At 36.0% G+C, this 58,899-nt stretch overlaps 1 protein-coding gene across 1 annotated transcript; it reads left to right on the forward strand.

Annotated features, from left to right (window-relative positions):
* The first annotated feature begins 3,568 nt into the window (after positions 1 to 3,568).
* Positions 3,569 to 55,707, forward strand: LOC145678858 (phospholipase B1, membrane-associated-like). The gene is given in 8 exon segments (XM_081749427.1): positions 3,569 to 3,634; positions 9,489 to 9,636; positions 9,639 to 9,695; positions 30,059 to 30,285; positions 38,536 to 38,695; positions 40,942 to 41,096; positions 48,168 to 48,315; positions 55,568 to 55,707. Coding segments are annotated over 8 exon segments (1,101 nt in total).
* The last annotated feature ends 3,192 nt before the right edge of the window (positions 55,708 to 58,899 follow it).

Genomic DNA, 58,899 nt, shown 5'->3' on the forward strand with positions numbered 1-58,899 from the left:
AGATTGACCAGGCTATTAAAGCACTGAAATCTAAAACATTTTGTAGTATAGATGACACTCCACTGTATGTGGTGAAGGGCTGTTTAGATATATTTAAGCATCCAGTCCATATTATCTTTAATATGTCCATTAAAACCAATATATTTCCGAATAAATGGAAAGAAGGTCTCATTTGCCCTATTCCTAAATCTGGAAACAGGAATGAAATAGAGAACTCCAGACCCGTACCCTTAGCCATCCTATCTCCCTTTGCAAAAGTTCTTGAAACCATATTATACAACAGAATTTTAAACCATGTAAAGCCTGTCATATCTAAACATCAACACGGATTTTTAAGAAATAAATCCACAACAACCAATCCAGCAATAGTAACGGATTACATAGCAAGAGAGTTAGACAAAAGCGGTCAAGTGGACGTCATTTATACGGATTTCAGTAAGACTTTCGACAGAGTTGACCATGACGTGCTACTACAGAAATTGGTATCTTTCAATTTTTCCAAACGAGCAATAGAGTACTTCGCTTCCTACTTGTGCAATCGAGAGCAAGCTGTCTCTTACAAGGGATATATTCATGGGTGGCGATTCGGGGGGGCAAAGGGGGGAAGTTTCCCCCCCACTTTTCTGAAATGACCTATTAATGTATATAGTTCCATTTTGAAATGTAATTTTTTTTATGTATTTAGAAAAAATGTTCCATAGTCTCTATATTTGCCGTTGCGTGAGTACGTATTGGTTGTCTTCCCGTGGAGTTAAGAAAGCTAGAGGAATTGCGTTTTAGTTGTCACGAATGTGGTCCAAGAATTAATCTATTGGAGTGCAACATTTCGAGCATACTTTCATTTCTTCTTACAAGGGCTCAATGTAAGTCCAATATGAGTTAATCAGCCGCTTTGAAACTAATTGAGATAACATTATGAAAAAAAGAAAAAAGCTTTCAGAAGTTATTCTTTAATTGCAGAAAATTGACAGTTCGTAAAATGCCTTTTCTTCTCTCTAATAGTAAGGAATATTTTGATTTGATTTAGAACATTTTGAGTTTAACATCCCGTTCAACAGCGAGGCTATAAGACACGTAGATCTACTGATTAACGTGGAATCCGATGGGCTCCCCCCGCGAATCGAACCCGTGTCTCCCACGCCAAAGGCGTGTATGCTAACAGCTTAGCCACAAACGAGCTGAGTAAGAAATATTAATTAAAAGGAGAGTAACAAAAACAGCTTCAACCTTTTTCATTGTTTTGCAGTGGTGTGTTTAGGGGTGTACGAGAACGAACATGTTTCGAAATTTCTTTAAATGTCGTAGCATACGCTTGTAGTATTTACTTTCATTTTCTAAGAGTAATACATTTAATAGCATGTGTGGAACTAAAAATTAAGTTGTTCATTAATCCCCAGTTTCAATATAACTTCTTCAAAACAAGCCTCATTATTTATTACTATGATTAATATTATCCTTTGTATTTATTTGTTTTGCAATTTGTTATTAAATAATGTGATCACACAATCTTCCAGACAATTTTAAGATGTTCATGAGCAAATAATCAAATCTTAAATCTTCGTTTAAGAATATAAAGAGCTAGTACCTACTTGCGTTGCTCTTATCAATTTACTTAATAAAATTTGAAATAAGATATACGGTATTTTAACTGAAAAAGATAGTACCCTATTAGTTATACAACCTTTCGTAAAACTAAACGTTAGAAGCAACCAGGGAAACTAACATTGATATACAAATATTCAGATCATGTCTTGCCCCCCCACTTTTAACCTCCAATCGCCGCCACTGGATATATTACCACGAAATTTACCACATTGTCAGGTGTTCCTCAAGGATCCCATTTATGTCCGCTATTATTTCTTCTTGTCATTAATTATATTTCAACCTATGTTAAAAACTATCACTTTCTGTTGTTTGCCGATGATCTCAAATTATATTCTAAAATAAGCACAATAGATGACTGCACACAACTCGAGCAGGATTTACAGGGTGTTGGGCAATGATGTGACAAAAACAAACTTTCATTGAACATCTCTAAATGTAAGTCTTTATCGTTCTCAAGGAAAGAAAATCCCATCAATCATCCGTATATAATTAATGGCATATCTCTGTGTAAACCAAATTCAGTTAAAGATTTAGGAGTAATTTTTGATTCAAAATTGACCTTCTCTCATCACACCAATGCAATCTCTAACGCTGCATTCAGAAACCTCGGTTTTATCTATAGAATGGGTAAAGAGTTTAGATACGAGTCAACATTCATTAAACTTTATAATTTGTACGTAAGGTCCCGATTAGAATATGCGTGCGTTATTTGGACACCGAATGTAAATAAATACTTACAAGCAATAGAAAACATACAATTTAAGTTTCTAAAAATGCTTGCGTACAAGAAAACAGCTTTCTATCCCAAACAGATTCCCTAAATGGACTTAGTAAGGAGTTTGAATTTCCTAACGTTGACGAATCGACGAAAGATGTTTGATTTACTATTTTTATACAAAGTATTAAATAATAAAATTGTCTGTCCAGTGCTACTCACGAAAATATATCTGAGCGTTCCAACAGGCAGAACAAGACCAGGGAATAATGGTATATTTTTCTGTGAAAGGGCACAAACAAATATTCTCAGTAAATCTCCGCTGTGGAGAATGTGTGACTCCTACAATGAATTAAGTCATAAAACTGATTTATTAGATATATTTAGTATGTCAGAATATGTATTTAGAAACAGGATTATTACCGAGTACCTGACACTCGAAGTGAATTGATTAATTGTACGGGTAAATGTATATATGTCTATGTATGCATTATACGACACTATAATTAGGCATTAAGCCTGTTGTGTTGTGTTCTAATTAAATAAATAAATAAATAATCCCTTTCTATAAATATCTACCTCTCCAGTAACTCGAACATATTTTTATAGATTTGTCTAAGGAATAGGTTGAACGGAACAAAAACTATATAAAGTATTAATTTGTTTCTGAAATTTTTCTCCTAAATATGTATATAGAACTGCAAAGAAAAAAAAGTTACTTTGTTTTCTCGTTTTAATTTTTGTTTATTTTTACAATAATATACAACGTACATTACACCATTTTCAAAGAAAATATCGAACATATGATCATTATTTTTGAGAATGGCACTGATTTCATTATATGCTAAATAAACATGAAAATATTATTATTATTAGCAAAGTTGTCACCTGAAATTATTAAGATCGTTTATTTAATCTTGATCTTTACACAATGTTATGCACATAGTTCACTACTAAAGATTGAAATTATTAATAACGCCTAAACTATTAAAAATAGAATAAACTGCTTTATTAGAAATATGTAATTTAGCAAATTTCACAATTTGCAGAGTTTTGTTACGTATAACAACATAAATAAATGCTAAACGATGTACTGTATATTGTTTTACAGCTTAACACAGAAGAAATATGCTATGTATTACATTACTATTGAATACCATACTTTCTGGAACTTTGTCGCAGAAACTGATTCCTGATACTCAACCAAAAATCTCCTTGGTTGGCATAAGGTTGTTAGGAGGATCATATATGACCTTTACACATATTTTAAATATCATAGGAGTTGGAAAAATAGCACAATTAAAATACAAGAGGGTAAGTTTGGATAACGTTAATAAATCTTAAACATACGGGTGCATGTTCTAAATTTTAAATTTTCTGCAGTTTGGGAGTTAAATGCATTTTAAGGATTCTGCATTTTAGTACTTGTGCTGTTTAGAACTTCCACAGTTTATGACTTTTATAGTTAAATTAATTTTAATGACTTCTGCCTCTTAGAACTAGCGCACCTACTTGATTATTAAGACTTTTGCACTTTATGACTTACACAGCCAATAACAAAAGTACCTCCCACTCCCTGCTATAACTGCGCTCCCTGCTATAACATTCGGGTCCACTTCTTTGTTACTATTTCAAATGCCTGTACAAATGGAATCCAACTTACATCTAAAATTTCAAACAGCAGACAACAATTGGTAAGCTTGTGGGACATTGAAACATACTCTTGTTGTGGAGATGAAGCAAGAAAAAATTTACTCATTGTCAGAATAATCTCTATTGTTTGGAGTGTGTTGCCCAATAAGTTATATCTATATCAATATTTATATATCTATATCTATCTATCAATCAATCTATCTATATACAGGAGTCACATTCTCGTCTCCCCTCAATGTGACTCTATTTAAACCTCAATAACTAAGCCCCTAATTAAGCTAGGGAGCTAATTTTGGTATCAATGTATTTCAGACGGGTGAAGCTTTCCGTTGATATGCATTTCACATATGTGGGGGTACCACGGCGGACGGAGAGAGTAACTACTTGTTTCTTTTTTCGTTTTTTGCATTAGGATTTTGGGGATTGTATTCCTTCTCACTTGGGGGTACATAAATAAAAATTGGTGTGTGAATCATTGAAGTAGGTAATATGTTGTATGTGTAATTGTTGCTTATATGGGGGAGGAGGAGGAGGGCAAAATTGACCAATTTTTTCAATCATAGTTTTTCACGTAAATTACATTTATTTTCAGAGCGGTTCCATATAAGACTTCTTCTACGAATATGGTGGGAATTTCACAAATGTTATTTCGTTGGAATTTTTGTTCCATAAGCTTTCCAACAATGTGTCAATCATGACTCTGTGGTAACACTAGCCAGCAAAATTTTACTTTTTTTCTGTAACTGGTATGAGAACAGCTAATCTTTATGTTTTCCGGTGTTCTGATAACGAAAATTTTAATGAAAATGCAAGATTAGCTCTCGTTTTGATGTTATGATAATTTTACGTTATTGCCTATATAAGCGTGTATTTAAGCTGTGTATTTACTTTGTTGTTATCCCTCGGAGGAAGGTCACTGAAGGCGCAACCGCTTTGCCTGGCGTTTGTAGTTTTCTGCTAGTGATTCCCTAATTAGTGTCCAACAATAATTATAATCGACCAACACTGATGCATTCCACTTTCCCTGGTACCTCATTTCCATGTCCGAAATTTGCTGGTGGAAGCGTTCCCCGTGCTCGTCGCTTAGAGCACCACAGTTGTCAGGAAAGAAGTCCAAGTGGGAATCTAAGAAATGTAACTTTAAGGACGTTACACCCCAGTCTATCGTAGCAGTGCAGAAGATTTGCCACAAGATCCTTATAGTTTTCTGTCCTCTTATTTCCTAAAAAGTTTGTTGATACTTGAACAAAGGCATCCCAAGCTAACGTTTCATCACCTGTCAGGATGGTGTTGAAATGCTCATTTTTGTACAGTTTACGTATTTGGGTACCCACAAAAATCCCATCTTTTATTTTTGCCTCACTAAGACGTAGAAGTTTCTCGCGCAAAAAGAGAAATGCTTCCCCAGTTTTGTCCATGGCCTTAACAAAGTTTTTCATTAGGCCCAGTTTTACATGAAGAGCAGGGAGAATTATGTTGTTGGATTCGATAAGTGCTTATTGCATAACGTTGTAAGGTCCTGGTTCAAATGATTGACGCTTAGGAAAATCTTTCTTTTTATAATGAAATGCTTTGGCGCGGCCTATCCCAGAGGCACAGGAAACAACAGTATTTGGCGTAGCCCTGTTGTAGCCCAAGTAATATGCTTATGATTTTCTGATTCCCGGAAATCTGCCATTTAAACTTGCCATAGTTCAATCGCAATAACAATTGTTTCATGTTATCATATGTTTCTTTCACGTAAGGTGCATACCCAATCGGAATCGATGGTAGCACGTTGCCATTATGCAGGAGGACAAATTTGGGACTTATTTTGGAGGAGTCGATGAACAACCTCCACTCATCACTTTTATAGTCAATGCCCATAGCTGCCATCGCAGGAATTACAATGATCACACGCACTAACTACACTTCAGTAACACGTTCTTCCAGCACAAGAACACAACACAGCTTGTAACAGACAGAAACTACGCTTAAATGAAACATACTTCACTCCCCCTTCCCTTCTCCTTTCCCTCCCCGTTGTTGCTGCGAGCCCGGGCTAAAAATAGCGACAAAATACACACAGCTATTGTTGCCTGCAGGAAGCTTAATCAAAATTATTGAGCATTCGAAGGTCAAAATTGGGAAGACATTTATTGTAATTTAAAAATATTTTTATAAAATTACATACGCATCATTTTTTTCGAAGACTTTTTGACATTGTTCCTGCAATACTATAATCCAGTCGCTATAGAAGTTCTATTGTGTCTCGTAAAAATTGTGACCTGTGGTATTTAACAGCTCCGTTTCAAAATTCAGAGAATTCCGCAGAGACTGAAACAAATACTGTAATAGTCTGAAGATGTCAGGTCCGAGGTATACGGTTGATGCATTAGGAATTAAAGAGTCAACTTCTCCCAACTTCGGACGGGTCGTTAAAGGTGTCTGCAGTCTGACGCTCTCACGGTAGTATACGACACCCTTTCTGTTGACCAGTTCCGCGCGTTTCTATTTAATTGCACCTAGCTAGTTGTCCACAGTACACGTTCAAGTGTACCGTTCTCCAGTGACAAGCTAGTAATGCACAATAACCTTCCAATCTCATTAAACACACAGCATAACGTTAAGTATGAGCTTTGCCACAGACTGCGGATATTCTCCTTACTTCATCTCGGATCTTCCTCTCACATTGTAGATTATCCGCTTCAGAAATGACTCGAGTTCGTTACATTAAAGTAGAGCAGTGGTTCTCAACCCAATTCCTATCATGACCCCTATTTTATCACATCCTCTTGCCAACGATCCCCTTATAATTTCTGGTTTGTAATAAGCTTATGTGGGATTTTTAATATACCTATATCGGAGATCTCACGATATACATCTATTTCTATAATACTAGAATCAATTTCTTGTATATAGTGAATACAGTAATTCCCTAAAAAGCGAATGGATTAAAACTAAATTTGGTCAGTTTATTCATATTACAAATATCGAATCAAATCCTCCATACTGTTTCAAAATGCAGGCAGTTTGAAAACTTTAAAACTTCAAAACTCCCGTAACTTTGGTTCATATGATAAGAAATAAAGTGATTTCTAATTTTGGTTAAAAAAATCTTGGACAGTTATTAAATAAGTTATTGAGTATTTTAAATGACTTGATAATGTGCGTCACTAAGATTGAACCGGACATTGCCGCACTAGTATAATCACACCATGCTCAGATATCTCATTAGCTTTCAAGTTTAATTGTATTTGAATACGCAGGTTTTGTTGCATTTGTATCTTTCCGGTATTTCAATATGCAGTTCTCATTAGTTTCATATCGTACGTCTTTCATTTAAATTTATTTTTGAACAATTCTGGACCTGTTGAAAATGTTTAGTAGACCTATTTTTGTTGCTCATAACAGTATTTAAAAAAAATAAAAGTATGCCTATCAGAACATAATTCAAAATAATATTTAAAGATATTTTCCTGTATTAGATTCTAATTATATTTTTCTTCTCTGCTTATCCTCGCGACCCAGGTTGATAAACCCTGTAGTAGAGAATCGTAGATAGATATTCGAACGAGTAAATTATTTTGATTCAAACCCAGGGTACTCAAATGTCCAGCTTCATTTCCGTAGCCAGCTTTCCCCAGATGATTTTTCATGTTTTGCTTCAGGTTCAAAAGTTCTACCATTCCAAACTTCGGGTTGCATTATATATTGGACACCCTGTATTAGATTCACTGAAACCGATTTACATGTATGAGATAAACTGTCAGTAAATATTGGAGATGCAGCAATGCATTATTGTAAACTTTTGTCTTTATTATTGCTAATAATTGCTGCATACACTCTACATGCATTTAAAACACCTAGTAAATAGTCCAGAACGTATCAAATATTTGAAAGCCCAATAGAGTACTTATCTTGTGTGAGTATTCGAATTAGAATCTCACACGGGAAGGTCTCACAAATTGTCACTTAAATTGATTGCCACATAGGACATCTGATAGAGCATCATGAGAAATGAAAATGAGCAAAATTTAAAGTGCTATGGACCAGAAGGATACGACCCTACGGGGCTTCAAAATTTGATTATCCAAAAAATATTATCATGGAATTATGTACGTTTAAAGTAAATATCTTGGAAACCGTTAAAGCAATCAAAACGAACGTTGTACAATATAATGAAACCAAAATGTCCTATCGAAAACCACAAACAGTGTTGCCATAGGTGAAGCAGTCTCGCCAACTCAGCATAAAAATATTTTGTTTGAAATAGCGTGATATACAAGTTTGCACAGATTTAAAATGCACTATTATCACTAAACATAACGGTGAAGTGTAGTGGTACAGTGCTGCACACAGTTGGAGCTACGTGTGCTGAAAATGTTCAATGGAGAAGTCTGATGTGTGGCGACAGTTGCATTAGAAAGGAATGCATTAGAAAAAAGGAGGGTTTTGCATTATACTTTTGTAGCCCCGGTGAATAAAGAGACAACTCGCGAAAACAAAATGATACATGCGAGGAAAGAAACACGTGTTTTCTAATTCTGTAAACTGGTTTTCCAGATTATCTTATCAATGTTTGGAAGAGTACTTTCTTGGTTTATGTCTTTCGTGTTAAGTGGCATATTCTTTTACTTCCTCTCCTACATACCATATGATAATGTTTGTACACTGTAATATTACCATATTCAAATTGGAAATTTTATTTTTAACTCATTTCGTTTTTAGTCCCGGATAGAATTCTAGATAACCGACATATTAGAGATCGCGGGTTCCAATTCCGCCTCAGACATGTTTTTGTTGTACTTTTCACCTTACATTTCATTGTTATCTTTCGTCTTTCATGGTGGTTTGGATCCCACTTTACACTATAGGTCCCGTCCTATATCTATAGCTTCGGAGCTGACACAGGACGTAAAAATTGCATCACTCAATTTCGTTTTTCAAGTGCATCAATATTATGTTACGCTGCTGATATTTTGCTATGTTATATTATCGGTGTTATGCATTTGAACTAAATTCATAATGTGAGACCCAGATTCCTTTATTACCATCTGTTGCCAGATATCAGACTCCTCCGTTATATATTTTCAGCACACATAGCTCCAACTGTGTGCAACACTCTACAACTACACTTCACAGATATGTTTAGTGATAATAGTGCATTTTAAATCAGTACACACTTGTATACTGAGTTGGCAAGACTGCTTCACGTATGGCAACACTGTTTGTGGTTTTCGATAGAGCGTTTTGTTTTCATTATATTGTGCAACGTTCGTTCCGATCGTTTTAACGGTTGGATATTCAAGTTTTGAAGCCCCATAGCTTCTATCCTTCTGGTCCATAGCACCTTAAATTTTGCTCATTTTCATTTCTCATGATGCTCTATCAGATATCCTATGTGGCAACCAGATTTCAGAGAAAATTTGTGGGACGTTTCCGTGTGAGAATTTAACTGAAAGCCTGCGATTTTATTAAAAAATCTCATAGAATATCTCTAGTACTTACTACGTTGCAAACGTCTGATTTGCAGCCATTTCAAGAAAATGTGCCTAATAAGTTCCCTTGTGAGACAAAAGGATTTCGATCTCCTACTCGGCCCACCAGTGTCCATCAACTAATGCCAGGAGATATCGATGTGATCGCTGCTCTCGGAGAAAGTGTTAGTGCTGGTACTGGACTCACTCTACGTATTTACTAGAGGTAATAAACAGCTACAGAGGGGTGGCATGGATCGGAGGTAAGTCAAACCTCATAGCTAATTTCTAGTAACGGTTTTATCCTATAGATTGTAACAGTGTTTCCTGACCTGTGATCCGCGGATCTTCGGGAGTTGGGAGGAGCGAAAAATTGAAACAGAGTCCATGAAACATTTCACTTTCATTAAACTTTATCTTATCATGTTGGTTACATCAAATAAATTTGTAATTTGCATCATTTACTTCTCAACCAATTCAGAAGAATAGAATAACAAAAGATAAAAGAAAAGGTAACAAAAATGACTAACTTAGGCTGAAAGATGCGTCACTCATCCTATGAGAAGAATGTTGAATTAACCATATTAGCCATTATTCGTATGATAATATATATTTTCGAATATCTCCATTTATGGCAGTATTACATTGTCGTGAATGATATATTTTACTGTTATAAAATTTTAATTTATCATTCCATTTTCATGATACGTAAGATATACTTTTAAAAATCATTTTTTGATTTCATGACGGAATATTAACAGACGCTACGAAGGGTTCACGGCATCAGAAAGTAAACAAAATCTGGCCTTGAATATTAGCAGCTAGAAGTAGTCGTTTAACTTTATCTTTCTAATGAAGTTGTTATTCTGTCCAATGGCAAAGATAATATGTAAAACCTTCTTAAACGTTTCATATGTATAATTTCTGTTATTAAACATATAAAATGGTAAGAAAATCTCTCACTTATTTCGCGGTCCCCGCTTTCCCTGCATGCAACGATTTCCATCTCTTGTATTGAATTCATGAAATGAATGATACGTTACTATTCTTCTGATGTGAGACAAAAAGCGTTCGTAATTATATCAAATTTCGAGTCTTCATGTTCAACGATTCTAAACAAATAAATGCTTTAGTAGTAATGTCTATTTCTTTTCCTTCTTCCGGGCTTCAATTTTCGTGAATGAGATATTCAAATTCTAGTAAAGTGTGTTGTATCCTAATTCCATGCCTGCAAGTCAAGCGATTGGAATGATATATACAGGCTGATTTACGAAATCCGCTAATTGGGCCTTAACTAGTGATGGGATTTTTACCGGTAAATATTTTTTGGGTATTTACCTTGGGTAAATACCCAGGTATTTACCCAAATTGGGTAAATATAAGGGTTTTTTCTTTTTCAATCATGTATGTGATACAGATCTTCTTGAGCAGTACATAAAAATAATGAAAAGGTAACATTAGATCCAGTAGAAGCTAACACAATTGTCAAAAGACATTAAATTTATTATTTTTATTAATAGAAATGAGTTATGTGGTCATTCCTGTTTTGATATTTCTCCAGGGAGCACAGTTTTAAGAACTGATCACTCTAATAAAGACTACATTTATTTTTCTACAAATAAAGAAACTAAGCAAGTACATGGAACGCAGATAAATGCTTTTCTTTTAATTTACATTCTGTAAGTGACTATGGGCGACAAGCCATTACAACTGACATGACTTGAAACATATTTTCTGTTATAACATACATGCTTTAATAACTACAAATTGAACAAGAGTAGGAGTATATACGAAGACTTTCACACTTCCCTACGCTTGCTCGCTAGGCATCACAATATAATAAAAAATAAGCTGTCTGAAGCCAGAACGAAATAACTGCATTTTCTTGTTTTGAGGAAAACTAGCATTCTTGTGAACAAAATAGATAAAATGCCATTGCCATTGGTTAATGGGTTTCACATGACGGTTACATCAGTTTCTTTAATTAGTTTATGATTGGGTGGCATCAGATCCATACGCGTAATTCAAATGATTCCATGCTTTAATTTAGAATTGGACAAAATTAAGTTAGTTTTCGTTGGTTTCAAACACCTCAATTGGCAGTATCAAGCTAATAAAAGTTCTGAATTACAGAACCTTCAGGACTTAGTAACGTTCTCGAAATATTCTATACACATAAGGGCAAAACATTATCTCGTTATGAGATGGCATTTCTACCAAGATTACTCATACATGAAATGAAGATTACCAAGATACATGAAATGAATATATGGAATCATCGCTGGTAATGTCTCCATTTATCTCACACATCTAAGAAGTGTCACTGTCTTCTTCATTGGTTCTTCTTTTTCTTGGTACCATGGTGCATTCCAAATGTGATGAAGTTGTATCTTCCGATAACTTATTTTCTAAGTCTTCCTGCTGCTTTGACTCAACAGTCTTCTCAGTCTCTTTACGCTGTGTTGATACTTTTGGCTTCTGTTCCCGGTGATGCAACTTCCAGTTATAAGCTATATACGTAATTTTTCTGGCTCTGAAAGCAGTCAGTCTATTCCTTGACTTAGTGTGAATTTTTGAGAAATTACTGAAGGATCTTTTTGTGGCGGCTGATAATATCGATGCTGTTAATATCTGCTGTGCGACTTCAGATAATGGGTACTTCCACACAAACCTTACCACCAAACTACTGGGTTCATTTCACCAGAACTTGTCTAAATGAACTTCTTGCCCCACAAACTTTTCTTTGCCTTGTAATGTGCGAAATCCTTCATAACATCTACTTTCATGTTCTCTGCAACCTTGTATATGAACTCCAATCCATCGAGATCTTGTTCTGGAGTCAAGTCAAACCCCTGTGATGATGGATGGCTCTGGTATAGTGAATCGGCTGAAATGCTGTAACTTTTCTGCTTTCGAAATTATTAAAAATATTTGTTTCTCCTGATTTGGACAATGGGAATTCGGGTACAGCCTTTCTTAGTTGTTCTTCGATTTCTTTGACAGCAGGAACAACTCGGTGTATGTTACATTCATCAGATTCTAATATATTTATCCAGGAGACTTTTGGCTTAAGAACATATATTAGCTTTTCAACTGTCACCCAGAAAAAACTAATCTTCAAGCAACCTTGCTTTGTAGTCTTCGAAAAATGCTGTATATCTTGCAGTGGTTTCATGAACAGCTAGATTATGTAAAGTGATTTTCTAGCTTTCAGACTTTCAAGAGATCGTAAATAGCTTCCTCAGCGGGTTTCACATGGAAGAGTAAGAATAGTGTGAATGTTCTTCTCATTGTTAATTGCATGAAAAGGCATTCAATACCTGAGTATTTTAACCATTTTAATAACGTCTACATTTGCCATAAGTGAGGAAATTGAAGAAAACTTCAAAATATCACTGCAGACAAGGTTCAACGTGTGTGTTTTACGTGACATTGGTTGCAAATGGAGATACTTTTCTTGGACAAGAGAAAAACCTTTCTGCATATTTGCTGCATCATCACAAATGAGAACAAAGACTTGCTGGGGTCGTATTTTTCAATGACATCAAATACTTATCTCTAATGCATTTAGCAGTGTGACGGTTACCTTCCGTGTTGATAAAATGAACAAATATTGGATGGGGGTTTGTAATATTAAAGTTGATTATTCCCTCATTACGAACATTACTCCAACCGTCAGATTGAAGATTTAGATACTTCCAATCTTGTTGTGTTTGCATTTCATTAAACTTGGCATCAAGTTGTCCTTAACATTTTAACTTATTTGACCATGTTTTCATTATTTTGCAAAATATAAGCTATTTGAAAATACTTGTAAATTGTTTTACCAACCCCTTTTCAACCTCGTTTTTTGACTCTTTTACAAGGTCATACGGCAAGTCCTTGAATTATAAGAAATAAAATTACGTGTGCATTAATAGAAAACACTTGCGCTGGGCTAGGGTAAATGCAATGTCATATATAAGAAATTAATTGTTGAATTTATTACATAAGTAGTTAACTATCCTTTGCCATTTGCAATTTTTACTTGAACTTTGAGACAACTTATAGACACTGCAAGCCAGCAAACTACTCCATTATCGCTTACCTCAAAACGTAACTTGATATGCGATGTGTGTGTGAACTCATTAACTCATTAACTTTCATGTGTTACGGTATGCATATATAGGTTACTTAGGTTTTCATAAACTGTCATTGTATCCATAAAAGTGATAATGCTACTAGATGAACTTTTTACATTGATAGAGGAATCTTCATATATGAACCTGCATCAAAGTTTTATAAAACACCCTCGTCACTAAAGAGTCATCAATGCTTTTATTGTTACTACAACTTCACGTAGGTTATACACTTTCATTCACTTGTTCTGTTCCAGTATTTTGCCAACAATAAGACAAACTTCTCCCTTGTAAACCTTTTAAAATTGTTTTCTCTAGACTTTCAGGATACTTAAAATATTTATACACATTATCAGACATTTCATTTACATATGCATTCTTATAGTTTCTATCACATTACTTGCAGTTTACTGATTTAACACTTCGTACATTATATACGCTCCAAACATTACTTTTCTTTCTACCCATTTTAAGTTTTTTTCTCTCCCTGAATAAAAGAAAACTTAGGAAATTCAACTAAGGTAATAGGCTCGTCTACTCTCAAGTCTCAACTCAGTACCAGTACTGAACTTAATTAGGAAAGGAATGGTTCGAAGCAATTTTAACAGATATTTATTTATTTATTTATTTTGACTCATTTTACATGTCGAGGTTAAGGCTATATGTAGCCTTATCTACCACCTAAACATGACACAAAATTGAAAAATCAAAGGATATAGCTAACAATAGCAAAAGAAAGAAAAAAAGTTAGAAAGTAAAAAAAAACACAAGAAACAGACTGTCACTTGAACGCACACACACACACACACAAACACACACACAAATATAATATACTGCTACACGAAAGTACATACATGTTATAATATGTAATAAGTATTGGGTTTCATATCTTTATGACAAGCTTCTCTATTGGCTCTTCTGTCTCTGTGTCCATTCAACCCTGCTTCGATAACAATAAATTATAAACTGCTCTTTTAAAAGATGGTAAAGATTTTGACTCACGTACCGAGGTTGGCAAAGTATTCTAATCACGACACGTCGAAATTATAAATGATTTGGAGGAATAAGTTGATCTATGAATAGGAATTGCAAGTTGGCTATTAAAACGTGATCTTGTGTCCCTCTCATGGAAATCGCTTAAAAAATTAAGATGTTTTAGAAGATAGGAAGGTTCTGTAAAAGTAAGTGTTTTATACAGCAGTACCAACGAGTGCAATTTTCGCCGTTGCTGCATCTTCAGCCATTGCAGCTTTTCAAAGAATGGCGTAACATGATTTGAGAATTTTAAGTTAAAAATAAAACGTATACAAGCATTTTGTACTCGCTGCAAACGCTTTTGTAAATGTATATCAGCGTCAGTTAAGGCGGTGTCACAGTACTCCAAATGTGGTACCACTAAGGTTTGAACAAGAGTTTTTTTCAACTGTGTTGGTAAAAAGTTTTTTAATTTGCTGAGAGAATGAAGAATTCCAAAAGCCTTCTTGCATGATGCGTTAATTTGATCGGACCAAGTTAAATATTTGTTAAGTATGACGCCAAGATTTTTCACAGAGGAAGAGAAGGGAATATTTACGCCTTCCAAAGTTATATTGGGAACAAGTGAAGCATCTATTAACGTCATTGCACGTTTGGAAGTAATTAAAATTGACTTTGATTTCACTGGATTTATAATCAAACAATTATTTGCTGACCATTTAGCCAAATTACTCAAGTCTTCGTTCATCTTTGTTATACAAGTATCTATTTGCTTTGGTGAAGAAGATAGATACAATTGAACATCGTCCGCATACATGTGATACTTACAGTGTTTTAGAGATTGTGCTAAGTCATTAATATAAAGGCAGAAAAGAAGAGGCCCTAAAACACTACCTTGAGGAACCCCACAAGGAAGGTCACGCTGACCAGAAACTAAGTTGGCAACCACCACATACTGTTTTCGGTCGCATAAGTAATTTTGGACCCACTTAGCAGCTGAAGTAGAGAAACGAAATTTTTGTACAAGTTTCTGTAGCAAAATGTCATGGTTTACTGACTGGAATGCTTTGCTATAATCCAGTAAGGTAAGTACGGTTATCTCTCTCTTGTCCAAAGCAGAACGTATATCATCAGTAATACTAGTAAGGGCTGTAGAAGTGCTGCAATGTTTACGAAACCCGGATTGAAAAGTGTCTAAAAGGTTATAAGTTCGAAGGTGCTCACATATTTGATCACTTACAATATATTCAAGAGCTTTAGATAGGGCAGGTAATATTGAAATAGGCCTTAAGTCTTCTGCAGATCGGACATCCTTAGTCTTAGGGAGAGGCAGGACTCGTGCTGTCTTCCACAAGACTGGGAATGTTCCGGTAGTAAGGGAAAGATTAAATAAATTGGTAATTGGGGAGAGGACGAAGGGTAATATTTTCTTGATCAATGTTATGCTTATTTCATCAGCACCTATAGCAGTGGATTTTATAATCTTAATCGCTTTCATTACATTATGTGGGGTGACACAGGTGAAAGAGAAAACATTTTCTTCAAAATTAGGGATTTGTCCTGTATTATCAGATCTTGCATTTATCTGTGAGCTAGAACTATCAATTCTACAGAAATAATTGTTAAGATAATCAGCAGAGAAAGGAGCAGCTACATCCGGCTGGACTCTTTTGCTGCTACGAATGCCAAGTAGCTTCAAATTTCTCCAAAGATGGGAGGGATTCTTGTTCTCAAACAGGGTGTAGGAAAATTTTAATTTCGCATTACGCACGACTTGATTACATCTATTTCTAAGGATCCTATATTCCTCAAATTTGTCATTTAAGTTGGGTAGATTCAATTTACGTGCTTTCTTAAATTTACTATACGCTCTGTCGCGACAAGCCATTAAACTTCGAATTTCATCTGTAATCCAGGGCGAAGGAGAACGAGAAACGCGTTTTTCTCTCAAGGGGGCATGAATGTTCAGAAGATAAAATATTAACTCATTGAAATAAGATAGTTGGTCATCCACAGAAGGAAAAGAACTTATTAGATGCCAAGGTAATAACGCAGCATCACGCAAGAGTGCTTCATTGTTAATGTTGGCTAAATCTCTGTATAAAACAATTTTAGGCTTGAATTTGGGAGTCTTAATAGAATAGCAAACAAAGATAAGATCATGACGCGAAATGCCAGGTACTGAAAATTGACCGAAATGAAGAACTCTATCAATGTCGGAAGTTAAGATTAAGTCAAGAAGTGAATCTGAGGTGGTAGTATGAAACGTAGCTTCGAGCGGACAGATGGAAAAATTTAAGGATGTAGTAATCTCGCGGAATGTTTCTACTTCACGTTTAGTGGACAATAAATCAAAGTTCATGTCCCCAAGTATGAGACTATGCATATAAAGTGGTGAGATACGAGAAATATCTTCTTCGAAATTCTTAAATGATGCCCCTGGTGGGCGGTACACACAAGCCAAAAGCAATTTTTGGTTCTCAATAGATATCTCAACTATGATGTACTCAGATTCGAAGCTATAATGACCACCTGATTGACAAAGAATTTTTGCGTCAATGTCATTTCGCAGAAAGATTGCAACCCCACCACCACCTTTGTTAATGCGATCGTTTCGGATAATTTTGAAGTTATTTAACAATACCAGATCATTAGAAAGAGTTGGCTTTAACCAAGTCTCGGAAACTAATATTGCATGCAAGTTCTCAACGGAATGAAAAATAACTTCGAACTCAGTATAATGTCTGACAAGGCTCTGCGCATTAATGTGCACAGCATTGAACGTTGGTAGCTTCGGTTTATTAAGTTCTGTTTGCAATAAATACTGAGGGCCTTCGTGAGACACCTGGAGATCGGGTAGCTGTGAAGGTTCATTGTCTTCGAAAACAGAGGGACATATTTTATTTAGGTTGGTTAAAACGAATGAAGAGGGGCTATGTTTGTTGCTTATATTGTCAGTCATTGTACTCATGTAATATTGAATATTTCAATGGCAGGTATTGCGAAAAAACAGAAAGACTAGAGAAAACGAAAAGACTATAGAATGGAGATTTACTGTTTCCTTTTTGGTTGTTAAAAAAAATAAAAATAAATAAAAAAAAATTCATTGCCTTATAACATGCGGATTGTGCCTCAAACGAGGTTCTTGCTTGCTCTTCCCGAAACGGAGTGGCTATTGGTAACTTGGGGGCTGAGAGAGAGAAGAAAATAAAAAACATAGCACTGATCTTGAGGAGGAGGCGAGCCGAAACTGGAAACAACAGGGGTGAAAGAACGCAGAGACAGGGAGGTCTTCCTGTGCTGATGATGGGAGGGGACACTTTTGTATCCATTCCCACATTAGAATCACTAGAAGCTACACTCGTATTGAGCTTGACAAATGCATGTAAACGCATCATTGATAAACACATCCAACACAAAATATTGCCGACAAATAAAAACAGCAACACAACCACACACTTTTCAGAAAAAAGCGAGCACACCATACTTGTTGAAAATATTGTCAGATAAATATAAAGCTCATAAATCACATAGCTACTGCAGTTATCGCTTCTGTGTATTGTAGAATTTAAACATTGACAAGTATGCACACATAAATAGATATAGGACGTTGAAACACACGCACACGCACACAAACAATTCAGATGCACACAATATTCATACTTGGATATACATTTAACAAAAGGGGATATATGTATTAATAAAATAGTAAAAGAAAAACAAATCTCTAACATATCACACACAGTACAATATGTACACGTTCCGTGCTGCGATATTATGCCACTAACTGTTGGAGATATTCGCTATTTCTGTGTCCTCACAAGCTGTTAAGTTCGGCCTTGGTAGAGACGAAATGTCTAGTTCCGTTTTTAAGGACAACTATCTTTCCGTCTTGAGTATACACCTGCTTGTAACGGGAACCGGTCAAAACCCCCACAGCCAAAACACCCACACTCAAGAAATGTCAAAACGTCCACACAAACGGTCATAACCCCCACACAAATGGACAAATCTCCCAAACACACGAACGGTCATAACCCCCACAGCCAAAACCCCCACACCCAAGAAATGTCAAAACGCCCACACAATCGGTCATAACCCCCACACAAATGGACAAATCTCCCAAATACACGAACGGTCATAACCCCCACAGCCAAAACCCCCACACTGGTAATCGGTCATAACCTCCAACGGTCATAACTCCCACACAAATGGACAAAACAGCCACACATAGCAACGGTCACAATCCCCATATAAATGGACAAAACCCCCACACAAATGGACAAAACTCCCACACAATCGGTCAAATCTCCCACACTCTGAAATGATCCTGGTTGTATGTCTTGCCCTTGTACTTTTTAATAACATTTTTTATTCCACTTAAACCGATGTTGCAACTATTTTTCTTGCACTGTTTTGTAATGACAGAAACACTAAAGTGGGCGTCGTAAAGAGCCGCAACAAAGACGTGCAATCACGATATTTTCAGAGTGTGGGGGATTTGTCCGATTGTGTGGGGGTTTTGTCCATTTGTGTGGGGGTTTTGTCCATTTATGTGGAGATTGTGACCGTTGCTATGTGTGGGAGTTTTGTCCATTTGTGTGGGAGTTATGACCGATCGTGTGGGCGTTTTGACATTTCTTGAGTGTGGGGGTTTTGGCTGTGGGGGTTTTGACCGTTCGTGCGTTTGGGGGATTTGTCCATTTGTTTGGGAGTTATGACCGATTGTGTGGGTGTTTTGACATTTCTTGAGTGTGGGGGTTTTGGCTGTGGGGGTTTTGACCGTTCGTGCGTTTGGGGGATTTGTCCATTTGTGTGGGGGTTATGACCGATTGTGTGGGCGTTTTGACATTTCTTGAGTGTGGGGGTTTTGGCTGTGGGGGTTTTGACCTAGACCCCTTGTAACCATATTTCTGAACTGCAGAACGCAACAATTCCAGTCGATGATGGCACAAGTCTTCTTTGATGGTGATGTTGGAGCCCTTCAGTTTTCTTTTATTGCTGAACACCTTAGCCCTGGTTCGGTAGCTTGCAAACTTGACAATTATTGGACGTGGTTTTCCCTCTAATTTGGGTCCAATCCTGTGACTTCGACTAATGTCGTTTATGTCCATGGGAACACCTAGCCGCTCTTCAAACAATTTTATGGCTATAGTGTCAGTATCTTCATTACTTCCTTCCGGTATTCCGAAGATCCGAAGGTTTTCCCTCCGCTGGTATTGCTCCAGTTCCACAATCTTCTCTTGCAGACCACTAATTTCTGCGTCCTTGTTCTTTAGCTCTTTCCGAAGGTCATGCACTTCTTCAGAATTGAACTTAAGAGTTTCTTCCAGTCTTTCCACCACTACTTTCGTAACTGATTCAATTATTGAATCTACGATTAGTTTTAAAATTTCAGGGGTTTGCACCACTGACTTAACTTCTTCGCAGATTTGCCGCACGAAGTCCTTTTTCTCTGCTTCGAGCGCACTGTTTCCTTGGGACCCTTTGATAGCCTTAGAGGGAGCCATTGTATTGTGAAGACTTCGTACAAACAAAATAACTGTAAATTAGGAAAGTAATATTTATACAAGATTTTCACTAGATAAGAAAACGTTATATTGTTCTTCTATCTATAACTGAACTATGGAAACACAGATTGTTGCGAAACACTTCTTCCACTGAACTTTATGGCATGAAAAACACGGAGCGCGATACGTGCACGTCTAACCACTAGCCATCTCCACCACTAGCCAGATATATATTATGAGTTTCCAGTGTTGCAGGTTTGCATCTTTGTTTAACCACATTTGTATCTGGAAGATTTTATTCTGCTATTTTAGAGCCGACTATGTCTTCTAATTATGTAATCTTGAAGTTTGTAATAAATACCCACTTTTTGGGTAGGTAAATAAAATTTCGGTATTTACCGGGTATTTACCAAATTTTTATTTACCTACCCAGTGGGTAAATACCCAAGTCCCATCCCTAGCCTTAACGCAGCTCCTAGTAACACAGTTTTTTTTTATGTTAATACTAAAATACATGTGCCAAATCACGTGGTGATGCTTCTGAAATTAGGGGCATCTCGGGAACTCCTCTACGATTGGGGTAACGCCGAAATTTTAAATGAAAACAGGGGTTGCTTTTGCCTTTATTGCAACAATCGCTAAATTTTGAACAACTTCGAGAGGAAACCCTTTGTCATATCTTTTACTGTTTGGCAGCTACATGAGCTCATTAATAGGGCAATGCGAGGGTTTCCGCATGCTGTAACGCAAAGGGAATAGTAATTATTAATAATTGTTTGAAACTAAAACAAAATACAAAATTGTAAGAGAGGAAATGAACGAGACATTGTTGGAAAACAAATGAGTTCCGTTAATACTTCTATTTGGGGCGGCCAAGGGTTGAACAAAACATGGGGGCATAAACCTGATTATTTGCAAGAGAACAATTTCAGAAAGATGAGTAAATAGCTAAAGAATCGTCTTACCTCCTGCGGAGTGTAGTCGATGCACCCTTGGCTTCACAAATGCTCAAAATGATGTCAACAAACAGTAAAGCAGTAATTTATTCGCTGTACACAATTGTCAGCAATAGATTCAAGTTCAGCCACATTGATTTTCTGGAATGCGGTTGTAATAAGTTATTTCATGTTGTGAATTGTAGTTAGTCAATTGACGTAAACAAGGTCCTTAATTCAAATCCACGAAAAATAGTCTATACAAATAAGGTCGGAAAACCTAGGAGGAAACTGAACTGGAACCTATCAAAATCCAGCGTTGCAGAACTAATACATTTCTCTAACAAGTAGACCTCACCACTTCGCCGTTGCGTTAGCAAAAAGAAACAACTACGGTCCTAGAGTAGGGTTGAATATAAGATATTGACGAAAATTTTAGCTGCTAATGAGTACTAGAAATATGGGAAAACGAAATAGAAATATGAATGTGGGAAAGCCATCTATAATATAATTTGATAGTTGCAAGACCTATATTTTTTCGAAATAGATGGAGGAACAATAGTTATGACTTCAACTATGTAAATCGAGTTAGGATTGATGTTTCTATGGCATTCCAGATCATGGCCGCCATCTTGAAATCCGCCATATTGGATCGACGTCAACTTTTTCAAATGGAAAGAGAGCCATGTGAGGTATCAAACAACAATGATTTTTTCCACCCAATCTCATACACTAATTAGTTTGTCCATATCTAGAACGGTTTACGACTTACAGTTCTTTCAATGTTGAAAAGTTCGTTGTTTGTAGCAGATAACAGATAACTACAGTGGCAATGAACATAGCTCCAGAGACAGCATTCTTACAGAACAAAATTATGGCAATGCAAGAAATGAAAGTCCTCAGCATTCATAAAGTGGTTCTGACCTCGCCACTTCGTGTGTGCGTTTGTAGATTCAAACTGAAACTATAAGCAGTTGGGGCTGCACGATGAAGAGAATAGCAATATTGGTTGCCAATGGTATTCCTGGTCGTAGCAGCTACGGTATAAGGTAGAAGCTTACGTGAATCGTGTATCATTCTACAGCGACAAACTCTTTGTAAGGAGACAAGTGCAGGAAATATATTATTCTCACTGTGAGTTCTACCCGTGAACTTGCAAGTGTTTGAGAAATAGTTATTTCGTTTATTGCATTAAGACTGTAATTCTGTGAGGTGCGTGCGTGTGTGTGTTAGGGAGAGTGTGTGCAGGCAACAATTCTAGACTAAAAAACGACACACCATGGCATTAAATAAGGCAAACATTGCTATGTACCTCCGGCAGCAGTTACAGACATTACGGTTCAAGCACAATGCAACAAATATATTAGAACAGGAAAGAGTAATCGCAGATGACATAATTAGATTCCTAGCGGATGAAGAATTGGAATTCGAAATGGAATACACTCTGGATATTCTAGAGGAGGCACATCATGAGATAAACAATCAAGAAGCTAGTGTGGAAGCGGAATGATATGTGAATTGCTTTTGGTCGAATACAGGGAGCAGGAATTCACTTGTGCTGGATAGCTGAGAATTATTTAATAATGAAGAGGTGCGAAGTACAATAGCTCCACCTGGGAAATCAGTGAAAGTGTGACAAATTCCAAAAGGTACCACCGGCATATTTCAACCTTTCAATGTATTTTTTTGACAATACAAAACATTGGCGTACTATATGTGATTATGTAATAAAGGACGAACATTTCCATTCAAAACTGCATGACAGAGATACTATTGTCACTCTGCATTCCCTTGTGTACAATCAATTTCAGTCTCCTCGCTTCACAGGAATGATTCAATAAGCATTTTGTAAATCAGTATATATTGATGAGCCGATCGAATGGTTCGAAGTGTCGAAGACGCACGCTTTCAATATTTCCGGCATTAACTTTTGTGATATTTGTGACGCTTCATTTTTTATTAGGTGCTCATGGTACTCTGCAAAATTCTGTTTTGACCATTTTATGAATGCTGAGGACTTGCATTTCTTGAATTACCGTAATTTTGTCCAGTAAGAATGCTATCTCTGGAGCTATATTCATTGTCACTATAGTTATCTGTTATTTGCTACAAACAACGAATTTTTCAACATTGAAAGAACTGTAAGTCGTAAACCGTTCTAGATATGGACAAACTAATTAGTGTATGAGATTGGGTGGAAAAAATCATTGTTGTTTGATACCTCACATGGCTCTCTTTTTATTTGAAAATGTTGACGTCGATCCAATATGGCGGATTTCAAGATGGCGGCCATGATCTGGAATGTCATAGAAACATCCCTCCTAACTCGATTTACATAGTTGAAGTCATAACTATTGTTCCTCCATCTATTTCGAAAAAATATAGGTCTTGCAACTATCAAATTATATTATAGATGGCTTTCCCACATTCATGTTTCTATTTCGTTTTCCCATATCTCTCATTAGCAGCTAAAATTTTCGTCAATATCTTATATTCAACCCTACTCTAGGACAGTAGGTGTTTCCTTTTGCTAACGCAACGACGAAGTGGTGAGGTCTACTTGTAAGTGGCAAAACAAGCAATGCAAATTTCTTTCATACAGGAGACACAGGCACGTAGCCAAGGGGTGGGTCCGGGGGTCCGGACCCCCCCCCCTTCGGATCCAGAAATGAAAAATATTAAGGAAGGATGAGACAAAAAGAAAGGAGAAAAAGATGAATCAGCGTCAAAAATATGAAGCTATAGCAAGTGTTTTATTACTCTTTCTTATGAACAGCTTTGTGTGAAGGAAACGGGGAGGGGTCTTGTTGAAAATATATGTTATTGTCACGGAGCATTCCGAATTCCATCTAACTCCATGCTAACCCTATGCACTACAAATGACGATCGATAAACCAGTTCGATCAGATAGACTCTCAGGTAGAACTTATGAAATGCCCAGAATCACCAATAATATGAGCCATTTTGAATTTCGCGGCAACATTAATCCATTTTATAGGATGTCTTTACTCCCGAAAGAGATCTCGTTGCTATCCTTGACGGTATTAAACGAAGAAAAGAAAAAAAAGAAGAAAGAAGACAAGTAGAACCGAGTTCGAATGACTTCGGAAGATTATATCTTTTTCAATACTTCTTTATATTCTTTTACTCAAGATTTCTTCATAGTCTTTTTATTAAAATACTTACTAACATATCTTCATTTTATTGGCCTAACAAACCAATATGGATATGTTGCCAGTAAAATAGTTTAGTTTAGATTGATCGATTCCCTGGTGTGTAACCACAGTATTTCATGTAAGGCCCCCCCATTACGAAATCCTAGCTAAACGAACGAATATAGTTGCCAGTAAAATAGTTTAGAATGATCGAGGCCCTGGTGTGATAACCACAGTATTTCGTCACGGACCCCCCTATTGCTAAATTCTGGCTACGTGCCTGGAAGACACCATTATATGTAAGATTTCCAACTCTGGAAAATAAGAAACCCGGCACCCCCTCAAATTCCGTATGATAAAGATCTAAGTGTGACGCAAATATTTCTGTTCGGACCCATCCATGGGAATAAAATGTACTACCGTGAACAAAAGTGCATTAGCACCTGTATTCTGCATATCCTTGGTACATTCACTAATAAGCTTAATTGATACGTTGTGCTATAAATGAGAAACTGAAATCGGCATTGAACATTTCATTGTATTTACCAGCAACTGCCTCACCTTTAAAATTATCAAAACAGATGAACAAAACCATATTAATCTCTACGTGACAATTTTGGATTTGGAAAATGAGATTTATTCTTTAAACTTATACTTCAACTACAGGAAATTGCTTTAAAAAGTTCTTTTTCACTCTCAGTAAATGTATAAAATTCCTTACAAGTAAATTTCAAATTTTCCCTGATGCAATCCCTGCCATCTCTTTAAAATTATTAAACAAATAAACAAATATATTAGTCGTTGATAGATTGTGAAAGGTGACAGTTTTGGATTTACAGAATGAAAGTTACTTTTTAAATCTATACTTCGAACTAGATGAAATTGCTTCGAACTAGATACAAATTTGAAAAAACCGGTCATAATGGAGCTGGTAAGAAGTTTGTACCGGTCACCGGCTTTAATCAAAAATAATAGCAATATTTCCGGACAGGCCGATGAAAAAACGGCCAGTTCGCGACCCTAATTATGTGCTGGACAGCCAGCTAATTGGAACCACGTCGTCTGACGCATATGGGGAGGTACGTATTCCAATAACTGCTGTTGATAGTGTCGCAAGAAATCACAAAACATTGCTCCTGTTAAATGACCATCAGAAAAATATATCCCAATGACCTGACTACCTACAAGGCCGGCTTACACATTAATGCTCCATTGTTGTTGCCGATGACTTCTCGCATCCAGTGCGGATTCTCCACTGACCAGTAATGCGTATTGTGGAGAGTTATGTTGCCATCACTGCAGAACGTAGCTTTGTCACTCCATAAAATGAAGACTACGAAATTAAAATATTCGCGCAATTGATTGGTTACCTAATTGTAAAACAGAAGCCGTAATTTGCAGTCAGCATCTCATAGATTCTGATGCAGAGAGAGATGGTACAGGTGAAAATTATATTTCCACAGAATACACAGTACACTTACTTGACCGACATCATGCTCTCGTGAGGTTTGCCGCGAATATACATATATGTTGATTCACTGCAACAGTTGCAAGTACAGTCTTAATTGAAACACATCATCTGACATATATCGAAAGGTATGTTTTCAAATGGCAGCTGTAGATGGTGTCATGAGGATTCACGAAACTCTGCCTCTGTTAAATGACCATCAAAAAATCCTGGGCCCAATGACCTTTCCAGACGCCACAGCATCGACGAATGTTTTCTGTCTGTCGCAATTGTGTTAATCTTCGCACAATTATAGAAAATAGCTTTTCAATCTGGATAGCATGCAGCGTACAGCGTTCACCCCTATCATTTTCCCCTAAAATCATTAGCATTTAGAATGTCCCAGAATTCATATACAGCATGGATGTTATTCACTATCGACACTTCCTACTGCGTAATATCACTCAACTATCAACACAATACAAGCGCTCTGTGTCACTGTCGAACTGCTGTCCACATTAATTCACAAGCTTGTAATACACAGGAGCAAAGTTGAGCTCAATTCAAAACAATTTGTCCAGTACAAGCATGACTTTCATTCTCCGCACAGGTTACTTACTCTAGGGCTTTGTTCCATGTTCTGGGTACTTCATTGCTCCTTCTGCCCTCTCTATGACATAATAACAATCCCATATCCGAAAACATACATAATACGTATTGAGAAAGGTAATGTATGCTACTGGATCCAGAATAGTACCAATATACTGGATCCAATCATTAAAGCAGTTTAAAAAGTGTGCTGTTCGCAACAACGATAAAGCGACCCAACCAACATGCTTCCGGATTTGGGAGGGATTTCATATTGGATGAAAAAAGGGCTATCTTTGGCTTAGGCCCTGGTTTTGTACGGAAAATGCTTCAGAAGAATACTCCATATGGGATGTTCACAAAACAAGGGAATCAAGTCCGGAAAAGAGACAAAGTTTGTATAGTACGCTTAAATACATAGAAAATTTAGCAGTTTCTTGCATTTTAAAATTTCTTTATAATGTCTGGACATGAACCTTTTAAGCTCTAAAATCAGTTTCAGTTAGAGATCTTAAAGACGGAGTATGTCCAAAATGACCAAAAGGTGGACCTCATTCCTTTATGTACTGAACGCGCCATATATCAAATTTTGTTTCTTTACGTGTGTCAATTCCATATATATATATATATATATATATATATATATATATATATATATATATATATATATATATATATATAAACACTAGCCTGCGATGGAAAAAGTGTTTAGAAACTAGTAAATGATTCTTATAGATTTCGGGGTGCTGATTTCAATGGAATAATCGGAAAAGCTCTATCAGTAATGTTTTTATCCAAACGCACACCTTGCTATATGCTTTGGCTCTTTTTCTGAACGCTTTGTAGAGAGCATATTAAATAAGTTTTCGCTAAATGGCAGGAAGACTAAAGATAATGTAGTTTCAAATTTACAAGTAAACGTTTAGGAAGAAAATATTAAATACTTCCTACTAATTAAATTTACCATAGGGAAACGGTGGCTCAGTGGTAGAGCAAATTATCTCTAGTGCGTGGGGTCCTTATTTCGATCCCTGTCTCAGTAAGTTTGTGGTGGATAACATCGTGTCCGTGGGTTTTCTCGGGATATTCATGCTGTCTCCCACTATCTCATCCACCAATTCTTCCATTTTCATTTACTTGCCTTAATCATCGTTTCACTAAGCCTAAAGGACATAATCATAGGACGTGAAACTGAAAGATTTTATTATACTTTTTTTCAATTCAATTTACTTTTAAGCAAAATTCAGACACCACTTTTTACTAAATTGAATAGTCTAATGGAAAAGAATGTCATTTCTTATTATAGGATTATAATAAGTGTAAGTTTGTGTCAGTTAGTTTGTTTATACCTATTCTACAGGTCAATTGACTTAGCTTTGAATGTAAACTGTGTTTGGTGTGCGCTATAGACCGTCCATAGTGTTTGTGAAGTGGTTTAAATGGCTGCAAGGGGTTGTCGTAATTTACCAAATTCGTTTTTATACATTTGTGGAGAATATGTAGTGAAGAAATATCAGGAAAACATAACAAACTTTGTCAAAAATGTGTATTTCGTTTTTTTTTTTTTAAAAAAAACAAACTAGGTGACCAAGATAAATTCTGGACTCTCCACAAAATGTAGTATTATCCATGTGTACCTAGGTAAAAAAACTTCGAAAGTGGTGGAAGGGCACAAAACAGTTTCTTCGTTTTGGTGTGCCTATGATCTACAGAAAATCCCTAAATTATACCAATGACTGTTATTTTTGTTCGTGCAACATACAAGGGTTCAACAGAAAAATAAGAAGCACATTGTTTATCCAAACCTACCTTTAGCAAGACGTCTCTTTTTGAATTGCTCAGAAATGCATTGATCTTACTGTTAGTAGAATCATGTTCCCGCTACTTCATATTAAACTTGGCGTCATGAAACAGTTCGTAGGAGCTCTGTCAAAAAAGGGAGAATGTTTTCGATACTTGACTGAAAACTTTCTAGGACTTTCAGAAGGTAAACTCAAAGAGAGTGTATTTATTGGCCCAGACATAAGAAAACTAATGAATCATAAAGAATTCGATGCTATGATGATCATACCTGAGCAAGAGGCTTGGAACGAATTTAAGGAAATTGTCTACAAATTTCTTGGCAATTTTAAGGATCCTACTTTTAAGCTTATTGCAGAAAACTTGTTAGTAAAATTCAAAGATTTGGGATGATCAATGAGTTTAAAACTGCACTTCTTTAATTCACATTCAAATTATTTCCTGGGGAATTTAGGTGCAGTAAGTGACTACTAAAGAGAGCAATTCAATCAAAGTATTAAGGATATGGAGCGAAGGTACCAGGGAAGATGGAACTTCAACATCCTAGCAGATTACTGTTGGATGCTGCAGGGAGACCTTCCGCTATCAGCTCACAAAAGAAAATGACAAAGACGGAATTTTTAAGCAAAAAGACAACCTATAAGGACCTGTAAACATATTTGTACTAGATTTATTTTAAAACTGAAAGGAACACTTTTCATAAAATATGTTCATAAAGTAAGCTGTTTATCCTTCCAGCTATGAGTCTCTTTTCTACAGAAAACTTACGTGATGCAGAAATATGAATGTTATTTTTGGAATTAGCCTACCAAAATACATAAAGATCAGCAATTACATTTTAAACAATTTTTACTGACCTCAATTTTGCAGGTTAGTGTAATTAAATATAATTTCCCTCTCCCAAGCTTGAAACAATTGAGATAACTGCTTATGTGATGACTTGTTGTAACAGAAAAAAAGATGCAGTGTTCTCTCCCTCATATATACTATATATATATGACTGATTGAAAGACTGACACTTGACTAATTATTGATTTGCGATTACCACACTGCGATGAGTAATCCTTGCCATAAAATAGGTTTATTTGGGATTTAGCTTCCCTTTCAGCACTGAGTCTATATGAGACATATACCTTCAGCTTAACGATCACATGAGCTTCTACCGAAATCTGAACCACATGAACTTTCGCCGGAAATCAAATCGGGATCTCTCGAGCTGTAGACATGTATTCTAATCATTTAGCCAAGAGAGATTTCGCCCCATATTTATGATAGTTGTAATCTTGAGGTAATTTTGGAACTGATGTGAATGGTGTAAGACTAATGCCTCCTTCTTATGTAAAATTTGAGGTTGTAGATTGAGATGATAATAGCAGGAATATATTCTTGCTGTTTTGTTGGAATTAGATGGGTATCGTGTGGTCCCTGGAGATGTCCGATGGCTTTCAGGAATGATTCTTAAGATTGATGAGGTCGGCACAAGAATGTTCCTGATTGGTAAGGCATAAACTGTACTATCAACGATAGTTTCAAGTCTTCATATAATTATGCAATCTTTGTATCTCTGAACAATTCTGATATCATTCGTGGTACGTTCGTCTCTACTACCTGGATTGTTGTTTGGTATGTAGGTGCAACATGTTCGCAAATGGATGGTCGTAGAGCATTGCTGGTCTAACGAACATTATGTAGAGCTGAATGTGTGTGTGCTGCAGTGGAGTTTTGGAAGAGTGAACAAGCAGACTATATTAGCGAGATTTCAGACCCTACAATTTCGGACTCTTCCGAAACTAAATGAACAGCTTAAAATAAAACGGTTCTCCACAGATAATGTCACTCTCCAAACTGCATGCCACTTACGAGTGTACATCAACGGTACTTCATTGAAGTGGGGATTCGTATTTTTCAGATGTCTGCCAGCCAATAAATATTGTAGGAATTCAGATTAAAAGATTATGTTTATGGAATAAGAAATTTGGTATTTAAGGACACATGGCAAATAATACAACTGTACTTCCTTAATCTTGCTTTATGTTCTGTTTTGCTTTCTGAGTTATTTACTATATTAAATATTTTAATTATTTTATTTTCTTCCCAGGGGGAGATGGCACTTGGGATCAGTTTCTAACTTTGCCAAATATTCTGAAAGAATTTAATCCCAACATTATTGGATATTCAACAGGCGTTGGATATGATCGTCACAGAAAAGCTAAATTTATGATAACAGTTAATGGGGCTGCCACCCAAGATGCCGAATATGAGGCTGCCATACTGGCGAAAAGAATGAAAAACGATCCTCAGGTTGATTTCCTTAATGACTGGAAGGTAGGCGGATAATAACTAGTAATTTGAATATGAAATTTTGGAGAGTAATTTTTAAGAGAAAATAATTTAAAGCTTTTTAAAATAGTCATAGGTACTGAGACCATGTTTAAAAGAGAATAAGGATATGAATCATTATATTATATATACAAATTCGTTTCATAGTTTTCTGCATAAGTGAAAAGGACGAAGCGAGGTGTATTAATTAAGTTAAACCTTGTAGTGTCCATACACACATACACACACACATACATACATACACACACACACACACACATAAAGAGACAATCGAACCAAAGCAACACAGGAACTCATTCGTGGCTAAGTGGTTAGCGTACGCGCCTGTAGCGTGGAAGGCCCGGGTTCGATTCCTGGCGGAAGCTCATGTGGTTCAGTTTTAACGTTAATCGGTAGGTCCCGTCTAACATAGTCTCGTTGCTGATTCAGAACAAGATTAAAAGGTAATGACAATAATAACTAATGAATAAAAGAATAATTACTAAAGACGCAAGTTCAAATAAATATTCAGTAAGGACATGGTTAAGACATGCATGAAATGTTGCTATAAGATCTTAGATATATTTCTTTGCATTATTCTCATTTATTTAAAATAAAGTTCAATTATGCATATCTACTTGCAATTCCCAGCAACAAAGTATTTTATACACGCAGTTCCAAAATTTTGTTTACAACGACTGGAACGTTCTGTACATGTTTTTATACATGTAAATAAATAAAGATGTCCATGTAACAAAAAGTCAGAAACAGCTTATTTCAGGCTTTACTGATCTTTGAATGTGTGAGAAAGGAAATTTTGAGGTGAATAGTGGCAAAATGTCAATTCATGGAAGTGTCTGATAGTCGGTCTACAGAGGAACATAAGATGTACTGCTAAAAGATACAAAATTCAGAGTATATAGAAGGTACGGAAAGGATTTTCCGAGGATTTACGTAGATGTTACGAGAGAAGTTTGAGCTAAGAGTGTGTGTTTAGAATGACCATACACATAAACAAATCTGTGTATGGTGTTGCAAAATTTCATTTACGAGAGGCATGCAGAAAGTCCTTAGATATTCTTTCAAAAGTCAATTTATTTACATAAAACCTTTTACAATTTCTCAAAATTGCCCCCACAATAATCAACACATTTTGCCTTTTCAAAAACCACGAATCAAATATTTTTTAGAAAATCATTTTTTAGAATATCAGAAATTTCATTATTAAATGCTGTGATAGATTTTTCACTTGTTTGAGATGGGGGCACGGTGGCTCAGTGGTAGAGCGCTTACCTCTGGCGTGTCGAGTCCCTAGCTCAACCCTCGACTAAGTAACTTTGTGGTGATTAACATCGTGTCCATGGGTTTTCTCGGGGTATTCCCGTTTTCTCCCATTTTCTCATTCCATCAATTCTTTCATAATCTTTCACTTGCCTAAATCATCGTCTCCCTTAAGCTAAAGACATAATCGTGAGGCGTTAAACTCAAAGATTTCATTTCTTTCTCTTTTTCCGATGATCACTATTAGTCTTTGTTCAAGTAACTTAAGCAGTTGCCAGTCCTGTGAAGATCCGAATGGAAGCGTTCACACATACAAAGAAGGTCTGTGAAAAGACCTTACTGTTGTTGTCCTTTGCTTCCCACAAGATGCTTTTTGCAGTATTGTAATTGAATAGCATCAAGAGACGTTATTTGTTGTAGTAGTTAATAGTTTTGGCTCCTAATGACAGAAGGAAAACGATCATTGGTCAGTGCTTGGGTGTGAAATGTCTTCGAACATTTCAGACATAAGTTTAAACAGTTATGGACAGCTCTTGTTGAATACAGGTTCTACAGTAGCTGAGATGACGGAATAACCACGCTGAAGCTTGCAGACATGCATCTCATTTATAGTTGGGCAAAAGGGAGTATCCAAGAAGTAAGACATTGGCATGACAAACGATTCCTTAATTCGACGTTACCGTTTCACGACTTCTTTCAACAGTTCAATGTTATCCTTTGACAAACAGATTCTCTCTTACAACCCCGTCGGGAACTGCAAACATTATATTAAGCGTACTGTTTAATTTGAGGAAAACGTATTCGGATCGATAAGGTCACGTTAGAAAACCAGAATGTACGCAATAGGATGGATATTACACAGCATCCATTTCAATACGTTGAAATGGGACCGCACGATCGGATTACGAGATGTGAGGTTTCTCTTACTTCCATATTCCTACGTGTGCAAGATAGGCATCACAACAATCGTGATGCATGTATGAAGTCACTGTGCATAAAAGAACTGTATTCATTGATGGCCGGCTAGTGGACCGCAGAATATAACCGCACCATGAGATGAGAGACATGTTGTTCTTATGGCAGTTAAGTACCATATATAGTCGTACTCAGTTTTACTAATCTCAAGTTCAGTAATTTATGTGGACTGATTTCCTTTTGTTGCGTAATGAAATACACATATATAATTCCATGTATCCGCCAATTCCCAGTTCTAGCTGTTTTACCCAATAGGAATATAAATAGCATTAAAATTCTTTACTGCAAAATAATTCCTGAAAATAAAACAACCAGCACTGACAATTAACGTTACTTCTATCAGTTACTTCTATTTTATATTCAAAGTTCTTGACTCTACCGATTTTATGCGAAATCACATCTTGATAATTATTTAAAAATTTTATCAACATATTTCTGTAAACTAGGATCTATTTGTAAAAGTTCAGGCGAAACCTTATAATTACCTTGTAAATTTTCCCCGGTAATTCTCTCTGGATGAAGAACCGAATGATCATAGCAAAACTCCAACTCTGGGTCTGGTTCCCTTGGAACAGCTCCATGTGACGTGGATGCAGCAGCTTCCGGTAATCCATGCTGTTGTTGAAAACTCACAGAAGTACTAGGAGTCGAAGATGTTTCCAGCGAACCTAGGTTGCACGGTGGTTGCCTTCCACGATCCTCTCCCCTAGAAGTATAAAGGGAAGAGCGCACAGTTTCTGCCAACAACTGGGAGGCATCTTGTATAGGTACGCTTAATCTTCGATTTTGTACTCTATATAAGTTATTTGGTAAGTCTATAACAGCACTATACTTTGTATGAAAACTGTTACCCAAAAGAATATCAAAGTCGTCCGACTCGATGATATAAAACAGTTCACAAAACTGCTGACGTCCCATGCGGAAGTAAATACGAACTCTCTGTTTTACGAGAATCTGAGTATTTCCAAGACCCGTAGTTCGTAAGTTCACATTCTCACTTTTTATACGACACATACTACTTAGATGTTGATAATAGCGCTGACTAATGAAATTGTTACTACTGCCAGTGTCTATTACGCAAGGTACAGCTTCGCCTTTTATATATATTAACACCGAAATTAAATTCATTAATCTTTTATCAGGCATATGAGCTATACTTGATTCAGTAGATTCCCCAAATTCATTTATTTTCACATTAGACCGTGGTTGAGATTGAACACCCCTTACTCTATTGAATTTATCTAAATCTGAATGAGGACATTTACATTTTAGTGTACTATTACCCAAAGATCTATTTACTTTTGTAGCCTGACTATTCTCCCTCATTTGCATTCCACTAATTGAGTCGTCTTCATAACCTAACTGGCGAACACTAGGATGATTAATATAACATTTTTGTTTCGGTACCTGAACCACTGAGCTACGCATGCCACGAGCCTTCAACATATTAGGTGACTTTTGTGTTATGACCTGATTTTGTTTGTCCCCTAAGGTTCGTTTACTTAACTTATAATAATCCCTTTTATATCGGAACAAAGCATCATATCTAGCAGCTAAAGTTAACAAGTTTTCAAAAGTGTTAGGAAATCCGTGTTCAACTAAAAATTCATGCGTTCGAGGAGTAACCATATTTACAATTAGACTACAAATAGTATGCTCATCAAAATTCATATCCAAAACCTTAATTATAGATAATTTGGAATCAATAAAGTCATAGAGTGTTTCCTCTTCACTCATAGTAGTGTAAAAATATAACTTCATATATAGAGTTCTAGCAATAGTAGAGATGAAACGCAACATTATTCGCCTACAAACAGTTTCCCATGAGAGGGAACTTCCAATCAGAGATTGTACCATCTCCTGAATTTCCCCTTTTGTTCGAGAAAGACAAGCGATTAGCACCAAATCCAACGGGAAATCCCGTCCCTTGAGAAAACTATCCAAACGAAGCAAAAACTTGAAAGTCAAGTCAGTATTTCCTCCATCAATTACTGGTAAACTATTAATTTCCTCCATTAAGACTTTATACATGCTATCCGAAGCATGCCTTGAAAAATTGAATTGAAATTGACGGGTTAGTGGAGGTACCATTTCGGTCCGACCACCCCCTCTCATATTAGAGGCTCCCGTTCCCATATTAGGAGAAGTACTATTATAATTAGGAATTTGTCTTCCGCTCAGGTCATTTTCAAATAAGGGATTTTCATATTGATACCCCACAAACTCATCGCCACTAGAGCTAGATTGATCATTATCGTGTACAAAACCAGCCCTTATATCATTAAACTGCGCCATATTACTCTTAAATACAAAACAATATAACGGGGAGAGAGGAATTACATATATACAAATAAACACTACAATATAATATGGGAATTTTATTCTATTATGTTTCTGTAATATACTTCCATAAAGTTTCCTCTCACATTAGCATGCGACTTCCATAACTATCAATTTTACGCATTTAGCAACCTGCCATAAACAATGCAAGAGGTACGAACACATTAACGTCTATATACAAACAGTACCAATTGCAATAAACAAATTGCCAATAAAGCATTAAGCAGGAAATCCTTCCACAGAAACTCTGCTATACAGAAACTTTCAAAAGAGGAAACCTATTCATGAAAACCCTTCAATTATTTTTGCACTCGTATTTTTAACAAAGGTACCTTATTTAAATTATATATGTGTTGCGTAATGAAATACACATATATAATTCCATGTATCCGCCAATTCCCAGTTCTAGCTGTTTTACCCACTAGGAATATAAATAGCATTAAAATTCTTTACTGCAAAATAATTCCTGAAAATAAAACAACCAGCACTGACAATTAACGTCCACACATCGAGTGAGCGCGACAGTTACGATAGAAGGGTAGAATAGGTTCATATCAGTTTCAAATTACTGCAAATCCCAATTTCAAATAACAACTAACAAACTTTATTTTGTGAAATCTAGTAACAAATAACTTGAACAAAAAGTAATAAAGAAAGTCTTGCAGTAGACTAAATTAACTTTCAGATACAACATCCAATGAGAAAGTAACACACATTAACTTTTTTTTTCCAAGATTTGTTTGACACTAGAATCTTTAGATATAAAATCCCCACTTTAAACGCAATAAAGCACTGCTTATCGAACTTTAAATGATATTGAAATTCTCTACCCAATAAGAATGACCAGGTTTAGCTACTGAAACTTAATTTATAATTAAAAACAAAAATCCAAAAGGGGTTTTATTCAAATAGCTTAACCAAGGCATTTAATAGTAACGTAAGTTGTCTGAATCCAAATTTCTTTCATTTATTTTCCTTTCCTTATTTCATTTCCAAACAAGACAATAAGAAAAGTGAAATGGAAGTTTCTAATGCAAATAAGAATTATTACCATACATACCAGAAACTGTTTCATTCATTTTCATTTTCTTTTTTCTTTTTTTTTTCTGTCTCCAAACCTGTTTTCCTTACTGAAAAATTTAGTGGTTAGATATTCCTTTTGTCTCCTTGCAGCCAAAATCCACTGGTTCCTGTCGTAGTAACTACAAATATTAACACCTCCATTTCACAATTCCCACGATCGTGTTTTAGAACTTCACTCTAGCAGTACCTTTGTTAAAAATACGCCGTCCGCTAGTTAAGCAGCAGGCAGCTGGCTGCAGCTACAACTAGCGACACAGAGCGGAAAGCTCGCGCACTTCACCACAGGCACTGCCAAGGTCACTCAATTATGAGTATCTCACGAAGTTATTGCTATTTAAAAACGGAGATTTTATTCACAAACATTTTACATATTTTTATTTTTCGACTAAACGTAACACTTTGACAGTTGGACGATGTCTGCTGACTGCTGCACTAATAGCCTGCATGCCATTACGCCAACTTAAATTGACCCTGAAACAAAAATTTCAGAATTTACCCTGGAAGATCATTGGTAGCGTACCAAGTGATAGACGATCGCGTTTTCGTACTTTTCTCGCATCAATCTTTCCTATAGTTTTGGTCGGATAAGCTTTAAGTGTTGTCGTGTTGAACATGGTGCATAATTGGGTACAGCACGGTCTTCAAGCTGCTACTCATTGATGGAAATTTTACTACAGACTAATTCATTATTGAAGGTCTAAATGTCGATCATACCCATCCACCAACTCTGAACGCTATATTTTAGTAGAATAGTGACAGGCAACATGTGTCCAGAATTGTGCAAGTTTTTTTTTTTTTTATTTTTAACAAAGAACAAATGTATTTCTGCTTCTCTGGCCTGCACGAGCATATGACTTGTGTAGTATTGAGAATATTGCAATGTACTACGTGCTCCTGTTTGTAAACAACAACCACATGTATTTACGATGGAGTACTTCACCTCACATTGGATTACTACAAGAAGCAAAGACGGACTACCAGCAGCACCTACAAGTCACATTGCGACAAGGGAGCAGCAGCACCACAGCCGCCCGGAGAGCCTATGTAACGAAGAGGAGTCAAGGGATAGTCACCAGTTTGCGATTGGTTACCCCTCCACTAGCTTCCCTGGAGTTCAGGAGAAACCCAACCTCAAAGCCTCTAGTTTGCTGCGGAACTCTAGGTTTTCCTTAGATTGCTTGGAGCTCTGTCGGGATCCCAACCTTAGTTGTTTACCCTGTTTCTGGGTTCTGCGACTCTTAACCCCTTCATCGCACGTATCGGAGCATTGGTGTTTCCTAGACCACTCTACGTAGCTTGCCCGGAGCTCTTCAGATATCTTGTCCTAAGTCAGTACAGTCTAGGGCTACCTTTTCTCGCATTAGAGGAAGTTATATTGTAATATTTCTGTAAATACTGTTGTATTTTATTAGAAGATTTTTATAATAAACCGGCAGTGGGAGTCAATTCCGGACTCTAATTTTACTCCACCTAGCTCTACCTATTCACATAAAGGGAAGCATTTTACAATATAAGGAGTACATTTGATCGAAATGTTGTTCGTAAATGTCTTTCAGCGTACTGTAGGTGTCTTTTGGACTCGCACACAAGCAGCGTGACAAGCGATTTCTCAAAAATAAATCCAGTTACCTTTTGATCCGTTGCTATGATATGCATAGGTTTTGATCATAACACGTGGAGCTTAGATACCATGTTGAGTTTATTGTAATTAGGTTTGTATAGTTCCGAAATTGTAATAATTTCTATTTGGGTGTTGTCATGAAACTGTATAAAATTTATTTGAATTAATGTGTTTTTCATGGTATCCTTTTCACAAACAAGTTAATGTGTGTGTGTGTGTGTGTATGTGACCATCTTAACGAATGAGATAAATCGTTTATCCTTTGTATCTATTATAGCAATAAGCACAAAATAAATTTTAGGCATTACTACTGTGACTATAAAATGTTGAACGCTACGGTAGATTTGCATTTCAGTATATTTATCACCTTCAATGAGTTATATTCTACGTTAAAAAAATAATATCGAATATTAATAATTTCAGCACTCTTGCTATTGTCTATTTGTTTGTACTTACTATTGATATTGATCATCACAATATACTAACAACTAAAGAAATTAAAAGAACATTACAATTGATTATATAAAAGATAAATTTAGTTCTAAAGAAATATTAAAGTTGATTAGATTTGACCTAACATTCACGAAATTACTTTAAAAGTAAACTAAAATTGTAAAATATATTCAGTACGTGTACTCAGTTCACTGACATATCAATACATGGTTCATATTATTTTCCATATCATATATAGGCCTAATACATTACTTTTCAGATGAGTAGTCACGGTGACTCAATGGTAGAGTGTTTCCCTCTGGTGCGTGGGGTCCTTAGTTCGATCTCCAGCGAAGTAAGTTTTTGGCAGACAACATCGTGTCTGTGGGTTTTCTCGAGCTACTCCCTCATTTTCGTTCCATTAATTCTTAAATCATCATTTACTAGCCTTAATCATCTGTCTCTCTTAGCCTAAAAGACTTAATCGTGGGCGTTTCATTTGATTTTATTTCTTTTTATTTCAGATGATCACCATTAGTCTTGGTTCAAATAACTTGTGTAGTTACCAGTGCTATGAAGATCGGAATTTGAGTGTTCAGGCACACAAAGAAGGTCTACGAAAAGCTTTAGATTATATTAAGAATAACATTCCACGTTCATTTGTTAATTTGGTACATGCTTTAAGTAAGTATGAATTTTCAATGATAAATTATTATTTAAATACGGTAAATATCGCTAGCGGAAAAGTGATATTAATACTGTATGTTGGATTAGGGAGCACTGCTATAAATCGTTTACATCTAGTCTGCTATAGAAAGTACCAATATCAAAAAATAACTATAAATTAAAAATGATAACAAACCTGGGGAGTACCAGCTTCGATTCTAGTCAATATGAGCGTATAGCGCGTACCATTGAGTCTGAGTTTCTTTTTTTTTTTAATTTTCGTGTTCATTTGATTTGATTTTTAGTTTTCATGAGCCCCATCTTTCTATCTGACCTCTAGTACAAGACTATATTCGTCAAGTGGAAGGCTAATTTTTTCCTCTTCCTAACATTTGACTTGATTTTGGATAATGTAGTTCGATCCTGATCAAGTACTCAACAGTGGTGAGATCTGCCTAGGAGAAATTAGGCAAGGAAGGACCTGAAGTGGACTTTTTCTCTTGAGCGTGAAGAAAGCTGGACTTGTTTTAAGTAATAAGGTTTAGTCAGATTATGCTAAGCAGAAAATAAATTATGATTAGAGGAGAAATGTACTTTTTAGTAATTGTTTTGGGGGGCACGGAGATTGTAAGGCGGTCATCTTTAGAGAAAGAGAGGGCGCAATGGCTCAGTGGTAGAGCGTTCCCCTCTGTAGGGAGGGGCACCTGGTTAGATCCCAGCTCGCGCCAAGTGGACTTTGTAGTGAACAAACACCCTGTCAGTGGGCTTTCTCGGAGTTCTACCGTTTCCTCATACTTTCTTTATTCCACCATTTTATTCATTTCTCATCATCACCGTCTCCTTTAGCCTACCCGGTATATCCATAAGGACATAAAACTAAAAGATTTCATTTTATTTAATTTTCTTTAGGGAAAGATTGGGGACCTTTACATCCGGTAACAAGAGGAGGTTATGATAATTTGTTTGTCCATCCTGGAATTCTTGTTCCTTGATAAATATATTGCACATTTAAAGGTTTATCTTCAATTAAAATAACTTTTGCTTAAACCGTTGACACTAGACAACACAGCAATGCCTCAGAAATAAATTAATGCTGAAAAATTAAGGACTAAAAATATATAAGATAGTGCTTCTTATAAATTAATTTATTTTAAATTTATTCTATGTATGAAGAAAGACTATTTCCAAAGCCTATTAATCTTTCAATTGTGCATAATGTTCTATCATATTCAAAAGTCATGAGAACACAGTACAGAACTAGTTAGGAACATCATGGAAAACGGGTCAAATGGCGCGAAGCAATTTCAGTGCTGTCAGTACTGTCGGCAGCGGCGACTCACGTCGATTTGAGAACACGTGGATTGGATATTAGATGACTGACAACGTCTAGCGTGGTCAAATGTGTCACGTTTTCAGTTGGTATTCGTTGGTGGTGGAGTCGGGATATGGTGCAAGTCCCATGAAGCCATGGACCCAAGTTGTCAGAAAGGTATTCTCGAAGGTAGTGGCGCCTTCGTAATGGTTTCGAGGTTATTTAGATGCTGTGTTTTGAGTCCTCAGGTCCCGTGTGAACTGTCATTGATCGTGATTGCTTTGTTCAGTGGCCTGGTGACCATCTCCGACTATTTATGGGCTTCAAGTGAGCTGCCAACAATAGGATTTTCTAGCATGACAATGCGTTCAATGGCACCAGATTGCAATGGTGTGAGACTGGAATGGAACGCTCTGGCCACTTCCAATGCATGGTTTGTTCCTGTCGTCGATATCCGAACATAAATTGCTTCAGATCAAGCAAATGTAGGATATAATCGAACTGATAATTCGTGTCTAGTATTCTTCACCTGAAAAAAAAAACTAATTGTGAGCGGGAAGTGAGGGTGCACAACTGTGCAAATCCGTTTGGTCGCTTCCGTATCACATTGAGCTGCTGTGCATCTCCGTGCTCGTAGAGGCACAAGTTATTAGTAGATATCTCATGACTTCAGGTATTTGATGTAGTTGACTGTTTTATATTGCTTCAAGAAGTTGCTATTTCTATATTTAAAGCGTAGTCTTACCTGGTAATAACTAGTAGATGTTACGTACTGATATGTTTCTTTACCTAACTGTGACACCCACACTTCTTTACTTGTAATTGTGGCATTCCGACTGTTAAAAGTTTACTTATGAGAAGGAGAACACAAATGTTTATAGGTGGTGAAGATTGAGAATGCTTTTCCACTTAGTTGTAATTAATTATTTTTTCCTTTATTTTCTTTTGAAAGATACAACGGTCTATGGGCAGCTAAGAAATAAACCTATAAGATGCACTTTTTTCAATAAGATTGAGTGTTCATGTTTGCTTGGAGGAGATGAGAGCTACAAGTTTAAAAGGATGTGGGAAATGCAAAATTTGTACTGGCAAGCAGAAAAGGAGTTGGTAAGTATCAGTTATAAAAGCTAATCCTATATTAGAAGTAAATTAAACCAACTCAACTATAAAGTTGAGTACACTGTACAACGAAAAACTTGTCCTTTTCTTAAAAATGTATTTTTCCAATGTATTGTTGCAGGCAAAACACGAATATGCAATTAGTTTCTTCATATTAGATACAGTGTTCCGAAAAATATTATTTTTATACATTACGTGTATTATGAAAGAATCAATTGTAAATTCGTTTAAAGGTTTCTCTCTAGCTCTTGATAAGAGTGATATCGCTATCAATTTAGCATTGTTATAAAATGAAACGTTATACTGAATAGTGTGGTGATAAATTTGTTAGATAAACAATCACTGTGATGGCACCACTGACGAGCAAGCGCTGCAATCTGTTTTGTACTCTGTACCATGAAGGTTGTACTTTTTGTAGTTGCAAGTGTTTGTAAAGTTTTAATGTTTCTACTGGGGTTCTGCCAGTAAGGTGTGTATGAAAAAAAAAGCTGTGTTCAGTGTATCAGAATGTCCTGTGAAAGTAAGAATAACCCTGATTGATTTTGTTATATATGACGTTGGAAAATCAAGGATATAGCGCCCTGTTGTGAAAAAGCATATAAACTGTAATTTGGATGCCGAGTAGGGTATCAAAATAAGCGATTGGCATCACATGTAAGTTACGATTCTTGTTCCAGGAACTTGCGAAACTGGATTAAAGGAAACGAAATGGGCTCAAAGCTACCCTACTAACCGTTTGGAGGAAGCCCAGAGACTATGTAAGTGACTGTTACTTTTGTTTGATAAATGTCATGGGCTTCTCTTCAAAATCAAAACATCATATCCAATATTCTAATTTGACGTCAGTGGTTGCCCAATGCCCACAGTTAAGAGCTACTTGTGCCGAAAACTCCCGAAAATTGTGCATTTGATATAGAAGAAAGTTCAGGTACGAGGACGTCGACTTTGAGTCATCATCCCTCTCATGTGCAGCACATCTCATCACACAAGAAAAATTAAACAATCTGGTACTGGACTTAAATCTATCCTCAATAAAAATGGAAATCTCGGGTTCATGGCTTCAGGAGTCGAATCTAATGAAGAAAAGTGTTAAATCAGCACATTTCGAAAGTGACAAAGTAACTTTTCATCTTACTTCACGGAGGCTGGAAAAAAAGTTTTCTAACAATATTAATGATTTGTTTTTAGAAGTTTGGCCATGAACACAATTCAGCAGAAAGACGATTGTTCATTGATTCATGTAAGGTAAATCTGAAGGCAGTATTGCTCCATATGGGTAATGCTTATCCATCCGTCTCAGTGGCGTATGCTGTTCACTCAAAGGAAACATTATGTAATGTTTGACTTATTGCAGTAGAATCCTTATAGGGTATACTAAATTTTGTTGCTTTCTGTGTTTGTGAGACAGTCTGGATAGAGTTAACAACTACATGGGTAATACATGGCCATCACGACAAGAATATGTTGTAGTAATCAAGAATATATCACGCCAACAACTCATGAAACCTGAAGAGGATTTTCTTCCGCCATTACACATCAAACTAGGTTTGATTAAACTTTCCGTCAAATTATTAAATCGAGATTGGCCAGCTTTCAAGCACCTAAGACAAAATTCTCAAGCCTAAGTGATGCAAAGATAAAAGAAGGCGTGTTCATTGGCTCAGAAATAAGAACTTGTATGCAGGATAGTGAGTTTGAATGTACACTGTCCGACATTTAACAGACAGTATAGCATATATAGAAGTTAGTGTGCTCTGATGTCTTTGCTAATACCAAAGTACCAAATTAAGAAACTGTTGTTAGTGATACAGTGCACTGCTTCCAAACCATGAGATGACACTTATTCTTGAAATTACATTTTTTGGATTTACATTTGGACATCTTGCCACAAAATTTAGTTGCTGTTAGTGATGAACATGGGAAACGGTTCCAACAGGACACTGCAACCTTTGAAAAGTGGTCGGGGACGCTGAAACAGCAGCATGCTTCTTAAATATTGCTCCTTCAGATATATAGAAGAGAAAAAGATTGCAATTGTGATTTCTGTAGGAATTTATATAGACCTTTAACTGTATACGTAAAATGTCTGTTATGTGTATGTGTAATGAAATGTCATGAAACTGCACAATGTAAATGGTATGTATTATGAACAAAAAGGACTTAATATATCGATTTAGGACCTCTAATTCAGTTAAAATCACCTGTTTTTAACTGAAGGGCAGAACATGTTTTCAATTTAGTTGTACATGAAAAATAAATTTGTAATAATTTTTAATTTCGGCATCACTTTTAAATGTCGTCGTAAATTTTAAAGCAAGCTAAAGAGAACATACTTTACTTTTGCTCTATTTGAGCAGTTCTCTCTTACTACCAAAAGTTTAAAAGAAATCGATCATTAGCGACTTTCATTCATTTCCTCGAGATAACAAAATAGGTATTATATGGATCATTATACAAAAAGATATATAAATTGTGAGAAAAAGTTACATAAATTGTGTACGGAAACGTTAATTATATAGAAAAGTTTGCAATTTTTACATTATAAGAGTTAGTTACAATATCTGAACATGAATCTTTTAATCTTTGAAAGAAGCTTCAAATAAGAGCCATAAAGACGAAATATGTCTAAAATGACCAAAAATGGACTTTATTTCCTTGTACACTAAACACGCTATATATATATCATAGCTGATTCACATAAATACTCTTGTAGAATTACATTAAAATGCGCCCAGAAAATTTACGAATGCGGCCCAAAATTAGTACGCAAGAAGAATTTGATAGCCAACATTGTGCGTTGTGGGACATCCCGAATATGTTATCCGGAATGTATACGGGATATGAATGATGCATGTAACCATACTGAGCAGCTACGTGCGTGGTTATTCGAGCCGGTTATCGATCATATAAATGCTGATACCTGTCTGAAGTACATTTTCATACGTTCACTGTACATATGGTTTGTGCCAGTGCAGTATCACGTGCAGTTTAATACGACCAGACTTGTAGACTAACTTTTAAGTAACCTGAAAACCCTGTAAAAATTTACAGTATGTTCATAATGATGCATTTGCTTTTTGCTGAAGTATCAGAATTATTTGAGTAATAGGTCTACACTCACTGAAAGATCACACCTGTTGATCATCGATAAGTTACAAAAGTAGGCTGTTTAGAAAAATAAATCGCACGCATAATAATCCTTGAGCTTTGAAGAAAAAATTGGAACTCCTTGTGAGTCCACAATACATGGAGTGTATGTTGGAGGACTGTGACGAACAAGGTGATGACCAAGGATATTTCACACATATACAGTAACGACATTTAGGTAAACGTGCAAGCCAAAGAAGCAGCAACACTCATTGTTTCTTGAAGAAGTGTTGCGCGTTCCAGGATACATGTAACCGAACATTATCTTCCTCGACTATAGCTCCGAAACTGGCAAAATAAAGGAAATTACCTCCTTATCCATAGATTTGCTCATTTCACCAGCAAGGTTGTCTTCAAGGCGCAATGGCTCAGATCACGTGTTACTCCCAATGGTTTTTGGTACCGTTTGGCCGCTGACGGTCATATCAGATTGGGCCCAACATGATAGCGTCATGAGCGTATGAAGATTTCACAGCAGCAGAGATTGAAGCACCGTGTTCCAGTAAGCACGTATAGGGTCTACAACGAGGTTCATGAATCTATTATAACCTAAAGCATTTATGTTTCAGGGTTAATAGAAGTGGTACGCGCTGTCAGTAAAGCACTTAGACAAAACTGTCAAAACGAAGCTATTACCCAGTGTGCTCCAGCGAAGAGTTATCACAGTAAAACATTCTGAACAGTCCGTTCCGTGCATGGGGACAAAATATTTGTCAACTCCTAGTTTGATCCCATTGTGAGGTATACTGCCCATATGTACCCCACAAAAATAGACATTATGTCCATTGCTTCAACACTTATGGCTGTTATTGCGACATGCCCTATATGCACACTAATTACCTGGTACGAGAAGGCGTCAATCGATGTGCATATCATGCAGTCCCGGTCGAATGCAGCCATCTGTTTATATCGTTCATTTTAACGTCAACAAGGCATAGTGATGCTTGCTCATATACTTCCCTTCCTAGTCCATGCTCCACTACTTAAGTGTTTCTTAAATTCCCCTCTTGCGGTGTTATTTCGAATACTGACTGCTAAGGCAATTGATGCATTATTCTGGTGGCTATCATGATACTTCAAACACTTTGAGGAAATGTAGCTTGTCTATTAATGCTGCGTGGGACTATTAACCTCAAAACAGCTCTAATTCGTCGTGATATGGAAGCATGTAAGTCAGAACGTTCTATTATTCCTCACGCAGTGCAGCATTACAGTAGTTCAGTCAGCAATAATAAAAAAGAGTAGAACCGGCCACTTATGTTCAATAAGTTGAGATCTGAGGATTGGACAGGGCAGAGGATCTGTTATAGTACATTCCGATGTTCATGATATCACGTTCCAACAGCTCCAGCAACGTGAATTGAGGTATTGACATATTAGAAATTTGCGTCATTGGTCAGAAGCGTATGGATAGGATGTGCGTGACCATCTAAAATGTCTATGAAATCACTGTCAGTAACGTGTAAGGAGATTTAATTACAATACCCCAATGAGTACCATGAAAATGTAACTCACAGTATCATAAATCAGCTGGAATGTTTTACGATAAGAAGCAAATTGTTAGAAATAAAAGCTCCTTTGGGCGCCCGCCATTCATACAAATGAACTGTTTTGAAAAAGTTAAACAGGATTCATTCGACCATGTTACGCATTTTCAGTCGTCAGCGGTCCTCCTTATATTTTCTCGGCAACATTTTCTTCACTATGCGCGCATCGTCTGACAGTACAACGAATTCTGGCAACGACTATCGACGTACAATGTCAAGATGTACAATAAGCGTGGAGCAACATACCCGAAAGAAATATTCAACATCATTACAACCGAACCCTTAAAGAACACTATTTTTATGGCTTCTTTAATTGAACTTTAATTTAGCTATCCCCTCCCTCGTGACTATATAATTAGCGTACGTGCCTTTGGCGAGAGAGCTCAGTGAGAGCCAATGTACTTTGGTTCGCACGTTCAGCTGTAAGTTCACATCTCATATAGTCTCAGTGGTAAACAGGACACTCGACTCTAAATCAATAAACAACGATCAAAAACTTCCAGTAATTTTTCTTTATTCTTTAGTAATGTCTATGTTTCTGTCACGGGAAGGCAATACTCTGTATGAAATATATGATGAATGCTTTCCGTAACTCTTTATTTAGCGATAATGAAATATGCTTTTCTTTCTTCTCAAAGGTATTCTTGTCTATCCCTATCAATTCTTGTATTTCACATTCACAGTTTCAGACATTTACTACTAACAGTACTTCCTAATAGTCACTACTCTATCTTTTAACCCCTTCAAGTTCCATATTTAATATAATCCCCTATATTCCAATCACAACAAGTTTTGTTTTTCAAGTTCGACTACGGTTGACATCTCTCATGTATTCCACGTAGCTTCTCTTCATTAAAAAAAAGCTTGTGTTACTCTTCCTTTCAAATTCCTCTACATAAATGCCATATCATCTGCAAAGCAATTACATTTAACAATGTTACTAAATAAAGAACGTCCTCTCTATCTAAATAAATACTGAATAGTATTGTGGAAGGCCAATATCTTTGTCTATATTTTTTTCAATTATACTTTCGAGGGCTCAGTGGCTCATTAGCGCGCAGGGTCTCTGGTTCCATCCCCGATCAAGTAAATTTGTGCTGGCCAACATCGTGTCCCTGGTGTTTCTCGGGTACTCTTGTTTCCTCCCACAGTTTCATTCCACCAATTACTCCACCATCATTCACTTGATTTAGTCATCCGTTTCCATTAACCTAAAGGACACAATTGTGGAGCATTAAATTAAAAGATTTCAATCACACTTTTCTACCTGTTTCTTTCCTCATTATTGGTTCATATAAAATTTTCTTGCAAGCCCTTCATCATTTCATTGCAACCCAATATTCTTTATATCCCCCATGAAGAGATTTAGGTTCACTCATTTACGAGTAAATGCCTTGTCTGAATCAATGAATGTATACATTCATTTCTCAATATACCTTTCATCAATTACCATTAAGTAAACCAATGGCATCTCATGTCTTCTTTCCTCTACCCAGGGCCGTAATTTCTGGGGAAAGAGGACAATTGTCCCCTCAAGGACGCTCCCCGCCGTTCGATTGGGGCCCATTTTAACACAAAATTTTCTTACTCCATATACGATACGAACATGAAATTATAAGTGAAGCATCAAACAGGTTCACTGCATTACATAAAGAAAACAGCACATAAAAGGTAAATAAAACAAAATTGAGACGTGGGCCCATTTCAGTAAAAAAATGTCTACTATTAGGGGCCGTAGAAACAATATTTATTCGTATGGTTTTGAGATTTGTCAACATTGTCCCCTTAATTAATTTCTCATGTGTAGAACGGGTCCAGAGGTGTAACTAACGGCCCCACAGACCTTGCCGTAAGAGTGGGACCACAGGCTCATGGAGCCTATAAAGAGTAAGAGAAAGATGGGAAGAGGGGCCCGAGAATTAGAAAAACAACTTTCTCTAGGGGGCCCAAAAACGTGTATTAATGCTTGCCCCTCTAGAAAAAATCTAAGTTAAGCGCTACCTTTACTAAACTTAAACTGTTGGCCATTGATTTCCTCACTTGTTCTGACTACTTTTCGTTCCCTCTCTTTTAACTTTTCAATGCCTACTTTCTTATATACTGTGAATTTTCTCCTTGCTACATTTTTCAATTAAATATCAACTGAGTTTTATCCAGGGAAAACTTTAACTCATTAGGATATGTTTCCTGAATCATGATATATTTAATATGTCTGCCAATCTATTGAAAATTTCTCGGTATATGTAATTTTAAACTACGAATTAGTGTACTACATACCAAAAATCATTGAAAAGGTATAATTTTAACATGTTATTTATATCTACAACTATTCAATTTCATGACACATTCTTTCATCTATTTAAAGGTTGAAAGTGGTAAATACGACGACAAGGATGATTTTGCAGTTGTTCTTCAACCTTTCAGCAAAGAAGAATTTCCTTTGTCAACTATACCAGAAAACGATGCATTTGCTGTCGACTGCTTTCATTTTTCTCAGAAAGGGAATGCTCGTAGTAAGTAAGAGTTTTCTTATATTTAAAAGAAAAATCTCGAAGTTAGGTAGCTGTATAATGAATTTTTCGTCAAATGTTTAAGTGTTCAGCTAAAACATATTAAAAAAGAGAAACATTTACGAATATTGTCACTAAAGTTTTTACATATAATTTTAATGTGCTATTCCCATGAACATGCCGCCTTTGGCCGATAGTGGTCAGAATTTATGGTTACAGGTCAATTGTCCTGATATATGAGGTGCCTAATTGTCCATGGGATTGTTGCTAACCAATACAGATATATTTGATTAGTTCAGTAATAGAAAGTAAAACAGTAAGATTGCTAGAGAAATCTTAATAAGATATAATAATCTTGATTTTTCTCTTAAGCAGTAGGTCAATGGGTTTAAACTCCATTTGCATACTAGGTGTGTGAGAACTGCGGGACCATAGGACAATTCCATCATGACTAAAGATTCGAAATAAAACGGAAGAAATGTCTTAGAAATATTGGTTTTTCAATCTAAAATGGTAGAATTTTTCGAATCGCACCAGCCGTTTGGGCTTCATAATTTTAGTGTCATAAGTTAAATAAAAAAGCAATGTTGCCACTTCAGCGAGCTTTTCTTTTGGACTCAATACTATATCAACATTACAGCATTGTTGGGATACGGATTCAAGGAGTTCTAGATTCCCTCACATAAAACTGCATACGTTCCTCGCGTATCTTTCGCGAGCCCTTACGTTTGGTTCTAACAACCTGCTGAATTAGAAACATTGCTTTTTCATTTACACAAGACAACTTACCAATGTGGAATAGGGCTGCCAACTTTGACAAATAAAATTACTGGCACCCACTCATAATCCTCAAAATAAATGAAGATTAATTGTATTTTAAACCTTGAAATGTATAGTTAAGTCTGACAAAAATACCGTTCAGTCGGCAATTCTTGTGTGAGCCCAAACGGCTGATGAAATTGAAAAAGTTCCACCACCTTTGATTTAAAAACATTTAGGTCCGACAACTTTCTTTCTGTTTCTCCGTAAATATTTTCATAATGTAAGTTGGCCTTGGACCAGATCTTTTGATACATCCAATATAGGACTATCACTGAATCTTTGGCAACACTTACTAAGACATTTGTAACTTTGGTGAAGTAACGTTATCAATGCTTCTAACTAAGAGGAATTCTTAACAATTGCCCAAAAACTATATAATCCAATGACTGTAATCAATCCCGTAGTCAGGAAGGGGCTAAAGAGGATGGTGTCCATTCTAAATTATTTTTGTCTCCTCTAAAACAAAACTTTCTGGAGAGTCTTTAAATAGACTAGAAACTAGATATAACATTCTTTTAATTTTATCTACCAAATTAATTTAACACGCTTTACCCCTTTCTGTCTAAAATGATATGCTTGTTGTTAAGTGTATCAAACATTTAACATAATAAAATGTTATGGAATTGAATTATATACTATCGTTTTAGACCATGCATAATTATCGGAAGTCTTATGGGACGGCTTTGTCCCTTTGACCCCCTGTTGGTACGTATCAGATCAAAAACTATAACAGATATAGAGAAGGGGTTCCTTGCAATTAATTTAGTGTCCCAAGGATAGGTCCCCTCCGTTAACCTTCTATTAAAACCGGAAGTGGTTCAGATTAACAATTTCCGATTTTAACGTTTATCACCATAGAACGAAAACGGTAAGAATAGCTAGAAGCGGTTTATTAAAAATCATTCAACATCTCAATACAATATATCATGACTTTCTACAACACTATCAAAACCGGAAGTGGCTCAAATTTACTATTACTTCTGGATTCAGCAGGGGTTGCCATAGGGCAGTTTTTGCAATCGATTGTACCTCTCAGAAATAGGTTCTGTCTCCTCCAGTAGTAGTAACCCTCTATTCAAACCGAGATTGGTTCGACTTAACAACTTCTAGCTTCAACTTTTATCGCCAAAGAACAAAATGGTAATGAATAGGCACAAGTGGTTCTCTGCTATAGATTCAGGTTCTCACGGGGACACTTCGTTACAACCCGCAAGACTCTATCAAACCGGAAGTAGTTAAAAGTTACTATTACTTCTGGTTTCAATACTGATTTTCATAGATCAAAAATGATAAGAGATATGGAGATGTTTAAAAAAATATTCAGGTTTTCAAGAAAGTTTTTCTTTTTCGTTAACCCTCTGTTGAAGCCAAACGTGGTTCTAATTAATCATTTCCAGTTTGAGTTTATTACCTTGAACGAAAATGATATTAGGTAGAGACAAACGGTTTTCTGTAATCGATTCAAGGTGTCAGGAGAACATACCACCACAATCTGCAACATTCTATCAAGTCATAAAGTGGCTGTAATTTACTACTACTTCCGGTTCCAATACTGACTTCTGTGGAGGAAAATTGTAAGAGATATCGTGACGCAATTCTTGTAATCATTTCAGCTTCCCGAAACTAGGTTCAATCACCTCCCTCAGCGTTCTGTTCAAGCTGAAAGTTTTTCAAATTAATGATTTCCTATTTGAATTTTTATCATCATAGAACAAAAACAGTCAGAAATAGCCAGTAGGCCTTTTATATATGCATTCAGCATGCGAAGAAAAGATTTTATGTTTGATCTTACTAATCTACTATAAACAGTAGTTACATATATACTACTTCAAGTTTGAGTATATAACTTGCGTAGTTTGGAAATTTACCGTAGTTTCATATTGATATTGTTGAATTACTTATATAGAAAAATATTGAAATTTTGTATCATTCTTTTCGCACCATTCTTCAGGCATATGGCGGTAATCGCAATACCAACAGATCTAAGACTAGATATCCAATGAGATGAAAGAATTAAGAACATTAACCAAATAAAAGAAAGATAATTACTTGAGGAGAAAGAATGCAGTTCATCGAGACACTTGAAGAATTTTTCCATTCATTCTGAGAAGCGTTTGCCAAAATTACCCAATTATAAATCATTTTTGTACATTCATTGAGTAAAGTAGTCAAAAAATAATCTATTTATAGGCACACGTTTCTTTCTATGTTGAGAGGAATAAATTGTTTTTACTCTGATCTACTTGGTGGCTGCAGGGAACAAAATCCGCGGTTGAACCATGTTTTATACCAATCTCATCTCTAAGATTATTATAATCCACTTCCATAGATTTTATCATATGTAAGATGCGTCCAGGAACTAAGTTTCCCAAGGTCGGTAAAGACAAAGAAGACACAGCGGCCTTGAAACATTTATTACTACAGAAACTGCACACGTAACATTATAGAGACAAGAATAATCTACCACCACGTATTCACTTGTTACCCATGACGAGTTGGGGTCTATCGGCCTTTTTGATGGATCGGCACCGCTGAGTGCAACCGGCCTATATTTCATTTGTCATTAGACTATTGATTCCTCGTGCACGTGTGCACATTTAAGATTGCCCCTCTGCCTTTCCTTTCACTTAGAGTGAGGGAATAAACCCCACTGCTCAGAAACTAGGATCCGCCCACTGTTCGGCCGGACTCAATTCCTAAGTAAATCCTATTGGTGGAGTAGGCCCTTCTAGTGAGTCAAGTTCTTCCATGCCCTGCAGCCATGGCTCCCGAGTCTTAGAAGGCAAGCTAACATCCCGCAAGTGCAAGTACTTCCTACTTAATCCCACGTTATGACCATACGCCGACAGAACTCAAGCCAATCCGACAACGAGGGTATTTGATCGTTCTTGACTTTGCCTACTTCTATCTTTCAATGGCTACCACCTTCCGCGAACACGTCGAGGTAGTCCATATCTCTTCCCAGATCCAATGCTACGTGTCAAGTCACCATTTCTGTTTCGGATTGACTCGTTTTCCTGTTCACGTCTCTCCTTTTCACTAGGATCGGAAACGTTAACAAGGCTCTTGGTATAGGTACCTTTCCCCTTGTCGCCGTTTCGTCACACTTGAATCAGTAAGTCAATCTCCCCTTCCCGGTAAGATCGTTCACGAAAGTGAAACTTCCTCTTTTACTTATTGAGATGCAAAGTATACGTTGAGATACTTGGTGCTTCCTCACGTGATCAATAGTACGTGTAACTTACCATTTGGGACAAGAACTTACCATTTCCATTCCCATTGCTTTTCCTCTTCCCAGTAGGGCGACCTATGATAAACTGTCTCTCTTTTCTGTGTTGATAAACTGTCTTGATACCACGAACAATGTCAGACTCAATGGCACTTGTTAGACCCCATTTAGAGTCGGTTTCTCCTCTTCCTCTGGCAGGTCTGTGAGGTGTTGGTTAAAACATATCAATCCTACCTTGCAAACTACTTTTTGTCACTGCATGAGTGTTTAGTTGTACGAGTTTATCAAGTTAAAAGTATCATTAGAGAGAATCCAAGGAAATAGCTCTGTTCTAATGCATATTGGAGGAGCCTGTCCTTTAGACTTTTCAGGGCTTTTACTCTCCATTTGCTGATCGTCAACGAACTCGGTGCTTCCCTTCAGCGGTCGTTGCACCTAAATAAATGCCTATTCGGAAGCATTTTGATGGTGATTAACTATTACAGATGGTGTCATAGACTGGTTCTACTCCCAGACGATTGACTATTATGACTTCGGAATTCAAAAGTTGATACCACGATATGACAAGTGTCTAAATTCTGGAGATGAATATCATGAGAAATAGTGCCAACTGTGCTATATTATTATCAATAAAATCACTGTGTCTTCTTCGTCTCGGGCAAGTAAGTCTATTGCTGGAGAATTACTGAAGAAAAAATGAAATGAAGTATTTGATTTTAATGTTCCACGATTATAAACTTTAGGCTAAGAGAGATGGTTGATGAAAGGAAGTGAATGATGATAGAAGAATTAGTAAAATGAGAACGTGAGACGTAACAAGAGTAGTCCAAAATTCTACAGACATGATGCTGTACACCACAAAGTTACATGTGTGGGAATTGAACCGAGGATTCCATGTACCAGAGATAAGTCCTTTACCACTGAGCCATCGTGCCCTTCCCAACTGTTAGAGAAAATGGATTGAGAAGTCAGCAGATGTAAATTAGAGTAATTTAAAATTGGAAGTTTAAATTTATATGGCGTAAAAAAAAAACATGGAATAAATATGTAAGTTCTCGAAATATATAATTGAATATACATACAAAATCTTGTATCCGGACAGAAACGACTAAGATCCATTGTTGTCGAACATGAAAAATCTGACTGTATTCGCCATATATTCTCTGTTGTATAGATATATATATTATTATTGAGTTTTGCTAACCAAGCATGGTAAGTTGACTTCTAACCGGACATCTTTTGGGGAGAGGGAGGTTCCAATTGCCCCTCTGAGCTTGAGAATTTTACATGTTCTTTTTTTTTAATAAGAAAATATTATGTTGATGGATAATCTTGTCTCCCTTCCTCTGGCAAAATCTGGAATGACATTATTTCTTCAACCTTTATATCTATGCTGTGCAATACCTTGTCATATCCTGTTATCATATAAGATTCACTTTATAATCTGCTTTCAATTTTATCCCTAACTTTGATCTTGTTTGTTCTAACTAGGCTACTTCTAAATATTTAACTTCATTATAGAACACACTTTTCTTACTTTTCTGATTACTGTTAAAACTATCATATGATACATTTATTGATTTTTTTTTTAAATTCACTTTCAGAACAATTTACTTACACATCGTTAAGAAGATATCTGAATTATTATAGTGTGTGAGGTATTTAAAAAAAACACTCATGGCTTACTGATACAGTTCGATATTTTGCCTAGTCAGTATGTAGTCATTGTTAAGTTAATATTCATGCTAGTGAGTCTGCAATCAGAATCATTGAATCGATACGTAATCTTTGATTATCGATTTCAAACAAGGTTACCGAACATCAGATATAGAGTTTAACGCAAGTTAAAGGATTTTTTCAATCTTTTGTAATCTTTATAAATGACGACTCATATCTGAGATTTAAGAGAACGAGCAAGAAGATTGAACGCTTTTACACGTCCTAAATTTACATCTGGCTTGAGACGCAATGATGGAGTTCCGAAAGAAAGGTACTATCCTGTTAAAGTCACTCACATTATCCTAGCAAGCTAATATCGTCAGCGCCTGAACAATAAATCAAAACTCTTTAATTAATACTCTGTTGCACCCTGTTTTCCCCCTACTGCGCATTCAAAAATACAATTATAAGATTCTAAAAATTAGCGCACCCCTTCTTCAGATTTTCATGAATTCCGATTCGAGTTTTACACTTAGTTTTACTAAGATTCTTCTCTTTTCTATGAATTCCATATTCGAATCCTACGTATTGGGAATTCAAGTTTGGCACTAACATGCAAAAATATGCCTCATTTGGCAAATGTTTATGGTTAATTAAATTTATTTATTTTTAAAGACAATAAATTTGTACTTGAAGTAGTACAAACAAGACGTTTGTTTCTATGTGAAACGCATATAAACATATTTGTTGACAAGAAATAATTTGTTGAAATGTAGTAATTTCTTATTTATTAAAACATATTATTTTTAGCCTATATAGTTCAAATATTAGGCACAAGAGCTGATTACTAGTCAAGCACATCGCAATATTTGATCAAACTTGAATTTGGCTTCATAGTTTTAATTAAATAACAAAATGATTTACATTGCGGATTGGCAAACAGATGGGCAATTCGTTTTGGAAATGTTGCTTTCCTTTAGTGCATTTTACATCCAAGTAATAAGCATAAAGACTTCCCTGAAATTCGGTACATTTTGTTTCAGATTCCCTTATATTTTGTACTCCACAATCCACTAGATAAAGTTACATTTTCAAGTATACTGCAGTATAACTCAAATAAGTTGTATGTATTGTCGGTCGTAAGGTTCTACCTTGTGCTAAATAATTATATTAAAGACATGCACTTCTTTTTTTACTAAAAACATACTGAATACATATATGTTAAAGCTGCTTTAACAAATTGAGTGTATGTTGATAAATTAATGTGCTTTATATCCTCGTATTATAGAAGATATTGTTTCTGCAAATGAAACATTAATTTTTACCTACTGATAGTTATAGCATATCTTTCTTATTTTGTTTCAATCAAGTAAACATTTCAGGCCCTTGCAGATGATTTCCATTTTAATTAATGGTCCAGATAATCAATAATTCATTGTTACAAGAGAATGGGTGATGTGTTGTTTTAATGATAACATTCATTCATAGTAATATTTAATTTTCAAGGTTAAAATTGCTAATTTTGTTCTCTTTTCTATCTTCTAGTCGCCAACTCATTATGGAACAATATTCTAGAACCTGTAGGGAAGAAGACAGAGCATTGGGTGCAGCCAGAGTTTAGTAGATTTTTATGTCCAACCAAAGAAAAACCTTATATATACACAAACAAAAACTCTCTTGATTAACTTGGAATTAGCTACACATAATCATGTACAGAAATATTGTTTTAGTGATGCTTTTATCGTTGTAAGTGTAAGAATGCAAGTTGAAAAAGGATACAGGTTTTTCTTTCTTTTTTGAGAGACCAACATGGAATGCAATTATTGAAGGTGTGTGAGACTATAAGGTTATCAAATAGAAAGTGATAAAAGAGACAGAGCTTTTGAATTAGAAGTGTCAGTTTTGTTACAATCTTAGCACTTTCCCCAAAATTTAATTTACGCAGTTCTTCTTGTGGAAACAACCTGTGCAATATATAATTTTGTGATTAAATTAGTTTTATATTTATTTTATGGAAGAGATCATAGGGTGCTTGTTCTGAACTTCACTTGGACCAAACTTCATGTAGTAACTTCCTTACTAGCGCGGGATGTTACCAACGTATTATGTATTATATAATAATTTAAAATGACAATTTATGTACCGGAATTCACTTCAAGTTAGATATTCAGGTAAGAGATAAATAGAAATGTACTGAAGATACCAAAATGATTAATTAAATCAAATCAGGCTAGAGAGACACCGCGAGCTTTCACAAGAAGCGATGCTCCAAGTAAATATCAGGTTTTGGAAAACTTTGTCCGGTCCGTGAATTTGAAATTTTAGAATCACCCCATTCTCCAATAATTTCTTTGCTACTAGCAGTTCTTTTTTCTTTCTTACAAAATTCATCTATAAATTCTAATTTATTACCTTTTCTTATTTATGACATAATTAGGCATAAGTATTATAGATGTTAATAATGTTCGTGTACTATTCCATCATTCACTTTAAAACCTAGTCAAGTAATACATATATTAAATAATACATATATTAATACATATACATAATACATAATAAATAATACATATAATACATATATTAAATCAAGGAATTAATTAATAACTTTTTCCATCAATAAAATATGAGGACAAACTATTTCTGTGTCTGTATATATGAAATTAAATTTTTGAGTTTTTACGTCCCACGGTTATGCCGGTTAGGGTAAAGGAGACGGTGATGATGATAGATGAATGAAATTGTGGAATGAAGAAAGTGAGAGGAAACGGGAGAACCCCTAGAAAACCCACGCACACGGTGTTTGTCCACCACAAATTTCACTTGGCGGGAGCAGGGTTTGAACCCGAGACGCCAAGCACCAGAGGTGAACGCTTTACCACTGAGCCACCGCGGCTCCCTGTATATATGAATATCAGTTTGTGTTTACATATAAAATATTCTTATTAAACATTTTATTGATATAAGTATTTCGTAATTAAATAATATTTATGTCTGCTGAAGAGACAAATTGATAAATAAAGGAACAAACAATTAAAAATGTTATTCTTACTTCATTTACATTACGAAATAAGTGAACATGTGTTGATGTGATTCAATATAAATCATGCAAAATTATTCGTACGATTTGAGCTGTATGTCCACGATACTCACTTATAAGTAAAAACAATAACTATACGAGCAATTTCACTACTCATTATGATATTTACGTTAAGTTCACCATGTCACTAAAGGCAAATATTTTGTATATACGAGTATTTGGAAATCACCCTCTGGTTTCCCATTTATAACTTACTAACTCGGCCAATGAAACCTGGGGTTCAATGCCACATTTGAAAAAGTTTTCCATTAATTTCTGTCCTTAGTCAACTGAATACAGTTTCTATTTTGTGCAAGGTCTGTCTCGAATGTAGTATCACCAATTCTACAAGTATGAAAAAACTCATTTGTTTAGATAATAATAATAATAATAATAATAATAATAATAATAATAATAATAATAATAATAATAATAATAATAATAAAATAATACCTATACGTTAAAATTATTCAAAATATGAGGGTCATTTAACTCGAACTGGCAATACTGCTACGATTGGAATATCGTGTGGGCAGGAGACAAATGACGAACGTAGTGTGTTCCGTGGGTGTGTACGATTCAGTACAACGCTGTTGCGGCCCCATATTACGGTGTGTGTTGCAAGTAGACACTGTTAAAGTGATTGTTGTGTGAAATACAGAACAACGTGTGTTTATGAAATTCCAGGTGGCACATTGACTTCGACTCGATATACTTGAATCAACCCGTGTATATGATGGTGACGGGGAAATACCATCCTCGGTGACGTTCCTCTTAAAGCTCCAATTGGTTAATTAATGTCATCGTGACGAACAAATATTTTCGTCATTACGACCCCATTACATCTTCAATTGATCACTATATCATTGTAACGGTGACAAAATTCCTCTTAAAATTGTAACCATTATCTTCGTATTAAATAGATCAGTAAATGTATAATCGTGACGGAGACAAACATCTTCGTTACTGACGTACCCAATAACTCAGCAATCAGTATGCCAATAATATAATACGTACTAACTGAGAAATAGCTTCGTCAGTAACGTTCTCATAAAATATCCAATCAATCATTCTGTATACTATCATGATTGTTTTAATTGCCTTCTCCTTGACGTTCTCATTAATCCTCAAGTTGATCAATCAATATGTCATCATAACGGAGACAACTGAGCGTCTCGAGGAACATAATCATATCTCATGTTTTCTAACCTTGGATTAAACTGAGAAAGGAAGTTCTACATTTCCATGCAATTCAATGCAATAACACATATTAAACAAGCTTCCCTTGCCATCTATAGGCACATCTCTATATTTAAGTTACTTACATACTGTTCTGTGATTCGATCTCAACCCATTCCACCTAAGAACACAATTTCGTTATGTTAGCCTGAACCGCTCAAATGTATTCATAGCTAACGCACCCGTTAGCCTCGTAAGCAATCGTTTAAAGAATATATCATTGCCACGTGGACAAAATGTCACGTCGTTGACACTCTTGTTCAAATCTCCGAATACACAGCTTCCTAATTTCCATTTTTAAAAAAATCTTAAACCTCAGGGAAAAGAAACGGGCGATACTATTCCTGTTCAATTGGTCTGAAGGTTTCGCCTTGCTCTGCTTAAGCAAATGGACTAAAATCTGGTTTCGAGCAGTATGTATGAATATATAAAGATGCGACCAACTTATATAATTGCCATACACTCTATATATAGCTACATAACTTATCAATCTAATAGAAACACATGCAGTTGGAAACTCAGATATCTAGCCTGGTAAGCATCAGGCGGCGATCACAACCGG

Source organism: Thermobia domestica, chromosome 1, assembly GCF_964235325.1.
Source record: "Thermobia domestica chromosome 1, izTheDome1.hap1.1, whole genome shotgun sequence".
Classification (NCBI taxonomy): Eukaryota; Metazoa; Arthropoda; class Insecta; order Zygentoma; family Lepismatidae; genus Thermobia; species Thermobia domestica.